At 35.7% G+C, this 58773-nt stretch overlaps 7 protein-coding genes across 14 annotated transcripts; 4 read left to right on the forward strand and 3 right to left on the reverse strand.

Moving 5' to 3' along the window:
* The first annotated feature begins 1414 nt into the window (after nt 1–1414).
* On the forward strand, nt 1415–18233 carry LOC111468579 (enhancer of polycomb homolog 2-like). 4 transcript variants are annotated; one of them, XM_023113830.1, is made up of 13 exons: nt 1415–1667; nt 1871–2164; nt 2247–2376; nt 2482–2584; nt 7292–7415; nt 8468–8533; nt 10443–10481; nt 13711–13791; nt 13915–13962; nt 16920–16970; nt 17081–17149; nt 17286–17519; nt 17712–18233. In XM_023113830.1, the coding sequence occupies exons 2-13, from the start codon at nt 2015–2017 to the stop codon at nt 17967–17969; spliced, it is 1353 nt and encodes a 450-aa protein (XP_022969598.1). In that variant the 5' UTR covers nt 1415–1667; nt 1871–2014; the 3' UTR covers nt 17970–18233. The 4 variants fall into 4 exon arrangements, with proteins under 4 accessions (XP_022969598.1, XP_022969607.1, XP_022969624.1 ...); XM_023113839.1 differs by having other exon boundaries at nt 1887–2164; XM_023113856.1 differs by having other exon boundaries at nt 1963–2164.
* A 911-nt stretch (nt 18234–19144) lies between these two features.
* Nucleotides 19145–20377, forward strand: LOC111468927 (pentatricopeptide repeat-containing protein At4g38150-like). Its single transcript, XM_023114080.1, has one exon. The coding sequence runs from the start codon at nt 19269–19271 to the stop codon at nt 20166–20168; it is 900 nt and encodes a 299-aa protein (XP_022969848.1). The 5' UTR covers nt 19145–19268; the 3' UTR covers nt 20169–20377.
* An 825-nt stretch (nt 20378–21202) lies between these two features.
* LOC111468402 (DEAD-box ATP-dependent RNA helicase 3, chloroplastic) lies at nt 21203–26455 on the reverse strand. Its single transcript, XM_023113616.1, has 10 exons — nt 25885–26455; nt 25280–25416; nt 24789–25200; nt 24165–24263; nt 23479–23703; nt 22717–23094; nt 22481–22624; nt 22269–22364; nt 21839–22119; nt 21203–21641 (listed from the first exon to the last, which is right to left on the reverse strand). Exons 1-10 carry the CDS (start codon nt 26314–26316, stop codon nt 21575–21577), a joined length of 2271 nt encoding a protein of 756 aa, XP_022969384.1. The 5' UTR covers nt 26317–26455; the 3' UTR covers nt 21203–21574.
* Nucleotides 26456–30476: 4021 nt separating this feature from the next.
* Nucleotides 30477–31053, reverse strand: LOC111469059 (pectinesterase inhibitor-like). Its single transcript, XM_023114292.1, has one exon. It carries the CDS (start codon nt 31031–31033, stop codon nt 30506–30508), a length of 528 nt encoding a protein of 175 aa, XP_022970060.1. The 5' UTR covers nt 31034–31053; the 3' UTR covers nt 30477–30505.
* A 21-nt stretch (nt 31054–31074) lies between these two features.
* Nucleotides 31075–57557, forward strand: LOC111468474 (putative membrane-bound O-acyltransferase C24H6.01c). Of its 5 annotated transcripts, XR_002714754.1 has the most exons (23): nt 31075–31085; nt 42387–42446; nt 42542–42630; nt 42773–42954; nt 43044–43102; nt 43219–43400; nt 43511–43559; nt 44597–44700; nt 44816–44880; nt 45373–45443; nt 50963–51022; nt 51128–51241; nt 51833–51957; nt 52040–52091; nt 54805–54867; nt 55076–55185; nt 55271–55363; nt 55460–55541; nt 56307–56384; nt 56704–56779; nt 56905–56954; nt 57074–57186; nt 57439–57557. XR_002714754.1 is itself a non-coding variant. In XM_023113745.1 (22 exons), exons 4-22 carry the CDS (start codon nt 42822–42824, stop codon nt 57113–57115), a joined length of 1608 nt encoding a protein of 535 aa, XP_022969513.1. In that variant the 5' UTR covers nt 31075–31085; nt 42387–42446; nt 42542–42630; nt 42746–42821; the 3' UTR covers nt 57116–57533. The 5 variants fall into 5 exon arrangements, 4 of the variants coding, with proteins under 4 accessions (XP_022969513.1, XP_022969505.1, XP_022969497.1 ...); XM_023113745.1 differs by having other exon boundaries at nt 42746–42954; nt 57074–57533; XM_023113737.1 differs by having other exon boundaries at nt 42757–42954; nt 57074–57533.
* LOC111468414 (glutamate--tRNA ligase, cytoplasmic) lies at nt 33902–39100 on the forward strand. Its single transcript, XM_023113627.1, has 6 exons — nt 33902–34279; nt 35444–35540; nt 35685–35838; nt 36081–37201; nt 37538–38005; nt 38557–39100. The coding sequence occupies exons 1-6, from the start codon at nt 34140–34142 to the stop codon at nt 38773–38775; spliced, it is 2199 nt and encodes a 732-aa protein (XP_022969395.1). The 5' UTR covers nt 33902–34139; the 3' UTR covers nt 38776–39100.
* LOC111469013 (germin-like protein 5-1) lies at nt 39000–39861 on the reverse strand. Its single transcript, XM_023114214.1, has 2 exons — nt 39727–39861; nt 39000–39636 (listed from the first exon to the last, which is right to left on the reverse strand). The coding sequence occupies exons 1-2, from the start codon at nt 39833–39835 to the stop codon at nt 39098–39100; spliced, it is 648 nt and encodes a 215-aa protein (XP_022969982.1). The 5' UTR covers nt 39836–39861; the 3' UTR covers nt 39000–39097.
* Nucleotides 57558–58773: the final 1216 nt, after the last annotated feature.

Raw genomic sequence — 58773 nt, forward strand, 5'->3', positions numbered from 1 at the left:
ACCAATGTGAAGTTTTCTTTGTTCAGCGTTTAAACTTGGAAGCAAGCTATAAATACCTTGAATCAATATATGACTGAAAAGAAAGTGATGCATGTTCAAAATTCATGGTCGATTGTGTCCCAAGTTGGTTGGTCTTGTTATTGTCGATTTAGGGTGATCAGGATCCTCTAATGATTGAATTCTCAATGATGGAATATGAATAGTTAAGATTAACTCATGTAATTTCTTTCTATTATTTTTTTAACCCTTATTCTAAAACACAACAATAGACTTACAACTCTCGTATAGGAAAAAAGCTTCTATGTGATATATGATGCTAACCAAAACTGATCTCGATTGAGACAACCCCTTTGCTAGCTCTTAATATAAATTTACTATTGAATCACGTGCAAATCAAGTGTGTTCTCTTTGTCAAAATTTGTGCATCAACAGTATCGTTGTCGGTGGGGATTATGTTGGGGATGAATAAGAAGATAATGAATTTGAATGGTGACTTGGATGGAGACAATTCCAACCAAGAATGCCAACCATGATGGACGAGGGTTGACACTTCTCAATCAGTGGTGAAGACTTGTCCTTTGATTCGCAAGTGGCTAGCATAACTTTCATAAACGGAAATTTACTCATTCTCATTTAAGAGAAGTGGACGAGTAGTTCCATGTGTTGATTTCAATAGAGTCCTACCCTCTCACTTGCTCCGAGAGAGATTTGATATTATAATGAGATTATAAACAAATTGTTCGTTAGAAAACTCATATATATTAAATTTATAGAAGATTTTAAGATACTTAAATATTAACAAAAATACTCATAAATTTTTAAAAAATTTAGAAATATTTATTTTAGAGAAGATATTTTTTATTCGTTAATTTAGCCATTCAAATATGTTAAATATATTCTTTGATTTTCGTGTGAATTTAATTTCAGGGTCGGGCCAAGAGGAAAATCTCTACAGAGAAATAAACTCTCATATTGTTTATAAAAGTACCATTAACGTTTAAAGAACATCTTTTAACCTTAAAAAATGTTTAAAAATTAATTCAACCTTTCAAAAGTTTCATTAATACCTTTAATTTTTTTTTAAAAAGTTCAAAAATATCATCGTCGTCAACATATGAGCGGAACGTTTGTAGCACGTTTCAAAAATACCCAAAAACTTTCTAAAGTAACGCTGATACTCTTAAATTTTTTTAAAAAAATTACAAGATGATCTATAAGATGTAGATGGATAGTTTCTAATGTCTATATACTGAGGATAAGAACCTACCCAGTTAAGTGTGTTAATGTTATTTTTAAAAGTTTAAAAATTAAAAAATACAAATGATAAATATAAAAATATTTTAAAAATAAAATATTAACGAGTTTATTAATTTATTGACTTTATTGATTCAATTATACATGGTTATAATAATGTGCTTGTTTTTTCCTTCAGCATGTCTGGTGCTTGATTTCGGACGTATCCCCGTACCTCCCGGTTCATCTTTTCTCTCGAATCCAAAACTTTCGCCCCTACTCTGTATGCATCTCTAATCTTGATTCTACTGTTATAATTATCGTTTTTTCTCTTCCGTTTCTTCTCACGATTGAGTCTGTGAGGTCGGATTGAGGGACGAGTTGCAGTTCGAAGGGGACAAGGGCAGAAGATTTCAAGAACGCGGATTGTGAAGGTGAGGAGTTATTACGCTGGGGGGATCTGCTTGGATGCTAGGGTTATGGGTTGGGGGGGTTTGAAGTGGGGGAGGGGTTCACAGGGAGAGACAGGGATACTCGTATCATCTTCCCTGACTTCCCATTGCCGTTAATTGTGTTCTACAGCTTCAATTTGTGCATGATATAGTTATTTATTTATTTATTTTTTAATTTTGTAAAGAACTTTGGTTCTTCAGTGGCGGAGATTTGTATCCAAGAAACTGGAATTCTTCATCGTGTTGGTGAATTAGGATTTCGATTTTTAACCTACAGTTGCAGAGGTTGGTGCATCAGAAAGAATTGGAAAAGATAGAAATGAGCTACAATGAGTAGGTTGTCGTTCAGGCCTCGTCCGCTTGACATTCATAAGAAGCTTCCTATTGTCAAGTCTGTGAAAGAATTGGAAGATGACGAAACCCCTACCTCTACCCGCAATTCCCAACTGCTTCGTCTTGCGACCGAGGTAGATAATGAGGTACTGGCACTGTATTTATCTTAGTGCTTCCCGTCATCCCATGTTTGTCTGGATCAATCTAAATTCTTTCCCCTTAATTTAGGTACATCAAGTGCCTTGCAAGAAATTGGCTCCTGATATACCCACGCCTGAATTTGTTGTGGTTGATACATATGAGATAGACTACTCCCGCACTTTTAGTCAGCCAACTTCTTACTTACGTGGCAGAGGAGGTTGGTGATAAACACAGTTCTGTTGATATTTATAGACTAAATTTTCTACCATTATCAATGCCTGCGTGTAAATGTAATATGTGAGCATTCTCTCTTTATTTGCAGCTCGGACAGAGCTTGGAGAGTTTGTTGAGTATGACTTGGACAATGAAGACGAGGACTGGCTTCAGGACTTTAACAGAGAAAGAAAGATACTTACTCCTGAAAGGTAGTTTTTCAACTTGTACCAACGCCCGTCCCCTTCCCCTCTTCCCCCATTCCATGTAGGAAAAGATAGTATATTTTCTGAATTATGATATCACTTAAAAAAGTTTACGTCATCATACGAAGACAGTAGGAGTTTCTTAGTTGTTATTGCCGGAGGAAAGCGTTATTTAACATCTTGTAGTTGCTTGCTTGCTAATATTTTAAGTTATATTTGGACCCTCTCTTGTTTGTGCACATTTCCTTCCTTTTGTTTGGTAAATTTTCTTAGTTCAACTTTCATTTTTGGTCATGCAGACTTTTTGTTGTTTGAGATACGGATTCTAGAAACTTGTTCCATCGACTTTCCTTTGCTCAATCTACTGGTTGTTGTTTATGTCTATTGGCCAATGAGGATCATAAGCATTTGTTCTTCTATTGTCCTTATTTGATGGATATTTTGCACTTTCGATTTGGATCTTCAACTTACTGTGGGTTTTTGACTATGATTCCAAAGACAACATGAGCCAGTTGGTCTATGGACCTTCATTGCTATCTCAAGACAATTGATTTGGGTTGTTAAAGCTGATGTAGGTTGGCTGCTAGGTATGGTACAGTTACTTGAGACTAGTTGTTCGAGGCTAAGTGTAACAACTCAAGCCCATTGCTAGTAACTATTGTTCTCTTTGAGCTTTCCCTTTCGAGCTTCCTCTCAAGGTTTTAAAACGCATCCACTAGAGAGAGGTTTCCAAACCCTTATAAGGAATGCTTTGTTCTTCCTCTCTAACCGATGTGGGATCTCATAATCCACCCCCTAGGGCACAGCGTCCTCGCTGGCACATCGCTTAGCGTTTGGCTCTGATACCCTTTGTGATCGCCTAAATCCATCGCTAGTAGATAGTTCTTTTTAGGCTTTTCCTTCCGAGGTTCCCCTCAAGGTTTTAAAACACCTCCGCTAGGGAGAGGTTTCCACGCCCCTATAAGGAATGCTTCGTTCCCCTCTCCAACCAATGTGGGATCTCACACTAAGTAACCATTTTGTAGCTATTAAGGGTTAAGTTTGTTGATAGGTGGCTTGTTATAAACTAGCCGTTGGAAGATGGATAGGCTGGTTAGGTTAGCTAGGAAAAGTTTATAAATACTAATTCTCACTTGTGTTCAAACACAACTTGATCAATAAATTCTTCTCATTTGGTTATATGTTAAAAGTGGTATGAGTAACACAGATTTTAGGATCTAATGGTTGGAAAAGGGGTGAATCCTTCCTAGAGGGTGCGATATGGATCCTCAATCAATCCACCTAAAATTTGTTATCCTCATACTACAATCTAACGCTTGTTGTCGGAAGGATCCTTAAGAACAAGTTTTGATGTAATTCATAGAACTTCGGGAGCAATTCTAAATAATTGGAACTTTTATCCCTATACCTAATCTACAAAACCAAGAAGTTCTTGAAGCAAGAAATGGAGTTAACAACTAGGGAGAGCAAACCCTAGAGTAGTAAATCAATAAAGACGAGGACCTAACTCCCTTGAACATGCAAGAAACATAGCAAATCAAGCACAACCTATAAGAAACTAAGATCGGTGAATGAGGGTTCAATATTTAGATTACATTAGCAAAGAAGAAGATTTTGTTTGCTTATTTCAAGGGTAGTGAAGAATTGAAAGAGTATCCAAATCAAGAACAAGAGAATGTAGCCATTGACTTTGAGATGGAAATTGATCTTCCCACATTTAATGGAAATATGGTTATAGAGGCATTTCTTGATTTGATCAAGAATGTAAATTTTTTTTCATTGACTTAAATAGACCAAAAGAGAAGAAAGTCTATATCTTTGCATCAAAGCTGAGAGCAGGAGCTCCGACTTGGTGGGACAAACTTCAAGTTAATCGAAGAAGAGCCAGAAAAAGACCTGCACACAATTGGTCAATAATGCTTTAGTTAATGAAGGATCTATGCTTGCCTGCTCATTGTGAACTATTGTTGTATCTCATCAATACTGATGATGCTATCAAGGAAATTGTTGGGTTGTACACTCGTGGTGGAGTTCCATCATTTTAGTGTCTCATTCTATTTGATAATGAGAATTACCAAATCACAAGATTTGTGGAAGACCTACATGAGAACATTTACGATCAATTGGATACATGTTAGGATATTCACACAAGAGGTGGTTAATGAAGGGTCACATCATGGCTCTCTCAACCAAAGTCTTTACCCAACCTTTTCCATATAGATTCTTACCAGAAAAGCCCTTCGACCATGCTTGGACTGGTCCTTAAAGGGTAAGTTTACTACTTCTAAGGCATTATGCAAGCTATCTTGAAGATTGAAGACCAAACTTTCTAGTGTGACTTTGATAGATAGGCTAGGGGAAGGGTTGTTCGTATTTTTAGAGGCTCACTTTTAAAAAAAATTGTTCTGCATTTCTATAGTCCTAGTAGTGGTGGTCTGGGGTTATCGACACGTTGGAAGACCTTTTACTTTTTACTCAAACACAAAACGTTTTTTCGATTGTCCTTCTATCAAGACGACTTTGTTTGGTTTCAAAAGTCAACGAACAAGAATGTTTCATAGAAATAACGAAGGTTTTGAACAAAGGTGCCAAAAGCAGTGGTAATACCTTCAAGTAAAGATTTTAAGGATAGAAGGACTTCAAAGACCTTCTCTAGGATTTTATAAAAAGGAAGAGTCCAACCCCTCACTTGATCATTTACTAGAAGGGTATCCTCTCTGTAGATGCAGTAAAGAAGACTTCAGGTTCCTCGATGATGAAGTTGCATCTCCAAGTAAAGAAAAGGAGACAAAGGAGGAAGTTAGAATAATATGTTGGAAAGAGGTTAGAGGGGGTTAAAGAAGAGACTTCCAGGGTAGAATTCTAGAGGCTTTTGAGAACTAACTTCAATTAACATTTATAATCAATCCTTTCCGAGCCAGTCTTCTTGCTTTAAATGTGGGTTGGATCACCCTGGCGTTGTCCCATCATATGGTGGTTGAGTGAATTTCAGAAACATTTCACATCATTTATGGGGCTTGGAGTTATTTAGAGATATTGGAAACTGTTTTGGAGGCTTTATTGAATATGATGAATGCTTTGCTTTGCTTGGAAACTATTCTGGATTTATTCTAGTAAAGATCAATTTGATTGATGGTAAGACAGATTTTACAACACAAGTCTATTCTTTTCAAGATTGTAATTTGTTGGTATGAAAAGTGGTTGAAATCCATGGTAGCTTCTCGTTTGAAGTAGCAACACAGTTTTACAATGGGCTGGAAGGGAACGGTATATGCCCAGTGGACAAATGGAGGGTTCAAAATGGGTTGGTTTGCCCATCAATTATAATACATAAAGGTGCAGCTGGGTGTTAAACAACTAATTTGGGCCTGTGGAGTTCCTTTTTTTTTTTTTGATAGTGTACTCGTAGGATAAGCTGAGGTGACAGAAAAGTCTGAGAAAGAGAAGGTCCCCAAATTGAGGAATGTTAGTATCTCCGTTATTGAATTGATCATAGGTGGTTTTTCAATTTCTTTTAGCTTAAGTTGACGGAATTTTTAGTTGTTGGTTCTTTTTTGCTTCCTCTAGAGACATCTTGAAGTTGATGGCAAGACCATAGAGGCCCAGAGGAAAGATAGACTGAGAGGTCAAGGAATCTTTCATTGCTCTGTAATTATGAAAAACAAGAAGTTGATTGCTCGTAATTGAAAGCTAGTTCCTAATTGTTATCCTCTCATGGAATGTGAGAGGCCTTGGTTCCATGACCAAAAGAAGCTTAACAAAAAGATGTGATGCTCAAGTTCAATCTTGATTTCATCATTCTCATGAAACTAAGTTGAAGTCTATTAATAGGAGGTTGATTTTGAAGCTTTAGAAATGCGACCGCTTTTCAATATTAGTATTTGTTATCCTTTGGAACGACCGTCCATGCTGTGTCTCTAAAGTGGTACTGGGCTTGTTTTCTATCTCACGTGATTTGTAGGTGTAATGAGTTAAAGTATTTCAGAAATTGTCTGAGTGAATTAAAGGATTCCTTTTATTTCTTTCCAGAACCCAGAAGAGAAAAGTGAAAAGGCATCTGATATTTTAGTCAATGCAATGACGTGCAAAGGACTTTGCCATGGGGATGTGTTGAAAAATGAAATTATTACTTTTTACTTTGACTGTGTTACTGATATTGGAGATCTTGGACGAGGGTTCTAAGATCATAATAGAAAAATAATGTGCTTCCCGAGGAGAAATTTTTTGCAGAGTGATTATTTATCCTAACTTTGATGTTCATCAGAAATAAAAGCCGCTGTTGGCAAAAGAGAATGACAAAAAAATCCGACTTAAAGTCAGCAATGGTTAGAACTTATAGTTTTCAAGTGTCGAGTAAAAATAGTTTTGTAAGATCAATTGCTCAAGAATCTGCCTTTTGTTGTTATTGTTTATGGTAGAGACAATTTATATAATTCCTCCTTAACCTCAGTTCTTCTATAGCTACATGTGAAACTATTAGAAATTCTAGAGCATGCTTCCTTTTGATTGACCATTTCCAATCTTTCATTATGTGAGTCATCTCCTTGGTTTGCTTCATGGCATCCTTATTTCTTTTCCAAGGTGTGTATGGTTGCCATGCTGTGTGCCAATGATAGTTGACTGAATAATTTGAGTTCAAAGATTGAGAAAGGTGCTAATGTGATTTTAGTTTCTCTTTGAGAAGGTGCTAATTAGGTGTCCTTGTCAATACAGATTTGAGAGTTTCCTCTTTAAATTGGAGGTATTGGATCACAAGGCTCGAGAAAGAGCTGGTATAATAACAACTACTCTTGGTTCACCCATTCCTGTACTTCTACAACGTGACAATGCTATTGAGGTGATATATATTTTTATCATATTTGGGCATTTTGTACTAACTTTTGATTTAATTTTGCATATTTTAACACTGAATTATTGCTGTTACTTTTCTGTGGATCGATCCAATATTCATCACAATGCAAGTCTCTTCCATTTGATTTATTTTAATGCTATGCTATACATCTTATATGTGTGACTTTAATTTGGCACAGGCAATGAAGTTATGTTTGGGAGTAATTTTCTTGTATATTATTGATTGAGAAAATAAGATTAGTTGTATGTTTGATTTTTAGCCTCTTTTCATGACATCAATTAAAAGTCTCGTTTCTTGGTTTAAAAAAAAGAGGATCTCAATCATAGATAAAAAAAAATCAGTAATTAGCATAAGTCTAAAAAGGAAAGTATGACTATGAATATACAAAGAAATAAATAATATTCCTCATTGATAGATTGATTTCCTCCCACTGATCTTGACACTCTATTCACTTCTTCCAACCAATTTTTCAGGATCAGTCGTACATATAGGAATGTAGTAATACTAGAGTATTCAACAATCTAGAGCTTTTGAGATATCTGGAATTTCTCCCAATTTCTGTGCGATCTTCCAATTGTCTGCCCTTTCCTGTTGATCATTCATCTTCCAATAGTTAGCTTTGGTTCTTACAATAGGTTATAGGCTAGCTAACTAATAACTTCCCTTCTCAGCTATTATACCTCATTTCCCTTTGTTAGAATGTGTGAGCCCTGACTTTTTCCAAAAAATATCTCAGATATCACATTTCTTGTCAGTTCTAAGACCATTTCTGTATTGTGTATATATTTCAAAAATACTATCCTCTGAGATTCCTTTTTTATCTGCTTCAACTAGAAGATCCTCGGCTCCTGTGACTTTATACCTTCCAAGTACCCTGGATGCATATACTAAAAATATCACCCAGAACACAGAATATTTCTAACGCAGCAATGAATGATTTTGTTGATCAATTTTTGATAGATATTTCACGTCTTCTGAAAATTTATTGTTTCATTTATTTTATTAATAACAGTTTGTTTCGTTTATTTCAATGGCAGGCTCTACAAACTCAAGCAATCAGATATTCAATTATTGAATCTGTTTACGATTATTGGAAGGAAAAGGTTTGAATAAACCCCCTAGTTTTTTACATGTTTGAATGTTACTTAGGATGTCTCGCTTTTGTTAATTTATTTTAAAAATTGGAGGAATACAAAAAGGAGGATGGAACATCCTCAAGAACGCCAAGGATGCATATATAAAAGCACTCCAATTGGCATCAATGTTTAACAAAGAGGAATTACTAAAAGATGTACAAAGTGCTCCATTTTGAAGTTTGACCAACCACCCTTTCCCAAAATAAATATTTGTTCATCCAACTATCTTGAAAAGTTATTTATTTCATTCAAGTCAAAGTTTCCAAAGAAGGCGTTAATCTATTATTCTAAAGATAAAATGATGTCTCTTTGGGTGGGATGGTATGCATAGAGCTTGTGGGAGAATGTTGTGTGATGAAAGGAAGGGTGGAGATTGGTTAGTGTTAATCACCGATTAACCAAAAAACTTAAGTTGTTTGGTGTTGGTAAATTTAATCTTATGTCAATACTTTTATATTCCTTCTCACTTGTGGGCTTGGAAATTTGTAGAGTGCCCCACAAGTGGAAATCAATGTTAGCTGGGGAGATAATAACATTACCGAGATTTAAACACAAACCTCATGTTCTGGAACAATTTTAAATCACTAATTAACCCAAAACCTTGAGCTTGGGGATTCATGCTGGGGGATGTAGATGGGGTTTGACTAAATGAGCAATTGAGGGCCAAATAGTGTAAGGGAGATAATTTTCTTGAGGAGCTGAGAAGCATATATGACACTGCTATGGGGTGACGAAAGTGGTGCATTATTGGGGGACCTAATGTGGCAAGAAAAACATGTGAAAAACTTTAAGTTGAAGCATTAAAATATGCAGAATTTCAACAAGTTAGTAGATGTTTTACTATTTATTTATTATTGCTTTATTTATTTATATTTATTTTTTCTTTGAAAACATAGAAAAACGTGAAAGGGTACAAATCCTTAAGGGAGTGAAAAGAAAAACAAACAACCAAACTAGTAAAGTAAAGATCTGAAGTATTACGAGAGCCAAAATAAAAGTAAAGCATCTTAGAGTAGCAATAAAAGATATAGCAACTTTTAAAGTTAGTAAATGAAATTAAAGTATTTGATATCCCTTTAATTACTGGCTGATGCAAATTGCTGAATCCAGGGAAGAACTTGGTACGATCTTTATTTGATATGTTCTTGCATGGAAGTGTTGATTTTTTAATGAAAGGCTTATTGTAGCAACTTTTAAAAGAACGTCAACTAGTGATTTTTCTATTTCCTATACATCTCTCTTTTGTGTTGGTTATCTTACAAAAATATCATTCATGAGTTGAAATGAAAAATTATTTTTAAATAGTAGATTGTAGTGTACACACTCTTGGGATCTATCATATTTTAAAGTTTCTTCCCCCTTTTTAAAAATTATTTGTTGCATTTTCAATTCTTCATTTTAGATTGTTAGCCAATTACTTGTTTTGATTTTTTGTTATCTTAGTTTTTTTTTTTTTTTTTTTTTTTTTTTTTTTTTTTTTTTTTTTTTTTTTTTTTTTTTTTTTTTTTTGTTCTTGTAGAATGTTAAATGAGGGAATTATCTTGATTTTATCAATTTCGTAAGAAACTAAACTTTCCACCCCTAAGAGAGCTACAGGAGGGCTTTCATATTGTAGTGCTATTGTAGTGCAACAGTCTAGTTTGTTGGATACTGTAGATTAGATGTAATTTAAAAAGAAAATGATTAGATGTGTCTTCTGAGAATGGTTTGCTTAGGTTTGTTACAGTATTCTTAACTAAAAAAAGTTCTTGTTTTGCCTTTCGGGTTCTTGCAAGTATACCAAATTCTTCTAAGATCTGTACTATTAATTTTTTTCTATTTTTCAAATTAATGGAATGCATATTGATACTTGTTTTTTCTCTCTCTCTCTTAACAGCGTGAACGATGGCAAAAGCCTGTTTTGCGGCGTTTGCAGGTTCATCATTGTTCCATTTTTTTTCATGTTATATGTTATTAATTGCTTTATTGTCCATACACATTCTCTAGGATCCGTCTTTTTCAGGGTTTAGGAATGTAGGAACTACTCAAGGGCTTATAGCACGTTGCACATGTACCCTTTATCTAATAATTCATACTCTTGATCGTGCATAATTTTATATTCATTAGGTTTATCCTATTAAATGGTAAGTTAGGTTGAGTGGCATCTTGGGCGAGATTTGTATGATATATGTTTCCCAAGGGTGGCAATTGGTCTATTCCTTATTCTAATAGATATTTGTCTCTCTTTCTTTTAAAAAGAAAGGGGTAGAGTGAGATCCCAATAGTGCACACGTATGCTAGAGGGGCAAAGATGGAAATTCACAGTCCGTTTAATTATTTGTCTTTTGTGTGTTTGTATAAATAGCTTTTGTGTAGGGAGTACAAGGGGTTATGTATTAATGTAAATTTTGAGCCTAAGTGGTGGAGCCAAAAATCCTTACGGCGGTATTTTATTAATCTTAATGAAAGTTGTACAATAGGGTAAGCCTTAGCCTTTATATATAGGCTTAGCTTCTGGGATAATGGGCTGTAAGTACAGGGATGGTTGAACAAATTAACAAAGAAAAAACAACAAATAAATAGAATAGACATACCAAGCTACGTTGCAAAGAGAGCCCTAATAAACAAAGCAATCTACATAAATTCCCCCTTTCAAGAAGGATAACTCGTCCTTGAGTTTAAAGATGAATCTTATCAGGAGGAAAAATAGGTGGAGAGATAATCCGGAAACTCAATCATATGAGAATTGCCGCAAATTTTCTTCCTTTGCAACTTGCTGTAAGTTCCTTTTGGAAATCTTTCATTTTCAAGATGCACAAGGACTAAATCACCAATAACAAATTCCTTATGCCTCCTTTTCTTGTTTGCAAGTTGGGCTTATTTAGTAACAGCTTCCACGTGGTGTTATGTGACTTCTTTATGTATTCTTTGTACCTGTCACAGCGTCATCGCGATGTGGAGCGACCGATGTCCTTCCCTAGGGGGCTTTTTTGAGAGGAGAGGTTTGGATTCACCACCAATCATTGGGTTTTGGGGTTGATCTCCCATTTGAAGGAAAAGGTTGGTCTAGGAAACCAAAAATTAGGTTTGGGGGTTGATTGAGTGTAAGAAAGGTGTCAGCATCCCTTCAGCATCTGTTTTAGAAGAATAGTTGCCATATTTTATTTTAAAACCATCCTTTTACTTTTTATCCAAAAAAAATGTTTTTTATTTTTCATTTTGAGTGTCCCAAATTTACTAATCCACACGTTAATTGTAAAATCTGGATTAATAATTATGAGTGGCTCAAAGCCATTAGAAAAAAAAAAGTTGGAATTTGTTTTGGGAAAATTTTCTTGTTTTTCTAGGATACATCAATATGGGTCCAACATTTACTAAATGCACATTCAACCCTTATTAAGCATACTTAATAAAATATATATGACAAAAACAATAAATTTTGAGAGTGAAATACATCAAACTTATTTTTTAAGCATGCATAAACTTGTTGACATTAGATTTCCTTCTTGTATAAAAAAATATATATACTGTTACAAATATATATTTAATGAATGTCATTGCCATGTCTGTGTCCGTGTCCGTGTCCTAGATATTTAAAAGATGATGTGTCACTGTATTCATGTCGTATTGTATTGTATTGTATTTGTTAACCACTCTTAGCATAAACCAGTTGTTTCATTAACAAACTTCCCCAACCACTTAATTAGTAAAGTTTCATTATTTATTTATTTACTTTCCTTTCTTTTAAACTATCCAAGTCGAAACCCCAACATTCCATAGACATGACCTTCTCCCATCCTACTAGGTGTGCTATTTTCTTTTCTTCCTTTCTAAAAGAAGTTTCTGTTCAACCTGCAATTTTCAACCTTACCTTTGTAGGCATTAGAAACAGAGACAAATATCAAATTGGCAGATTAAGTAAAACCACTTTACCCAAGTTAATCTCCCACCTTTTGAAAGATAATACTCCAACAACTTAGTATACTTCCTATCTTATCCACAATTGGCTCCCAAAACTTCGATCTTTTTTATGATTCCCACCCAATGGCTGAACTAAATAACTCATGGAAACTTCTCCACCTTGCGGCCAAAATTTTCCAGCCGTCTCAACCATTCTGTCATCTAAATACAATCTGTACAAAGAAGATTTTCCCAATTTAATTCTAAACCCAATAAAATCTCGAAAATTTTAGAACTAACCCTTGAACTTTCAAACATTTCCTCTATATCCTAACAAAAAAATACTGCATCAGCGTGGCTATAAGACCTAAACATCTTTTCCAACATCAAAACCTTTGAAATCAACATTTTCAAGCCCTTTGTTCAGCAAACAACTTTTCACTTCTCCTATTAATAGAAAGAGAAAGGTGACAGTAGATCTGTATATCTTAACTGATGATTGTAAATCAATCTGAGTTTATAGATAAAAACTTGGATGATACCAAGTAGATCAGGAGCTAGTAGGAGTAGAATATTGTTTATTAGTCTGGTAGTTGGACATTTTTAAGGTTGTAGAGCCTGGTAGTTCTTACAATAGGCTTTATTAAAGCCAAATTGAAGTCCGATTGAAAGTCCAAAAGAAAGGTTCAATAAAGGCTAATGGATGCCATGATACCAAACTTGAAGGTAAGTTGGTTAGATTCGAGAGCTTAGGCACTAGGGAACAATAATAGTAGTACCACAACACCAGATGAACTAAAAATGAATCATTAAAACATTTTACACACATCTCAATGCAAAGAGCTATGTCCAGCCACACAAGTGCAACAGAATGCAACGTTGTCTTTTTAAGTGTCAATTTATAGATCTTGTCTTCTTTTTTTTTTTTTTTTTTTTTTTTTTTTTTTTTTTTTTTTTTTTTTTTTTTTTTTTTTTTTTTTTTTTTNTTTTTTCTCATTCAAAAGAAGAAAAAAGAAATTCACCATTGGTTATCAAGCTCTTTATTGAACTAACTTTATTCCGTAGTCCTAGACCTAAGAACATTCTTGCAGAAAAAATTTCAGTGGCCTTTCATGATTTCCATCTCAGGGTTCTTTAGAGTAGAGAATATGATATTGTCATGCATGCTTATGTGTTCAAGTATTCGTCGATTGTGATTTTTGTGTGATGCACTCTACTCATAATATATTCACAAGGTAATTTACTTGCTCCCGTTTATTATGCAGCCACCTCCACCTGTCAATGACACGAACCCGTACAATGTTTTTAGGCCAAGGGAGAAAGCTCACAGACTTCATACAAGAAGGGTACGAAGATTTTTGCTTGCATTCTCCCATTCTCAATTACTGAAGGATGTTTGTAGCTGAAGTTTTCCACTATGCACTTTATATTCTTATTATTATCCTTCTCATTCGTGATATTTCAAATAGATGCAACGGAGGGAAAACAATGTGCAATCTTTTGAAAAGCTTCGCCAGGTCACTACTACTGTCATCATTTTGAATTTTATTTTACTTCCATGTGTTAACTGTTGGTTTTCATGCTGTCTCTTTCCTTTATTTGCTGCCGTTGGTATGTTGTTATTCTTATTTTTATAACCAAGTACATTCTCTTGTGTACTTTAGCCTATTATTCTATGCCTATGTCCTTTCATTGTTTGATTGTTTATAAGACATTTGTTTTTATTAATTACTCTATAGGTAAGTCCATGGTTGCATACATTATAGGACTACTTTAGTTTCACTTTTACATTCAGCCCAAGCTGCCGTTGGAAATGACTTTGTGTGTGCTCGCACTGCATGCATCTGTTAAATGAGTATGTTTGTATATTTATAAAGTGCTTACAATCCTAACCTAGAAGCTGAAAAGCATTGGTAAAAGGAATAAGGAAAGCAAAAATCTGATCTGCACTATAAGTATTTTTGAATTATTTTATGTCCAATAGCCTAATTTTGGATCAAAATAATTGGGTGAGCTTCGTTAGTAAGTTGGTAATGTTTACTTCCAGTAATTCCTCCTTAAAGTTGGGACATCGATATAGGTAGTTGCATATCTATAGGGCTATTGTGAAAAGAGCTAATGCTCAAAGATACAATTTCCATAAGGGAGTGAAAATGAGAAAGTGGTAAATGAAAGCAGTAAAAACAGAAACAATCAATTAGACTAAATTACGAAAGATGCATAAAGGCACTCCAATTGAGACAAATATCTTGTAATGAAAATCCAGCAAAATATTTTGGAAGAAAATACAAGAGGAAGTCTATTCAAAATTTTCAACCCAGAGAGTTGCTCGCTAGAAGATTCTTTGATCTGTTTCCATATACAATTATGATAGAATAGCTTTAGGGTACGTTTAAGAGTGATTTGGTTAAATCACTTTTTTCATGTTCAAAATTACTTTAAAACATGTCTTTAACCATTCAAAACGAACTTTACTTTCGAGTTTACACTTTTAAATGCAATTTTCATGCCATAAAATTTTTTTTGAATAATTAAAAGCATGGTTTGGAGTACCCAAAAAAAAAAAAAAAAAAAAAAAAAAAAAAAAAAAAAAAAAAAAAAAAAAAAAAAAAAGCAAGGTAACCATTTCAAAACCACTTCTAAACATAGTTAAAACCACTTCTAAACATAGCCTTAACCGCATCATCTCATATGAGATTGGCCTTAGGATCAAAAGAGAGAACCAATGAGTAATTGCAGAACATTGTCCCGAGAAAACCCACTAGATATTGTTTAAAGAGAGCAACTTGAGCCAACTAGATCGAGAGTAGGGGGAGTAAAAAATGATATGGTTGGCCATCATTGATCATAATCAATATTACTTCTCTGGGGCATATAGACTTCCAAAGAGCTGCAAAAATTACTTTTTCCAAGGGGATCGAAGAAGCCAAATGATGAGGTAACGATTTTAAGAGAAAATACTAAAGGAGTCAAGTGTCCATCTGCGAGAGTCTTCATTAGAATCAATCTTTACAAAAGAAAGCTACCCAAAAGAGATTGTAAATCAATAATTTCTGCTTTTTTTATTAATCTTCGAAATGTAAGGTTCCAAGGAAGAATTGATTTATCCCAATAGCTGAAACCAAGCCATTTGGAGAACAAGAAATCGCGAACAACCAAGGACATGGTTGCAAAACATGGATTAAATTTAATTTAATGCATGCGTGCGCATACTAGAGAACGTCTTTTATTGATGATGCAAAAGTTACCAGTGTTGTTCTTCAAGAAAGATAGCATGCTAATGACATCCTCATAAAATTACTCTCTTGATAGATTTGTGCTACTTGTAAGGGTTTTTGCAACCACCTTTAATGAAATCCTTTTTCTTCAAAAAAAAATAATATAAAAGAAAACTGAAGACTGAAGTAAATTATAACAAGGCCTCCCATCTACGGAGGATTATATTCTTGAAATAGTTGCAAGAGAGTTTAAACAGAGCACATGAAGTAGAAACATGAAATTTGGCAGTATCCACGGTTTTGTGCAAAAGTTGAAAATTTTCATGGAAAATTCTTTGATTTCTTTCAAACCAATGTTCCTAAAGAAAAGGTTTTATGGCATTGACCACAATTGATTTACTTAAGATTTTGTTACATTGTGCTTAGTCAATTAATTTATAGCTTGTTAATCAGTTGAGGCATGCTTTGATAGCTTGGTGGATAATATATCCTTTTTGGCTGTTTTAGTGTAAAAATTCTTCCCATTTTCCTCATAGCTACAGCTTATCCTCTCTTTTGGCCAATTGGAGGTCTTTTTTATAACCTCCTTCGGCTCAGGGTTTCTTCCACCTCTTTTGTGTATATTTCCTCTCATCATCGAAATACTAGAATGTTTCACATAAAAAAATTAAAATAAAGAAGTCTTAGTTTTGGCGGGCTGTTGGTTAGTTTGCTTTGTTAGTTGAATGGTTAGTTTCCAGAATATGCCAGAATATGGTTTTTTGTCTTTATAATCGCTAGCTTTTGGAATACTCAAGACAGACTTTGAATAATCTTGGACGAATGAAAACTAAGCTGCCTCATTGTTGAATATGTTCTCACTTGTTTACTTGTAATAATAATAAAAAGAAGATAATTAAATTGAAGGCAGAGGAAATAGTTTAGTACAAGGAGTGTATGTAATATACTGTAACATAGGAATGTAGTACTGTGGAAAGAAATCATGTTGATTTACTAATTTATGTGAATTAAAACAATTTATTTCAGGTTTGAATGTTCATCACAAAATTATTGGATGATTATTGTTCTTACTCGAGTCATTGACGTTCTTATGGTTTGATAGATTGAGTAGGCTGTGAGCTCAAAATTGTATTTATTTTGCCTTTTCTTTTGAATTTTATTCTATCTCGTAATGATCTCAAATGCCCATCTTCTTTTAATATAGATTGACATTGTCTAAATTTCATTATTTTATGTTTGGGATTGTAAAATTTCAGGTTAGGCGCAACCTGGAACAAGCTAAAACCTTACTGGAGGCTTTAATTAAGGTGATTACTCATTGTTCTCATGTATTATTATACGTGCGTTTGCATTTGTCTTGAAGCTAGTTATATGACATTTAAACACTGGATTGGCTCAAGACGTGATCTTTTTACAGAGAGAAGAGAAAAAAAGAGATCTGATGGAAAGTGAAGTCAGCCTTCAGAGGGTTCACTTGAAGTATAAGGTACGTGTGTATTATGTGTTTTATTTTTATATATTTCTCATATACCCGGGACAATTGGTTTGATCTTACTCTAGTGATCTCTATCTACTTAAGTTTTTCTTACAATATTGGTGCATGGTTTCTCATCGGATCTCAGCATGAAACTGAACTTCTGGAAGAGAGCTTAGCACTTCCTAGGTTCTTACCCTTCTCTTGTAAGTTTGGTTCAAGCGAGGATGAATTTGTGGAGTTGGACGATATCGCAACCAGTCGCCCCCCACGAATACGAATTTCTGGATCTTTTAGGGAGACAAACATGATTGTGCTCCCAACTGAAAGCATGAAGCAAGAGAATAGGCAACAACTGCCACATGGATGGCTTCACAAAATGGTACCTTAGTCGTTTATAACCTTACTTAGCATCCTTTTGTTACAATAGCAGCAGATACTACAAGTGTCCTATCGATCCTGCCGAGCAGTTTAACATATTGAGAACTGACTTACATTTAAACTCAATAGTTTTTCTTGTTAGAACACTAATCGTGTATTCTCGACTGTTCAACGGGATTGTCGATTTGTGCAGGATCCTCTGGAGCCAGTGTTGTTGTTTGCAAAACCTCTGGTTGCAGAGAAGTTGGCTGCTGCTAATATAGTACCACCATCAGCAGAATCTCCGACAAGGAACAGTGTGTCAATGGGATCTCATAAACTTCGAGGTAGGATCGGGCGAGGTGGCAGGATAATATTTGACCGATGGAATCCATTGATGCAGACTGGTATTGACTGTAGTAGTAACTCATATTATTCACCACCAAAGCAATCACATTTAGCATATAATTGATTGATTGAGTGAGGATCAGCATGATCTCTGTATAACAGCTCCTAGATTCTTTTGCTGCATAAACAAAGGAGTTAGGTTAGCATCAAAACAAACCTTCCTTTTTCCGACTTAAGAATTCATGCAAAAGCAAGCTTTGTCTGCAATTTGCATGCATCATCTAAAATTGCTGCCCAATTTCTTATTCATATGTTTGTAAGTACTGTGTTTAAATATCTCAACTTTTTCTTTCATTTAGTTTGTCAACTATGTTGTGGTTTGACATTAGATTGCTCGACTTGTATAAGTTTTATCGATGTTCCCAAGTGTACATGAAATTTAACATGTTCTTAAAAAAATGTATGAAGATTTAAATTCTGTATTTACCATTAGAAAGACAATGAGTGTTGAGGCCATGGCTTGAAACTAGGGGGAAGATGAAGCAACTTTTTAAATAGTTTAATAGTGCGATTTAAAAGAAGGTATTGGTTATTATAAAAACGAGTTACAAAGGAATTTCTTTTGCTCTTTAAATGAAGGTGTTTGTGAGCCTAATGGATGAAATTGATGTAGATCGGATGTGATTGTTCGGGTGAATGTGGTTGATCAGGTCTCCAAAGAAAATAAATAAATGGAAATACTTGCATTTTCTATTTTAAAAGGAAAAAAAAAACTTCTTTTATGTGATAATTCATGATTTTCATTATTATTCACGTTATGATTTTCAGCTACCGTAGTAAATATTATTCACTTTGAGCACAAGTTATCATGATTTTCAGCTACCGTAGTAAATATTATTCACTTTGAGCATAAGTTATCATGATTTTCAGCTACCGTAGTAAATATTATTCACTTTGAGCACAAGTTATCATGATTTTACTTTGAAATTTCCCAAAACGTCTCACTCATGATCATTTCCTAAATTCTCTAAATTAGCAGATGTGTTACTTTCTTCCAGTACCTCTGAACAAATTACATTTCTCCTTATTCGAGGCCTTATTTTTTACAATGTTTTCGAGGACCCTCGACTCCTTTTCCTTTTAGATGAAAGTTTCACATCGACTTATGTAAATAATGATCATGAATTTATAATTAAATAATTCTATATTCCGATGCTTTTCCTATCCTAATCAAAACCATGAAAATTTATGTGGAAAATAGAACATATCAATGTCACATGGGATGGGGGGAGAGTAACATGCTCTGCCAGGCCTCTTAAGAACTCACAGGAAAAGAGCATTTGCAGCGCACTCCGCCGAACAGCATCCATCTGCCGCATCCCCACTTACAGAGAGGGAGGTTAACGCGCAATTCGCTAAGGCTATGGCGAACAGAATAACTCGAGCCCTTCTTGTTGCCTGCACCACCATCGCCTCATCTCCTTCATCCTTCTCCCCCAACCCATCGTTTCTAAATCATCATTTTCGTTGCAAACCACTGACCATTTTCTATATCAACGCCTGCAACAACAGATTGTTCGCCTACTCCTCATCTTCAGAAGCTAACAAGATCAACACCAAAGTCAATTTCTCAATCTCACACTCCGATGAAGACGAAGAAGACGATTTTCGGGTTGGGTCCGTAAAAGAAGTGGGCAAAACCAAAAATCTCCCACCGCCGTATGATCCCTTCAGCAAGAAGCCGGTTGTGGAAGAGGCGGAAGACCCAAAGAATTTGCAGGAAATCTTCCATAAGATGAGGACAGATGGTTTTTTAAACAATGCCGCCAAGATGTTCGACGAAATGTCTAAGGATGGTTTAACCCACGAGGCTCTGCAGCTCTTCTCTGAAATTAAGGACAAAGGTCACATGCCTGATGTTGTCGCCCACACAGCCGTCATAGAAGCCTACGTGAACGCGGGTCAGAGCAAGGAAGCTCACAAGGTGTACCTGCGAATGCTTGCCTCTGGAGTGACCCCAAATGCCTATACTTACACTGTTCTAATCAAAGGGCTTGCTGCGGATCCCAAGTTCGTGGGGGATGCGAAGAAGTTCTTGCTGGAAATGATGGGCAGGGGATTGCGACCCAATGCTGGGACCTATACTGCCGTCTTTGAGGCTCTTGTGAGGGATGCCAAAGTGGATGAAGCAAGAGAGTTGTTGGTGCAAATGGAGGCTAAGGGGTTTGTGGCTAATGAGAAGGATGTGAAGGAGATTCTCCATACCAAAAGGGGAAGGGGACCCTTGTTTAGGACCCTCATCAACATTCTCTTCAACAAGTAGTCGCAGAAATTCCTTTACTTTGATCTTCACGATAACTAGAGATATCTATGCAATCTATAATGGTATTTATTACTTATCTTCATACCTTTCTTTTTTATTTTTGTGATTGCCTATTCATAACTTGCAACTTATAGTTCTATTGGACTGTTTCTTGATGATTGTTGTCGTTGTGATTGGGTTGACATTTAACAAGACGATCTTCACCCTTAGTTTACTCAGCACGGGAAGAACCATTCAAATTTGCTTAACATCTTCGGTATTGTACGAGAATTTGTGGGGTTATGGTGTACATGATCCGGTTGGGTTGGGTTGGGTTGATGGATTATTTTAGACCAACTCAAGAGTTCGGGTTGGTTGGATAGGTAACCCAACCCAACCCAACCCAACCCGAAAATTTTTAAGTTGGATTCGGATTGTGAAACAACTGAGCGCCGAGTAGAGAGACAGTTGGCGACATCAAATGAGAAACACAAAGACAAGGTTGAGCAGAGAAATGGGAACTTAGAAGAGAGTCCAACAAAGAAATAAAGAGGTGAGCAACCAACAACACAAAGACGAGGCGAGAGTGAGATGAAAATTGAGAAGTCGAACGACGACATACAAAGAGATGAGGGAGTCGAACGACAAACGATGAAGACAAACGTTGTGATGTGAGTGTGAGACCAGAAGTGCAAGGGCCGAGACTTCATTTCACCTACCCAGTTACCCTCGAGGTACGAAGACGAACTCTGCGTGAGACTGCAAGACAAAATCTCGAACACAGTCAAAGAGTAAAGAGACCCTCACCAGGGGCAGATGCAAATGAAGACTCATGGGCTTGGGGAGCAGGGCTTGAGCCTATTTTGGTTGGATCAAGTTGACCCAATAATTTAAATTTCAAACCCAACCCAACTCGAACCAGATTGAGTTCCAAAGAATAACCCAACCCAAATCCAAAATCCTTTTAAATCCAACCCAACTCTTATGATTCGGGTTGGTTCTTGAGTTAGCAGGTTAAATATACACCCCCTAATGCAGCTCAACAAATTAGTAAATAAAGTTATAACCGAGGGAATGCTATGCTGTTTTCATTTCTTCATTCGGTCTCTGGAACATATACATTCTACATGGGGGCGAAAAGGAGGTCCATATAATTCAATTCATACACAAAAATTCAATTCTGAATGCTTCACTGCGCAAAACTTAATAGGACAACAGACTGAGAATATTGGTGATGTTGTAACGCAGCATGAGAGTGAGCATCATTCCTGCAACTCTTTCAAGGAGAGCATATTGTAGTCGCCACTGAATATTAAGATAAATGCAACCTATAGCCTACCTGACACCAAAAACCTACTTACTTATAAGTCGCCACAAGAAACAAAAAGCTGAATCAAGTATTATATTTTGATTGATGGCCGTGCTCCTCAATTGTTGGGGCATTCTGATGCCCTGTGCCCCATCCTTCCGCAGTTAAAACAGGACCCTCCAAATCTGCAATATATATATATATATTCAAATTACATCACTCTCATCCAGAATTCAGCATATGATATGGTTGTCAACATGTTCTTGATGAAAAATTACAAATAATATAATATTTTTAGGAAAAAGAAAAAAGAAAAAAGAAAAAAGAGAAAAGAAAAAAGAAGCAAAGTAATTTCCAAAATGAATTAGTAAAAAAAGTTTACCTATCCATGGATGATGATCTGCTTGATCGTCTGCTGCCTCCACCAATTAGCCAGTCATCTCCTGAGCTTTTAAAATTCCGGCCCCTGCTGCTGTTAGATCTAAAACCGCGATTTCGACTAAATAGATCACCATCATCATCGGAGTCTCGGCTGCTGCCGCCCCAGCCCCTTGATGTTCTAGAACCTCTGCGATCCCTAGAGCTATTTCGGCTACTTCTTTCTCGGCCAGAAAATCGTCCATAGCTGTCACTTGGGGGGCCATCATCTTGCAGAGGAGGTAACTACAAACAAAAAGTACGTTGACAGCCCAATGTTTATGATGGTCATACATCAAAGAGATAAGAAAACTATTTTCGAAGCAATAAAGGACTATTATTAATTAAGCAAAAATTAAGATGGTGAGAGAAGGGGGAGGAAAGAAAACACATACCTTGGTGATCTTCAAAAGAGTATTTCCTTCCGGCAGATCCTTATTCAGCAATTCTTTTGCTATTTCCTCGGGAAGATCAAATACTGCTCCATTTATCTGGCATTACCAACATAAATATTTATTTGTTTTGTTGAAACAAAATTAAATGCGTAGGAAATTTAAAAACAAAAGGCATGTAATAGGTGCAGCATGCTAAGATATGATATATTCACCCTTTCATCTGCAATTAGATGTATTTTTCCAACTTCATCTGCAGCTGGGGAATAAACGTCAGAGAGAAATCCAGTGACCGACCTAGCAGACAAAAAGCCTCGAGAATAAGATGGATCCCTGGTGAGCTGCAATGTGACCCATCCCTGCAATAAATATGTTTTAGCTGCAATGACATAGCCATCTGGAAAACAGTTTTTCTAATTAGATCAAATTCACAAACAGAATACTTAATTACCTGTTCGTGATTAATAAGTGACCGTGATGAAGGAGGACGGGAGAACCCACTTAATTGTGCAAGTGCAGCTGCTAGAGCACCAGCTCCTTGTTCATCAATTAACTTCTGTGCAGTTGGAGTGAAAAACTCAATAGATTCAGGATGAACTCCACGAAGAGTAATAACCACTTGCTCGGCTGATGATTCTAAGACCTTTTCAATGCCAGGCGGATTTGCAAATTCAAATTTGCACCCCACATCACGCTCAAGAGATCTAACTGTTCTCCTTTGACTATTTGTAAACATTAAAATGGCAGTACCCTCTTTTCCTGCACGTCCAGTACGACCAGAGCGATGTACGAAAGTCTCAGGATCATTAGGAAGTTCATAGTGGATAACCTGAAGTGAAGGTAAAGAGAAAGTCAAATCACAAAAAAATTCTATAAAAAATTGAACATTTTAGCATTGCGGTCTAACTTTACAAGCTAAAGAAAAATGAAAATGAAAATTAAACTTTAATATGTTTACTACCCCAAAATGAACATGATAACTTTATGACCTAGAGAACGACCAAAAATCAAAACATGTTTTGAGTACCTTTACATTTTCATTTTCCTTGTTTTTTTTTTTTTTTTTTTTTTTTTTTTTTTTTTTTTTTTTTTTTTTTTTTTTTTTTTTTTTTTTTTTTTTTTTTTTTTTTTTTGTGGGAATTAAGGAAATAAGTTTCATTGAATAATAGCAAACAGAATTGACAAAGATAAGCATAGAACCCGATGAAATTACCAAATCAACATTTGGAATGTCTAATCCTCGTGAAGCTACATCGGTTGCAACCAGGACAGTGAACTTCCCTTGCCGGAAGCCATTTAAGGTTCTTTCCCGTTGATGCTGTGAGATATCTCCATGCAATGCTTCTGATGTTATGGTATTAGCTAATGCCAAAGAGACTTCATCAGCATCACGTTTTGTCCGCGTAAAAACAATGGTCTTGCCCCCCTTAGCATAAACCTGAAATCATGACATTATTGGGGTCACACGAAAACTGATTTTTACAAGAAGAAAAAACTGTAATATAAAAATTGTGATTCTACCATCACATGAAAGTTGAGATAACTTTTTAAATAGAATGAATATGTATATACATACACACATACACGCACATGCTTATACCTATACATGATCAAGCTAAGTGTTTCGTATAAAAACAACCTTGGAGGTGATTACTAAGAATTTATAGATAAAGAATTAATCTTCCTTTTCTCCTCAATGAAGGATAGATTTTTGATAATCGAAATTGATTTTTTACAAAAAGTTTAAACTTAAAGAATTAGTAACAATCTAACATATTCAAACCATTAACCACTTAACACATCAAATAACAGAGTGGCGGTTACGGCATACAAAAGAGTAAGTCCCAAAAACTGGTATAAAGTGTATGAAGAAGAAGGGGGGTATGCTTCAAAACTTACTGTTACAAGATCTCTGAGAATGGTTTGCTTTGAAGTTGCAGTAGTTAATATGGCATAAAGTTTGATCCCTTCAGCAAGTTTTTCATCTTGGTCGCCGACCTACAAATTTGACAGAGCATGATTATTTTTACATAGCAGCAATCGATTTTTATATGAACAGTTAAATGCAATTTCTATCTCCAAAGTGAGTTGCACTCCTTAAAACTTGCAGTAGGCATTCAGATTACAATTGGCTTTTTTCCTTTGAACTAAGGACACCGTAGTACAACCTATAAAACAGATCCTGTTCAAGGTCGTAATTGGCTTTTTTCCTTTCAGCATACACTAGTTTGTCATGACAACATTGTCACATAAGAAATGCATACCAAATTAACTTCTTTCAATAAAATTGATGTTCATATATCACTGAAAAGTTTTAAAAAATGAATGAATGAAAAGGGAATGTATGAAAAGAAACAAGCTCGCCTATTCAGGTACACCATAATCCAAAAAAGCATGCATCTTTAGGCAAGACAATTTCATGGTTTATTACAACAAAGCAGCCTATAAATTTGCAGATGTCAAAAATCAGAAGCCTAAGTAATTACTTAAGATGATAATTAAGAAAAAAAGGTAAAAGATTACCAAATCAATGGTCAATGGATTGTCCAAATATTTGCGTGCAAGTTTCTTAACCCACGTTGGCATAGTAGCAGAAAAAAGCATGTTTTGTCGCTGAGATGGAAGCTTTTCTAAAATTACTTCCACATCCTCCTCAAACCCAACAGCAAGCATCTGATCTGCTTCATCTAATACTAAATATTCGACTTCACCCAAATTGAGGCTGTTACCATTTATTAGGTCTATTATTCGACCAGGTGTTCCAACTACCACATCAACTCCGCGAGAAAGAGCGCTTTGCTGGGTAACATATGAAACACCTCCATAAACGCAAACAGTGTTCAGATAAGGTGCAGATTCTTTTATCTCTTTTTCCACTTGCTTGGCTAGCTCCCTGGTGGGTGTTAACACCAAAACTCTAGGAAGACGTGAACGCCTGTCAACAAATACAGAAAAGTTAGAAAATCTTTGGCAAATCTCTATGTACCAGATTCCAGGGAGTCACAAAATCATACCTCCGTGGACTCTTTAATTCATCATCTTCAGTGATTTTTTTAATAATTGGTATCCCAAAGGCTAATGTCTTCCCAGTACCAGTCTTAGCACGAGCAATGAGGTCACGACCTTCTAGTGCAGGGACAAGAACTGCTCTCTGTATTTTTCAAATGAAAAAAAAAAAAAAAAAAAGTTAAAAATGCAATGAACTCGACTAATCAAATTAATCAACAACGCATATATCTTGTGACAAAACATATTTGAGATTCGTACATGAGTCCCTCAAAAGAAATTACGTCAGCTTGTGTAATTAACATAACCTAGAAGACAAACTTAAGAATAAAATGAATCTATATCATAAAAGAAGACTACACTTCTTCATGGTCAATTCCTAAACAAGCAGGGGTATGCAGCCTGCTCACAATTTCTGCACATTGAATTTTAAATGTGAGCACTTCCCACATCCTGGAACATTTTGAAACTTTAACTCTTAGGAGAAGAGATAATAACTAAATTTAAGCTAATAGCATCAACAAACTGAACAGAATTCCTGGAAGAAAACGGAGAAAATCCACAACAAAAGGGAAGACAATAAAGAAAACCAACAGAGAGTGTGAGAGAGTACCTGAATGGCGAAGAGTTGTGTAATCCCACGCTTCTCAAGAGCATCAGAGAGTCGTTGGGGCAAGCCAAGTTTGGAAATGGCGAGCTCATCATCGTCAGAAAATGCAAGAGAAGAATTAGCTTCAGAATCGATGAGACCATTATCATCCAACGAGTCTTTAGAGAAGCCATCAAGACTTCTAAAAGCCTCTTCGCTAAGGATGGAATTGGGAGTAGCAATTGCAGAAGAGCTGAAACCGGAGAGGTTGCGACGGCTACTACTACTACTACTACTTAAACTAGTTAAAGATTTCAAGGAATTGAAGTGAGACTTATCAGCAAAAGAAAGAGAAGGCGAGGATGATACCGTCGCCGTCGCCGGCGTCCCCATCCTTCTGTACATATCAAGATTTGGCGCATGATGAATTGCAGTAACGCCAAGAATGGAAGCCATTTCTTACTTTCTCAAAGTCCCTTGAAGAAAAATCAGGGACTGAGAAACCAGAAGAAGAGGAGGGAAGAGGAGATGGGTTTATAGGGTGTGTGATAAACAGAGCGATAAGGATAGAACGAATGGACCGAATGGGCTTACCCCCAACTCCTTTATTGCAGAAATTTCAGATATTTCGATTATATGGGATGGGTTCTTACACGTCTCCTGGCTTTTTAAAATCCTTTCGCGGATGTGCCTGAGGATAAACCCTAATTATTTATTTATTTATTTATTTCATTTTATTTCCTCATCCATAAACCCTAGAATTTTTTTTTAATTTTGGGTTAGATTTCTTACCTTCGGTTGGGTCGGGTTTGAGAAATCTTTTATTTGGGTTGGTTGGGTTGGTTGTGCTGATGATCCGAGTAGCCCGAATAAATTTCAAATATCAAATATTTAAGAGTCACAACTCATTACTAACATGGGTTTCAAAGGATAATAGATAGGGTTGAGTTGGGTGGGGTTGGATTGTAACCCTGTCTTCTTCTTGGATTCAAACATAAAATGGCAAATGGTTGGAGAGAGGAAAGGTTCCTTTTTTAGGGTACTCTTGGGAATAGATCCAGTGGAGATGGGATGGGGTCTGTAGCTCAGAGGATTAGAGCACATGGCTACGAACCACGGTGTCGAGGGTTCGAATCACTCCTCGCCCACAACCGGCCAAAAAGGGAAGGACTTTTTCCTCTGGGGGTAATAAAATCATGATCAGAATAGCAGACATTTTCACAGTAATTTTGCGTTCTCCTCTCCAACCGATCTGGGATAAGGGTCCAACATCCTCAATGACACACGAGCTCAAATATCATTTGTAACAATCCAAACTCATTGTTAGGAGACATTGTCTTCTTTGGGCTTTACCGCACTCCTCAACCATCGGAGTGTTTCATTCTCCTCTCACACCAGAGTTTCCAAGTAACATATATGCTTTATATAACATCTAAATTATAAACAAACCAAATTCTTTTTCTTAATTCTAAATTATTTTAGATCCGATCGAAATAAGATTTTCGGGATAAGGAATAAACAAACTATCGTAGGTGTAACGACTCGAAATTTTCTACTTAATTTAAGGTCGCTACTAAATACGTACCATAAACATTGAATGCGGAAGACTTCATTTAAATTCCATAAAACATAACCTTTAACTTAAAACATAGTCATGGACTTACGTGTTTCGAAAACATCTTTAAAACGAGACAACAAAAGACCCAAAATAAAATAAATAAGCGTTTAAGTTTAAGACATCCTATTCTAGCCTAAGTCTAAGAAAATAAATATCACTATCCTATGCATGTGTCATGATCTCGAGTTGCGATGTCGTCGTCAGCCGTACAGGAATGTATTGCCTTAACCTGAAAAATGTAGTAGCACAAGGCTTGAGTAGAAATACTCAGTAAGTGACCTCACTATTGGGGTTAAATGCAACAATCACATGCAATGAAATGATGGGACCTATCTTTCGTTTCGTTTCCCCTATGGTGCTGTCCTAACGAGTAATCGTGGACGTGTACCATATACTCTACACACAGCCCATACATGTGAGTATGGGCTCACTAGCTAGTTCGCACATCGTTGGGCCACTATCCTTATCCGGTGGGCATACTCTGGGAGCCCTTTATGCCGAGACCTATTAAAACTAGTAACCGTCACGACAGTGCTATGCAACGCATAATGATCGTTGTCCTGCCATTGGATGTACACGTTCGTACCCTTGTGATAGGATAGGGGTATCCCCCAGATGCACGAACACACATAATGCATGAGGTCCCCACTACTTCTACATTTATCATTAATGAACATAACCCCCTGTCATGTTCTGTTCCATGTTTCATGTCCTTCTCATTTTCAATTTACATTTCATATATATTCCTATCGGGGTTATGATTCCAGACAGTTAACCGTATTTCATGTCATACAATTCATATTGTTTACATTCAAACATTCCATACAATCATGTCATAACCATTCAAGAACAACATATCGTTACATGCATTACACATCACATCAGACTAAACAACATACATAGCATACATTCACGTTTACATGACAACGTACTTAAGCACAATAATCTAGCATACAATTTATCATATCATAAACAAGTCATAACGTAAACACTTCATAGTCATATCGTTCTCTAACTTATCATAGCCTTAACATTCTTATACCTATCACAGACATATCATTACGTAACGTACCTTAGTCATATCATCACAAGAACGTATCCTAACGCTATCGTTCTATCAATCTATCACAAACCTATCCCTTTCTACCCATAACCTAACCATATTCTTTCATCAATCTCTCTTATCCATAGCACTCCAGTATGTCACCTAACCTTAATGTTTCATGAACGTATCTTACTCCTATCGTTACATTTCGTTTTGTGCATCCTTCTCGTATCCTATCTCAAACATATCCTTGAGCACATCGTACCATAATTATTATCATACAATTCACATATTATAACATAACATAATATATAGGAAGCATATCGATCTACAGACAATTCACACATATCAATATATATGGCACGTGTCAACATCAAATATAATCATGTCGATAGTAAGGTCACTTACCTGGCTCACTTAAGTCGTTGTCACAAATATATCTTTAATGAAAGTTCGATTCCGTCCTTTGAAATCCGAGTCAACCTGAGCTCATGACATCAGTTTCAAATTTGAACTCTATAAAATTATTTTCCTAATTTACATTGGCTAGACAAAATTTAAAGTAGAGACAAAATTTAAAGGAGCTCACTGCCCTCCGAATTTCCTGTTTTATTGTTAAATCTTGTTCAACAAATCTTTCCTCAATCTCCCTTAGGTTTTCAATTGTGTAAATAGATATTACTTATAAGTTGTTTGTCCGATCTGGCCGATCTTTTCATTCTGTGAGTAGGTTTTCAATTGTGTAAACAGATATTACTTTTAAGTTGTTTGTCCGATCTGGCCGATCTTTTCATTCTGTGAGTAGGTTTTCAATTGTGTAAACAGATATTACTTTTAAGTTATCTTTTCATTTTGTTCTGTACTTTTAAGTTGTTTCTCGGATCTTTTAGTTTATAGATCTAAAGATATTACTTTTAAGGCCAAATTTTATTGAATCTGACCTTATAACTCAGAAAATGCTAACAAAAATCTAATCAATTGTACATGGAATCTGATTATTATATTTTTCTTAATTTTACCGTACATAGAATCTGATTATTACAGACATGTTTTTCTTAATTTTACCGTAACTAAAAAATCTAATTTCTTATTTAATTTTACCGTAACTATAAAAGGAAAATCCTAAATTAATTTCTTATAACTATAACTATAAAGGAAATCTGAGATAGAATTTTATAACGGATCAAAATATCTAAAATAATTAATTAATTAATTAACTAATTATTATTATTATTTTAACTATTTTTTTGTACAAAATTTTTTATTTGTTTATTTCTTTATTTATTTTTGGGCTATTATATTAGGCGTTTACCCGATTCAATGGGGGATTAAATTGATTATAGAAACATGATTTATTATTATCCTTATCCTGAAAAAGATTTAACCCATTCAAATTTTATGGGTTGAATTGTGTATAGATTAGATGGGTTATCCAGTCCTTTTAGATTTAGAGGGACTAAAATAATATTTTAAAAGAGAAATAATACTATTTAAGTTTAGTTATTAAAATGGTGAAGAAATGATACTCAAATTAAGGTTTAAAATGTTGAAAACTTAAATTTTGAGGTGAATATTCCTGTACTATCCCTTGTTGGTCCGAGGAACAAAGGAGGCTAGGTTAGCCAAGAGATGGTTATCGGTTCAAGGACGCAAGGTGCCCCTATCTTTTTTAGGGTAAGAAAGGATAGAGAAAATACCTCGAGCCAATGTTCGAGTACCAGGGCTACGATGCTGAAGTAATACTACCAAGGTGGGTATGTAGAGAATACCTAGGAGCATAAGATAACTCTCTAAGGAACTCATAAAATAGCCTCGTAACTTCAGGAGAAGGGGTGTCTCATATTGCTTAAATGTTGTAATATTCCGTCCTCCTAAGTCAATTACTATTAAAAGTGACGGTTTTGATATTATAAAAGCATGAGAGTAAAAGCGATAGGATTCAAACCAGACTTATTATTGATTCATGGCATTACAAAAAGGAGTTAGACACGCCCAAGAAGAAGGTTGGCTATAACCAAGATGATACTACAAATATCTTCAACAGTCTTGCCATTGCCCGACAGCGCCGATGGGTCCTTCGGCGGCTGCGCAAAGCTGTCCAGACAGTCGCCAGCCTCCGTCATGGCTGCAAATGCCTTAATGTTGACGCCATTGTAGTCACCTTCCCCCAAGTTGACCTTCCCATCCTCGATGTCGCCGGCGGCATTGTCGTAGAGTTCAGCGCAGGTGGCATAGCGCTCTTTAAGCTTGGGATCGGCTGCCTTGGACGTCAAGGACTGGGCGAGGGCACGAGTTTCAGCAACCTTGTCGTGGGCGAGGTTGAGGGTGAAGGTGGCCAGTCCTTTCAAGTCTGTGGTGCCAGCAGATTTCAACACGTTAAAGCAAAAAGAAGGGTTTCTAGTTTTCTTGCAGATGGTGGAAGCGACGTCGTTTTGGGAAGCTGCATGCATGGGTAGTAACAGAACTGAAAGGACAATCAAAGAGACTGCAAGAAAGCTAGAAGATGCCATTTATTTTTTATTTATTTTTTTGTCTGTTTTATTCAATTAATTCGTATGGAGGGTTTACATATTTATAAGCTCACAAATATACCTTTTAATAGCTTTTTCACGTTACAATTTTAAGTAAAATGCTATTAAAAGAAAAACGAACAAAAATAGAAAGTATGCCTTAATATTAATAAATTAAATTAATAAATTAAAACTGAACTAAGACAATTTAATTTTCCTTGTTCAACACATTGTGAAAGATGGAGTTAATTCTCTGAAGGTATGTGGGTAATAGGCATTGTCTTAGCCTTTCCTACTCCTGATAAGGGATGAGGGTAATTCGCACTGCAGTATTATACAGAAATTGCAAAAACCGGATAGGACAAAAAGAGGATAGAGCAAGACTTAATAAGCTGTTTCCCTGTGTCGCCTCTACACATTGGGAAAAGCTTTTATTGCAAGACTTAATAAGCAGTTTCCCTTACTCGTCGCTGCTGTAGCAGTCACCGAAGGAAGTTCCACTAAGCCTTCGGTATTGGTGCACAGTGGATGGTGCCTTACTCGTCAGATATGAAGTAAACCATGACGAAAACCTTCACATCCCATCCGAGATGAGAACAAAACATTTCTTATAAAAGTGAGTGGAAATCTCTCATTAGCCTTCGGTGTGCCAATGAGGATGTTGGACACCCGAAAGGGGTGCATTATGAGATCTCACTTGAGAGAGAAAAACGAAACATTACTTATAAATGTATGAAAACCTCACATTTTTAGATTGACGGCGATACGTAACGCCCATCAAAATAATCAAAGGTCTCTTTTCTTCATTACTATCAACTTTTGCCATAATTTGAAGGAGTTCTTTAACATAATGAAATTGCCCTTTCTGCAACGGTTTATTGTACGATTAAGATACGAAATTACCCGAAACTTCAACTTCAAAGTCATGAAGACATCGTCTCGTTGGATTCCGTTGCTCTTTTAATTCACTTGCAACCATCGAAAGAATTTGGTCTGATCTTTGAGTTTGGCTTCAAATATGTTTCATTTTAAATCTACCCATAATCTAACAAGTTCAATGGAGAGATAACATACACTAATCGCCTGAAGCAGATATCAGAATATCCCTTCCTCCATTATACCACCCGAAGATTGTAAATTAGGCATACTTCTAAATTCCTTTATTCCAAAGGCAATTTGATAATCTTATAATATACATGCCATAATTATCCAAATTATTCATTCTAAGTCCTATCCACACATATTCTAACCACCTAAGGTACTTTTTGCTCGCATGCTAGCACGTTCTAGCGATTCCTACAAGTATCACTTGCCTATAGTCCAAGTGGTTATTTATCGAATGAATTGTGCCCTTCGAAGCTTGCTTTTTCGCTAGTTTGGATCCCTAAATTTTTTGAAAACTCGCTGGTAGGTCGTGAATCAAATGAAATTTAGGTTAGTATCAAAACTGAGATGGAAAACAATTGAATGAGAGTCAAATTAGGCTTAAAAGGGGTCTCACGTTGAGTCATGTTCCGCCACACACAGAAGCCTCCTCGTGCATCGCCATGCGCCGATATAGACATGTCTGAGAGGGGGTAGGATGCGCGTTCTTGTGCAGTCACATGACGCAAGCAGATTGGTCTGTCCAAGGTCAAATGCGTGGCTTCAAGTCTGGAGACGCACAGTGGGAACCCAAATTTTTTTAGTGATATCACAATCGCACTCTTGCAACAACGGGACAACGATTGTGCGACACTTGTTCTAACCTATCGAATAAGTCAGCCGCGAAAAATTTGCACTTCGCGTAATCGTCCGCATATGCTCGAACCTCAAGTTATGTTTGAGAGAAATACTTTGGAAAATGTGAGTGAGAAAATGCGTTGAAAACAATTTGAAAGAAAGTAATGTTATAAGCTAAAATCGATTAAGCAACAATAATGACTTTGATAGAATATAACTCGGGTAGGAAATGCATTGAAGGTTGCTCCCTCCTTTATGATATTTACGTTATGGGACCTACTATGGAGATGCCTACCAAACCCTACTAGATGATTTGATAACGGTATCCATAACAGCAAGATGTAAACTATGAGTTGGGACTTATGATGAGGTCACACCTTGAGTACTTATGACTTTTTACGTTGATGATGATAAACAAGACTGGTAAGTAGTTAATCAAGATGTCTTAGAACCAAAAGATAGAACGTGAGATAATAAGCTTAAAAGAGTCGAACCCTAAGACCTGATGGCTCAAGTGCAGCTGAAAAAAGAGAACTTGACCGGTTTCCACACCGTTATTCTAAGTTGAGCTTAGGTGAACAAAGTTAACATAGGGGTTAGTCTAAGAAGCCATATGATTTAGAAAGGAGAATTATAAATAACCGAACAAACTAAATGACATAAGCTTTAATAACGAACTAAGAACCTACAACTTACTGATTGGGGGTCAAGATATATCCGTGTCTAAACTTCTGTGTCCCGTCACATTATAAATAATTTAACTACTATTACTGATTGGGGGTCGAGATATATCCGTGTCGAAACTTCTGTGTCCCGTCACATTATAAATAATTTAACTACTATTACTGATTGGGGGTCGAGATATATCCGTGTCTAAACTTCTGTGTCCCGTCACATTATAAATAATTTAACTACTATTTGGAGTGATTTAAATTAAATGCATGCACGTTTTAAATGTTTTAAAGTGATGATTTGTAGATTTCCGTGAAATTTGTAAGTTTGATACGTAGGGAAAAATCCACTAACCCTATTTTTATTTTGACGAAAAGTCGAACTTACCCCTGAACATTGTATTGGCGCATAGATATTTATAATCTATGTTCCCTTGGGCTCAAAAATCTCAATGCTCCTATTTCTTATTTTGACAAAAAACCAAACCAATTTCCAGCGTGCGATTTTCCTACAATAATATTGTAGGTCGCATTCTGCGGGTAGATATTGAAGATCTTCGGCGGCTGTTTACCATTCCAGCAGCTCTCTGCTTGTTTTTCTTTTTCCATACCCGACGATTTGGCTTCTTTCCGTGTTGTTTTTCCTATCTAAAACCCTAAGATTTGCTTCACTTTCAGTCTGTATTTGATCGTTTCTGCTGGTGTTGAGGATTATGGATGTTAAGCTTTTGTCATTTCCGGCCGATTGTCCTCCACTCTCTGTCATTGTGGCGGCCAAGATTGCTGGTATTACTTCTCCTGCAGATTCTTCACTTCCTTCTGGCTCCGCTCCCCAATTTCTGTTCAGCACCGGGTAAGATCAAATCTCTCTCTCTCTCGGCTAATTTTATCTTGTGCAACTTTAAAAGGTTTGTGATTCGACCTTCAGAAGCTATTGATTTTGATTAATAGCACTTTTTATTACAATTATTTTCCATTCTTCAATTTTGTTCCTCTTTCTGGTTTTGGTTATTTCTTGAGTTGATGTTGATGCTGTAAAGTCGAATAGCTTGGTTGTGCAGAAATATGTTTATAATAGCCTCATGTCTCTGAAACTTAAACCGATCGTGCATCAATGTTTTTTAATAGCCATATTGTCGTTGGATCTATAAACTTGATTGTGCGAAGAAATAAAAAACAGAAAAGGAAAAGAAGGCGTGACAATCATTGATGAATGTGCAGGGTTTGTATACATGTGTCTATTGAGGAAGCTTATGATATTGATTATTGAGTAGGGGATAAACTAAACTTCTGTGGCTTAGTTATTTCTGGTCGGAATTAAAAAACTAGTTGTAGCTCAAGTTTTTCATATTGGTTATTTTGAAGTTAAAATTTAGACGTTTTTACCTATTTGTGGATTCTAACACTGCTGCCATTGCTTTCTCTGTATTAGTTTTTAACTTCAAATCCATAATTTATGTTCAGAGTAAATGTTCTTGGATGCACTCTCTGTATAATCCATTGGCACCAGAGGCAACTCCATCTTTCCTGATTATTATTTTCTCATATTTCCAAATTTTCCTACTTTTTGTACATGAAATTTATCTTCCAAAATTTCATGTATTACATCTTCACTTGGATTTAGAAATGGATCTCTAATGAACTACAATTTATAGATCATCACGTTATTGCATGAATACACTATGTATGCCATGACATCCATCGGTACTTTATTGGTTGTTTTATCAAAAACACGGAGGGATGCTTCATTTGTAATCATTTTCTACTTACATTTTTTATGGTTTATGAGTTGGAATTTTACTATTGCTGTTGTAACATTGTGATTATTTTAAATCTTGCTTGCACAACCTTTGATCCAGTTGTAAATCATATCCACTAGACATTTGTCTTTGAAAGCTTGCACTATACTCCTGCCATTAAATTTTAGAAGGATTTTTCCTCTCCATTTGATATGAGTGAAAGGAAAGATATTTAGTAGACTTTTCCTCAATGCTTAAGTCAAGTTTGCCTGTTGTAGGCTGAAGTTGCATGGAACGTCTGTACTTCTACGTTATATTGGTCGAGTTGCCAACATTCCTAATTTCTATGGACAGAATGCATACGAGTCCAGTCAGGTAAGTTGAAAAATAAATGCAATAACATCTTCTAAATGTTTATTCTTTTGTATGGCTTGCTATTTATTTATTTTCATGATTGTATATGGGCTAACTTCTGATAAATGAACTTCCTTCATACCAATGCATGGATTTTAACCCCAGATTGACGAATGGCTAGAGTACGCTCCTATCCTTTCGTCTGGTTCTGCATTTGAGAGTGCATGCAGTTATGTTGATAAGTACTTGGAAAGATGCACATTTCTTGTTGGTCATTCTTTGTCAGTTGCAGATGTAGCTGTCTGGTCTGGTTTAGCAGGTAAATTTTTTTCAATAAAGAAATAAATCTTCTGCTTAATCTTTTTCTTGAGAGAGAGAGAGAAAAAAAGATAAGATGCCATGCCATGTTTGTTTATTTAAGTCGATCATAATGTTCCTTGTTTTCGATCCACAGGCCTACTTATACAAGGACACGCTTATACACAGGCACACTCATACACAAATATTTATCAAATGAGAGAGAGTTGACTTATTGATACTATGATATTGTATTCTTCACAGGAACTGGGCAACGGTGGGAAAGCTTGAGAAAGTCAAAGAAGTACCCAAATCTTCAACGGTGGTTTAATTCACTCTTGGCAGAATATTTTGTTGACTTGGATGATGTCTTAACTACATATGTTGGCAAAAGAGGTGGAAAGTCTTCAGGAGCAAAATTGAAGGATCAACAGGGTCTCAGTCAAAGGACAATTAGTGTCAGTCAGGACAACTCTGATAAGGGGAAACAGGGAAGCAGATCTACATTTGAAGTGGATCTTCCAAATGCAGAGTTTGGGAAGGTGCGTTTGCGTTTTGCACCTGAGCCTAGTGGATATCTTCACATTGGGCACTCAAAAGCAGCATTGTTGAATCAGTATTTTGCCCAGCGGTACAATGGTGAAGTCATTATCAGGTTTGATGATACAAATCCAGCTAAAGAAAGTAATGAGTTTGTAGAAAATCTTCTGAAAGACATTGAAACATTGGGTATAAAGTATGAAACTGTCACATATACTTCAGATTACTTCCCTCAATTAATGGAAATGGCTGAAAACTTAATTCGTCAGGGTAAAGCATATATTGATGATACTCCACGTGAGCAGATGCAAAAAGAACGAATGGAAGGCATTGAATCAAAACATAGAAGCAATAGTCCTGAAGAGAATCTTAGATTATGGAAGGAGATGATATTAGGAACTGAGAAGGGTTTACTTTGCTGTCTTCGTGGAAAACTTGATATGCAGGATCCTAACAAATCCCTTAGAGATCCAGTGTATTACCGTTGTAATCCTATTCCCCACCATCGGATTGGTTCCAAGTATAAGATATACCCAACTTATGATTTTTGCTGTCCGTTTGTTGATTCTATTGAAGGCATTACACATGCACTTCGGTCCAGCGAATACCATGACCGCAATGCCCAGTACTACCGAATCCAGGAAGATATGGGTCTAAGAAAGGTTCATATATATGAATTTAGCCGGTTGAACCTGGTGTATACACTTCTCAGCAAGCGTAAGCTTTTATGGTTTGTTCAAAATGGGAAGGTTGATGGGTGGGATGATCCCCGTTTTCCAACAGTACAAGGAATTGTTCGAAGAGGTTTAAAAATTGAAGCTTTAATACAGTTTATCCTTGAACAGGTGCGACAATTTTTGGGTTTTAAATAAAATCCTTTAGTTGGTGTTTATTCCAAAGTCAGTTATAAGTCTTGGTCTAATACTGCCAAAAGCTGGAATTCACTTGCAATAGCTTAAAAGCATTTTTTCTGTCATAGCCCCAGTGAGCGCTATAAATTTGTCATTGAACACTTGGTTTTTAGTACTATAGAAGATGAGAGTACTTCATAATGATCCTTATGTAGCACCAGTAAATGATAGATATCATGCTCGTTTCATTTTTTTAAGGTTGGAAACTAGGATTCCATGATATGCATCTTTATGAAAGCTGCTCTCATATATTTCTTTTCTTTATTTCAGGGGGCATCAAAAAATCTCAACCTTATGGAGTGGGATAAACTATGGACCATTAATAAAAAGATTATAGATCCTGTGTGTCCCAGACATACTGCTGTTGTAGAAGAGCGACGTGTGTTATTTACCCTTGATAATGGTCCAGAAAAACCATTCGTCCGAGTAATACCAAAGCATAAAAAATATGAAGCTGCTGGTGAAAAATCTACAACTTTCACAAAGGGGATATTGATTGACCAAGTGGATGCGCAATGTATCAAGGTGGATGAAGAAATCACCTTAATGGACTGGGGTAATGCAATAGTAAAACGCATTGAGAAGGACCAAGATGGATACGTCACACAGATGTCAGGAATTTTACATCTCGAAGGTTCTGTAAAGACCACAAAGTTGAAGGCCACTTGGCTGCCTGATATAAACGAACTAGTCACCCTCTCACTTATGGAGTTTGATTATCTAATCACAAAAAAGAAGGTATGGACAGTCATTATTTGGTATCATAAGCAATTTTCTTATGTTAAATGATGCGAGTCAGTTTCTTTAGGGTTTGATTGTGATATTATATTCTCTCTTTCCTGTTGGTTTTGAAACTCTGAAGGATAGATGTGACTTAAGTCTAAAACTATGCATACACGCATTGAGATTTTTGTGTTGTTTTCAGAAGTCAGATTGCAACTTTCATCACTTGCTTCTCTAGTGAGTAGGTCGGATCATATATATGTGCAAGTAGGCAAGCCCGTTTGCGAAAGTATGAACAATGTTCTGTAGTAAACAATATTATTCAGTATGAAAGATAAACGGGTTTGTACATCAAGGATTTATGAAATTAGATGTTGACCCGAGCTGTGTTTAAATGGGTAGAAATTCTCGGCGAACCTCGTCATACAAGGAATATGCATATGACTGTTTGTCTCTTGTAACAATTTGTGGGGTGCGACTTTTTGTTGCTTATTATTGTTCTTATCTTGTTAGGAAAGTGGCTCTAGAAGCTAATGATTTTAGCCTCTTTTAACTTGCAATTGCAGCTCGACGAAGGAGAGGATTTTCTTGACGCATTAAATCCATGCACGAAAAAGGAGACGGTTGCTCTGGGGGATTCAAACATGCGAAATCTAAAGCGTGGAGACATATTGCAGTTAGAGAGGAAGGGATATTTCAGATGCGATGTTCCATATGTCAGGCCATCGAAACCAATAGTCCTATTCGCAATCCCCGATGGCAGGCAACAGGCATGTTTGAAGTAAAATCTCTACCAATTTCGTCAGACTGTCATTGTTTGATATCTATGCATAACTCTTTTTTGCCATATTCTGGTGTCTTTTAGATGGCAATAGATTTCCATTTGGCCTATCAAATACAGATTATAGGGCTTGAGAAATTTCAGAATGACTTATAACAGGTTTATTTTACTCTCTAGAACATGTTTACTGCGCTCAAGTATGGGATTCAGAGTAGAATAGAACACATATCAAACGAACATTGATATCTTTAGGATTAGCACAATTATGTTGAAAGAAACATGCATTGAAAGTACAGTGTTTGTCTGAATGAAGCCTTAGTTTCTGTTTACTTTTTGGGAGCAAAGCGAGACTTGATTTTCTCTATCTCCTTAGTACCAACTTGGAAAGCCTTGGTGAGTACGTTATCCGGCACTGAAGGAGTTGCCGCAAATAGAGTGGCAGCAAGAGACTGAGTTCCTGGTAATTGGCTATTGAATGCTGCAATCACTGCAGCAGCTTCCTTCCCATTGTTCTTCTGGAAGTGAACCAACCCCTTTGGGAAAACAAATATTTCTCCCTTCTTGATGGACTTAGATATCAACACATTGCCTGTAGTGATGAACCCTACGTCTAGCTGACCTTCGAGAACAAACACAATCTCGGTGGCACGTGGGTGTGTGTGAGGTGGATTGAGGCCACCAGGGGCATAGTCGATACGAGCAAGAGACACTCCTAGAGTGTTAAGACCTGGGATTTTTTGTACATTGGCTCCAGTAACCACTGCGCCTGATGTAGTGTTGGTGAGACCAGGCTTGGCAAGTCCATCGAAGAAGAAGTCGGTGGCAGAGACATTCGTCTTGCATACAAACCCATTCACTTTAGTCCCTGCCAAAATTAGCCATTGTAGAGTCAAGACTGGAGTTGAAGTAATAAAGTAAATGATATATAGATAGAAAGAGTAGAAGTTGGAAATACCAGAAGCGAGATCGGCAACGCAAATGTCTTGAAGTAAGTCGGTATCTGCAGCAGAAGATGTGGCGATGACAGCAAAGACGAGGACGGAAATGGCAGCGATGTAGGCCATGGATTATTGTGTTGGGTGATAAAAGAAGAGGGGGTTATATATGATATGAATTGGGTATATATATAAAATGAGTATCAAACATTGGAGGTCTTCAGGGTAAAGCAAATTGGTTTGAGAGTGAAGGAAGATTAAATGAAGACAAATACGGCATAGCTTCCATGATGGCAACTCTTGGGTTATTTCTTTACGCACAAAACATGGCCTGTCAATTCATTTATGGTTATATTAACACTGCAAAAACTTCCTTTCCTTCAACCATATTTCACCAGCTTTAATTATTCCCCCCCTTATTTTCTCTAAATTCATTCTCATTATCACATCTACATCTTATAACAAAAACTATAATAAAAAATAAAAAAAATGAAAAAAAGTAAAACTCCTCTCTCTCTCTCTCTTCACGGTAGTATAAAATTTAGTTGGAACAAGTTGACGTGTCCAATTCAACTTTTTTAACTTCGGTTAATTTTTAATTTGTTGTTAAGATTTATGCTATAATTCTTGTCATTAATGATTTATCATTTAATAATTAATAATGATTTTGATTTTTTTTTTTAATTTGTAATATAATTTTGTGGATAGATTCAAAGTTATATATAAGATTATGTTCCATTAATGTATATAGATAAGATTGGATAGGTAACACAATTAATACGTCATTAGATCCAAACTATTCATGTGGAGATATGCAGTTGTGGTATCTTGCACAATGGGTTTGTATAAGATTGAACTATGAAATTTTTTATTTAAATTTGTTAATTTTTTGTTTGATGATCTCATGTGACTCGATCTTCATCATAAATTATAAGTTTATGTCGGTGATGGCTCATTTTTTGCTTGCATGAGGGAGAATGACATATGGAGCTGATTCAATACATTAAGGTTTTAGGGATTGAATAAAATATGAAGTTGAGATCATATGTTTCACAAGATGAAAATTACACTAAGGACTCGAGTATGCTTAAGGTGCCCATGTAAATTTAAAGAAAAAAATTAAGAGACCCAAGGATGGTTCTAGGGGTCCAAGGAATATAACTTCAATGTCCTAACAAGGTTTCATGTCACGACCCAAATACTCTTCCACCTTGATTGACAGCCTACAAACACCTAAAAAAGAAAAGGGAAATGGGTGAGTATATAAAATACTCAATAAGCAATCTACTTGTAAATTTTCATCGTATCCTTAACCCAATAGGTATCTATGAGCTATATTCTAGGCTTTAGGAAGTTCGGGCCTAGCGTTTATAACTACCAAGCATCTGGGATGCCTCAAAGTTTTGAGTTGTATTTTAGCTGCTCACAAACCCACACTGGGTTCAAAGGAGGTGGTTCACCTTCTTTGGCATCGCAGACTGGCCGAGCAACAAACCCCATCTCTGAGTGAACTACTTTTTTTTTCTTAGACTTACGTAGCTTACTTTGCCTAAGAAATGTGCAACCGTTGTTCTTGGTCAAGGTGCTACCTCATAAAACTCTCTTTAGTGGGGACAATATGGTGTGTGCTATCTTGCTCTTGTCATCCATGTGAAGTTAGTTGGGGAACCTTGCCCGTATGACCATCTAGCCACTCAAGGTCAGGGGAGAAACCAACCTCTGTTCTCCACCTACTAAGACTACCCATGTAATCCTACATCCCCTCTCAGGACGAATTTATCGTGCAGGGTAATCCATCTGAATTGGTACCATAGTGGAAAGAAAAGTGGAAGATTTGTGGGCATCGTACACGCTATAACACCTTCAAGGCTACCTGTATCATTCTTGGATGCCATGGAGGTCTTAGGGTCGTCTAGGCAACTTAAAATTCGTCTCTTGTTTCTAGGACTTCTAGGACCAACTCCTCAAGCTAATCCACTCTTTGAAATATTGTGACACAAAAATAATCACAAATTTTCATCAACATTTATCTAAAAACTGTCTTACTTTTTCGATAGGACGAGTCTAATTCATCTATAATTAAAAATTTATGGAGATATTTCAAACCATTTTCATCCATTTCTATGATTTTCATAATTTTTTTTTCTAAATTTTCAATGGAAATAGTTTATTATATATATATATATATATAAAAGTAGATAATTTTAAAGTATTTTATTATAATTTTGTCATTCATATTACTTAATTTGAATATTATATATCAAAACACTTAAAATTATATTTATAGTTATATGTTGAATTTTTTATGTCATAAATTATAAAAATTTTAATTTTGATTCTAATAAATTTAAAATATAAATTAAATATAAAATTTAATTTTGCATTTCAACTCAACTTTAAACCTTCCATTTTTTTTTTTTTTTTTTTTTTTTTTACTAACAACTATATTAGTTTTAAAACTTGTTAAATAGATAGACCAAATTATTAGATACAATTAAAATTTATAGGTAATAAAAATTTATTTCTTTATTTTTAAAATCTTTGGATACAGATTTAAAATATAAAAAAATAAAAATAAAAAAAGAATTATTAAACAAAATAGCAAAATTTTAAAATCATACACACCAAATTAAATTTATTAAAAAAGAAAAAGAAGAAGAAAAGAACTGTTTGAAAGGAGAGCAATCTTGATTTCGAGTATCAGAGAATTCACCTGACGACCAATCTTTTCTTCTCCTAGGTATGATTTGCTTCTGCTTTTCTGAATTTTATCATTTCAATCTTGTCATTCTTCTCCCCAAATTTGTTTAATTTGGGTGTTCTTCTCCGATTCAGGCGGCAGAATGCTGCATTTGCAGGAAGAAGATAGTCTCAATGATTCAGACGCTCCCTGCGCATGTAGCTGTAGTTTCTAACTCCTGAAGGTATTGAAGACGCACCTCCTTTTTCAATTATTGGTTAAATATGAGTGTCTATGAACAGATCTTCCCTTTTCCGTAGTTTATTAATTGGGTGTTGTCTTTTCGTATGGTGGTTAAGAAAAGCAATAGTTTGCATTTGGTTTAGGGGAGCTGCAGGACTGCTACATTATCTGGCTGTAGTTTGCGGTTCTGAAATGAACAACATGACTCAACACAACACTAACAAAATAGTGAGTAGTTGGAGGAGACGAGAGCTGGGATTTCTGATTCTCTATGCGTTATCCTTTTACTTCTTTATCATCCGCCGTTCCCTTCATCTTTCACGAGGTACTCCTTGCGTTTGTTTTAGAATTTCATATTCTTCCTTGTTCTGCTAAATTTCATTGAATTATGCCATGCATTTTTTTGAGCTACAGATTACTATGTCAAACTCTATGGCTTGCGTTCTGGCTGGATCTTTCCTCCTCGTCTAAACGTGTGCATTTTCTTTCCTTTTCTATCGCTTTGTTGTTGTTTTTGTGTTTGTTTAATTAGGTGTGTATAACCCTGGAAGAAGTGAAGCCTTGTGTTGTTTTAAAATTTTCCCTGTAGGATTTATCAGATGCCCAGTGGAGAAACTTTCGAGGAAATCTGCCCATTCTAACCACTGTTTTCCTAATTTACGCTTTGGTGGCAAATACTTTGAGATCCGTGTTTCTTCTAAGGGCTAAGGGAATGTCAATTGTCTGGCTTATACTTTCTTTCACTTACCTTTTCTACCTCCATCAAGCTTGGTATGTCCTCAAGTCAGAGACAATCTTGATGATACTGTTTGTGCATCAAGCTTTTTTTCTTTGAAAATACTGACCACATATACTTACATGTTTCTTCCTTCTTTATGCAGTATCATATTCATCATCTCAATTGCCTCGCTCAATTTTCTTCTTGTTAAGGTTCATGCTGCTCCCTATATATGTGATCGCTCGTTACACATGCAATTCTTTTAGATTCATTTTGAATAATGTTGCAACTTGCAACAAGATGTTATTAGTGTGATTATTTAGTATGTAGGTGCATAATGATTCACTGAATACGTTATGATGTAATTATTCTCGGTGAGCTGATTTGGTTAGGTTTAAGTTATGATATTGATTGATAGCTATGAACTATGATATGGTTTTTATTACTTTAAAAGGCATTGGGAGAAAAAGCTGTTGCTTAATCTCTTTTGCCTAGTTTGAGTCAGAAGTCGGAGCTTTAGTGGTTAAAAGAAGAGGATGAAAACTCATCCTTCTTCCATAGTTGGGGTTCTCAAAGAAAAAGTAGGAGTTGTATATCCTCTTTAGAGACTGAAGATGGATAGTTCTCACCACAGAATGTGAAATAGAAAATGAAATGGTTGACTCTTTTTCTCAATTATAAAATCAGACAGCTGAGCATCATTATGCGATGGAGGATTTGAATTGCTCTCCACTAACTTATCACTATTTTGTCATGCTATGTAATATCCCTTCATAATTGCTTGCTTACTAATTTAGATGTAAAGAATGCTTCACTTTGAAGAGGCTTTGTAAGCTATTACATGGATCTACATTAGAGAATAGAGGTTGTTGATTGGCCATGTGCTTCTTTTATTATTATTATTATTTTAAAGAATGACTATGCTTATTAAGTAGTATATCTGAGGAATAACGTGCAAGCGAAACAACCAATGAGTTTTTTTTTTTTTTTTTTTTTTTTTTTTTTTTTTTTTTTTTTTTTTTTTTTTTTTTTTTTTTTTTTTTTTTTTTTTTTTTTTTTGTTGTTGTTGTTGTTGTTTGTCATGCATGTCAGTACCTTTTTAGCATATTGATTTATTTTTTTTATAAAAGCCACTTTTGCTATTTTGTGGACTTCCTCTTCATGATTGGTAATAGTTATGTTTGTCATAGGTGATTTCATGGATGTGATAGTGATCTTTGCCTATTATCCTTGGTTGAACTTCATGCAGGTTTTTGCTCGAACAAAGTTCTTTTTATATCTACTCTGGACTTTCAACTTATTTTTCCTTCTTAGTAATCGTGTATTTGAAGGTTATTCGTTCTCTGCAATTGGGTGAGTTCTGTTATTTATAATATGAAGCACATTTCAATGAGTTGTTGAATAAGTTGTTTTCTAAAATGTGCGTACTACTACTTTCTTACATTTTGTTTTTTCTTATCATGCATAGACTACGGTGGTCATACTTGGACAACTTTCGAGGAACATTTAGGTGGCACATTTGCTTTAACTTTGGTAATTTCTTATCCTTTAGTCTCTGGTTATGGACCTATATCTGTGGTTCCATCCTGGTTGATACATGGAAATCATTTATTTTGTAAACTTGACCTCATAAATGTCACATGATTGTGAATTTTCAGTTAAGAGTTACCTCTACTCTATTTGGGAACTGGTAATATTCGTGCACATGATCAGGTTTTGGTATGATATGAAATATAGCATGTCTATTGGATTCTAAGATGATCACTTGATGTCTGTATTGAAGTGTCCATGATCAATCATGAAGTAATTAGATAAGTTAGAGATATGGAAAATCATTGGTTGATTTTGAGTGGCCAATCTTTCTTGTTATAAAATTGGAAAAATAAATGTTTAGTCACAGCAAAGATATATAGAATTGTTCATTCTCTTTTGATTTGTTCAAGAAATTTTTTCTTTGTGTAGCAAACTATGGAAATGAATATTCATCTGTTTTTTTTATGTTTTTTTTTTATTTGGTTCCAACAGTTGTCTTGCGCATGATAAGCTTTGGATACGACTACCACTGGGCACATGACCTTTCTCATTTTGATCAGAAGGTATATTTCCATTCATTCTTGTTAATGGGAATTAACCTTTTCGTATACTTCATTTATCATTGTAGTTTGTTTTCTATGAACGATGTTGCTTTGTTATTATTACCGAAATCAACTATCATCTATATATTTTTTTAACTACTAATTTTACGGGCTCAGAACACGTAGACACATCTTAAAGTAAGAAATGAGAGCTCCATGTTTTTGTACAATGTTTCTCATTTCTCACTCATGGAGAGGAAAATGTAGAAGATGACAACACAAATCATCTTCAACTCATCTGCAACTTTTCTTCACGAAATATCAGTTCAGTTTAGGCATCATCAATTTTCCATTCTAGGTCATAGTTAAAGTGTGGGTATGTTTTCTTTCCCGTAGTTTATTTATTATATCACTCCATTCATAGTTAGGAATGTCATGTCATTCATTAAAGCGAAGTCATGATTGTGTCTACTTGGTCACCACCTACTTAGGAGTTTTAAAGCGAAGTCCTCATTGTAGTTAGATTAGTTTGGAGGGTATATAAAATATATTACAATTTATAAATAATGGATTCAACCAAATAAATACTTTTATTGTTTAAAAATATATTACCAAACATATTTAAAACAAATTTTTAATTTGAGGCCCTGTTTCTAACTCTTTTGTCAAACACATTTGAAAATATTGGAAACATACAACTTTGTTTTTCATTGAATTCCTTATTCAAATCACTAACCAACACACCTTTATTTTCATGGATCATGATCTTTGGTTTAGGCAATCTTCCATCTAACCCATTGTTATGGTTTATTTCAAATTGAACGGGTGTTCTAGGGTATGAAGATCAGTGGTAGATAATCTTCGATTCTAGAGGGAGTTTAATTGTGATATACTTCTCATTTTTTTGTTGATCCTAGTTATGGATATGCCAAGTAATTGTATTGATGGGGGTAAATAAAGGAGTATAGCAAGCAACATTTTGTAATCAATACTATTAGGAGCAACTTTGTATAATGTACTGAGGTTTTGGAGTTATGGATTGCGTTGGACTTAGCATTTGGAATTTTTATAAGGCTCAAGTCTCCTCCTCTAAGTTGACTTGGGGGAACACCTTCCTTCATATATGGTTGTGCCCTTTGGATGTTTCTACTTGATTTTCTACATGCCATTGGGAGAGTGGTGGAAATTTGACAGGAATGCCATTAGAAGTGAATTAGGAGTATTATAAGGGTGTATTAGTAAATATTAGGGAGTTAGTTTTGGTATTTGGTTATAAATGGAGGGAGTGGGAAATGAGTAATCTAAACATTAATTTCTTTGGTCTTAACCTTGAGTGTGCTCAAGATAGGGAGGGTCCCAATACCTCATATTACTGGGTTATCTTGTAGTTCTTATCTTTTATATTGAATATATTGTGGTTGTGTTCTGGGTCATATCAATTGATATCAAAGTAGTTCAGTTCTGACTTGGAGTTAGAAGAATTGAGTGCAAAATTAAATGAAGCAATGTTGAAGCTTTTACACAAAGGAATGGACCAAATGAAGAATCAATTGGATGAACAAATGAACTTGAGGTTCCGATCTATATGGAATACAATGGCACTTAGTTTTGGAGAACATAGAGAGGAGATTGCAGCAATCAAAAGAAGGACTAGACTGGCTAAGAAAAATTTTCTGAGAAGGTTACTAAAGAATAAAGAATCATTAGAACCCTTAAAGGAGGAACAAAGATAGAGAGAAGAAGAAATCAATGAAAAAAAATGATCAAAATTGTTTTAGGAAGAATGAGGTCGTACATATGCGAAGGAGAGGAGACATAGGACAAACAAAAAAAATATGGCTGATGGAAAATGCTGATGAAGTATTGGGGAGGCTGATCGATTATGTACTGGCATTCAAAAACATGCACAGAGGAACTTGAAAGCAGTTCGAGATGAATGAGCTGGGATGGCTAAGGAGACTCGTCGGCAACAAAAAATTTCTAGAAAGGTATGTTCAACAAGAGATCACCAATGATGGCTTCTATGGATGAGATGATAAGTTAGAGGACATGTTGGGGCAAGAATCAAGTAGAGGCAATAGATGATACGGAAGGCTCCATATGACGATGGATAAAATGGATGTGAAAGTAAGACCAACCCTAACCACGTTGGCCAATCATCTTTAAATGGGTTGGATATAAATGACGTTGTTGAGGCCCATTTGATTGCAAAGGTTTAGACATTGAGTTGTTTCACGATAGGGAGGGTCCCGGGGAGGGTCCCAGTAGCTCAAATTACTTGGGTTATCTTATAGTTCTCTTATCTTTTATATTACAATATATTGTGGTTCAATTTTGGTTCATATCAAAATCGAGCAGATACATCCCTAATATAAAACCTATTAGCACTATTAACAGGAAGCTGTCATGAAACGTTTGTTGTTGGCATGGGAATCATTTAAGGGAAGAAGGGCCTTCGTCTTTTTGTTGGGTTGTAAAGACAAAGGTGGGTGGTGCTCATTTAAAGAGGCGTTAATAAGCTTTCTTACTAACGAGGTGTGCTTTCAATATAGAGGGTAGGGTTTAACAACAAGTCTTCCTAAGTTGTTGTCCACATTGTCACAAACATTGATAGCGTGATGGTGGAAGTTGAAAGGGGATTGAGGTTGCAGTTTGGGGAGAACGTTAATGTGTGGTGCTTCTGTGGTATTTTGGTAGTAGACCTTTTTAGGTTTTGGGAGAGGGTCCATCAACAAATGTGTAGTGAATGTGGGGCCTTGGGCCTTGGATATCATGGGGGAAGGAAGACCGTTGGTGTTCAAGTAAGCCAACTTGAAGAGGTGTGGTGGGCAGCACTTTGGTTGGCTCAATTGGGACATGTGGGGAGGTTTTATCTGGAGATGTGGTATTGTTAAAGGTGGATCATGAGGAAGAAAGGATTTGGAGCTCTCAGGTTGTGACTCTAGATTTGGAGACTTCAGGACCTAATTTCATTTATTCCACTCTTGATCTGTTAGTTGAGTGAGTTACTAAGATGAGTCTTTTCTCTCTTCATCATAATGAGTAGTGACAAAAAAGGGTGACTTAGCTTCCTTCTTTGAGGAAGAAGAGGGTTGTTGGGGAAATAAGGCTGTTGGGTTGGTTCAAGTTGAGGAGGTGTTAGTGACAAATTGAGGATGGATGAGGATGTAGAGTGGTTTGAGTCTTCAGAAGTAGTGGCTAATACCAATGTTGGTGAGACACGCTCGGGTTAAATGGCCAAGCGGGCCCTCCTGCAAATTTTGTTCCTTCTCGATTGAGGCAAAGCAAGGGGGAAATTTATTCTTCTTACCCAATTCCTTTCTTTTCAATTTCGTCCGTGCCTTCGTTAATCCAACTATTTTAGGGATGGGTTTGTCTTTTCCATTCTGTCTTGTCCTTTTTGTAATTTTCTAGGGTGGGACCTTGTCTGTCACCTTTGTGAGCCCTACAAGGGGTTGATGGTTGGACAATGTTCCTTCTTTTATATCATCGGGTCCTGAGTTTTGTGTAGGGGTCCTTTGGGAGTCAATGGATTGTTATTGGGTAATTCAAGCCCCAACTTTATTGCTTTGGAGTGCTTGTTTCGGGAGATGTTAAGGAGAGTGTGGTTCGATTGATTTCTCTTTTGCATAATGTGGGTATGCACATTGTGTCCATAGAGGAGGCCCAACCCATTACGATAATTCGGAAAGAGCAACTGAAGGGTTGAGGTAAGAAAAAGAAAAATAGAAAGAGAGAGAGAATCTTGAGTGTGGGGTTAATTATGAAAGAATGAAGGCGTTGGGCATTGGGGATGCCAAAGGTTCTTGATGGAATTTTTGTCTTGGAATGTTAAAGGGCTTGGGGGTAGGTGGATAAAAGAGGTCGGTCTAGGAGTGTTGTTTTAGGAGTGTTGTTGTGGGAGATTGTTTGTGGAGTGGGTGGGGTTGGAGTGTGTAAGGGCATCAACGAGAATTTGGTTATATGGGATGGTCAAGCGTTGAAAGTCTTGAAGCAGTTTGGGGTTTGTTCACTATTTTAGTGGCTTTTGAGTTTCCCAATATGAGGGTGGGTACCCTCCACGAAGGAAAGGAAGGAGTTATGGGAGGAGTTTGGTGGCCTTTTTGGGTTATGCGAGGGTTGTTGGTTTTGGCAGGGGACTTCAATGTGGTTAAGTACCTTTCGAAGATGTCTAGTGGGATCGAGGAACTAGTCCCATGGAACATTTTCACACTCATTGAGGATTGTGACCTCATAGATCCCTCATTAGCGAATGACAAGTTTACTTGGTCTAGTTTGAGGGATGGAATGGTTAAGTGTAGGTTAGGTAGGTTTCTCTTTTCTAGGGCTTGGATGGAGTTCTTCCCGGCATTGGACTAAGGCTTACTTCTGATCATTGGCCTGTTGGCCTCAGTTTTGGTAGCCTTATGTGGGGTTCATGCTCATTTAGATTTGAGAATACGTTGTTGTCCCACCCTTCCCTTAAGACGTCCTTGGCTTCATGGAATGTGAGGGTTGATGGAAGATGCGAGGGTTTTTGCTTCCTTGGGATGTTAAGAAGTCTTTGTTCTAAAGGATTGGAATCTTTCTGTTTTTGATCTTAGGAGAGAAGTCAGAGATTGTGGAAAAGTTAAGGATTCTTGATGGTTTGGAGGAGAATGGGGTTTTGACCAAGGAAAAAATTGAGGAGCGGGTTTCTTTGAAAGGGGAGTTTGAGACCATTATTAAAAGGGAGGATACAAGCCTGAGACATAAATCAAAAGTGAAGTGGGCTAAGGATGGAGATGAAAAGTCTTATTTTTTTCCATAGAGAAAGATGGAATAAAAATGGGACTGACTTCTTGAAAAAGGACAATAGAGAGGTGATAGGGGAAAGTGGAGAGATTGAGGAGATTTTTTTTCCTCTCTAATCTTTATGCCCCTCCCCCCTGTGGATGGGTTAGTGTGGAATCATATTGTGGTCTGTGAGAGGGAGGTTTCAAGCCCCTTTTTTGTACAGTTTGGCTCCTCGTGTGTGGGCTGTGTTTTCGTATGCCCATGATTCTTTTGTATTCTTTCCTTTCTTTTCAATTAAAGCATGGTTTCTTATGAAAGAAAATGTTAAATTGTTATTTACTTTCAGCAGGCTATTTCAAGGTAGGTTCTTTGGATGATGAATATTATTGTTTGGATTGTGCATTCTTCATTGTTTTAAAATTTATGATTGAGGAAAAACAGGAGAAATGTTGAAGGATAAGTTTGATTATCTTCTGTTTGCACGAAAGTGAATATGCTATGTGTACGCTAGATTTAGTTTCTTCTTTTGCAAGATTGTAGTGGATGAAGTTATTTTCTGGACTTTTTGTTCAATTTCTCATCATATCTCCTCTTTTGATTATGTGTTCTTTTTAGTAGTTGATCTTATCATTCTTAAAAATAACCAAATAAGTGATGGTATCTGATTTGAATTTTCTACAAAGGGTCGATTATGTTTATTATGCTTTTTGCACTTCTTAAAGAAAATGAATTTATTGGCCAAAAAAAGAGAACTTTTTCTAATTGTGTAGATTCATGTATTGCAGAAGCATAGTCAACGTTGTCAAGTTTGTAAATCAGGAAGAACTTGCTACCAACTTTTACAGGTTATTTGATGCATACTAAGGATTGAAATATAACTTTATATGTTACTGAATCCTTAAATGAATGTGGGCTTTGTCTGATACTTGCAAATACTTTATTTTACCCAGGAGAGAGGTGTCCAAGATGACAAATTTACATTTACCTTGTACCTCTGCTACTTGGTCTATGCGCCTCTTTATCTTGCTGGGCCAATTGTGAGCTTTAATGCATTTGCCTCGCAGGTCTGCCTTCTTGTTTGAATACTTCTGATTTTATTTTAACCTTCTCCTCCCATTTGCAATTCTGGTTCTGGTTCGCTTCTTATATTTTTTTATTTCTTAATTTCCACTCTGAGATGCTCTACGATGGCAGTAAATTTATTGCCTTCTCTGCTGATTGTTGTCTTGGCCACTGTTACTCCAGGGTTAAACAAATAGGTTTCTTCTTCAAACTCTAGTATGGCTTTAAAAATATCAATAATTGTTCGGATGGGGTTCTAACTTTTGTAGCATTTCATTTAATCAATGAAATTGTTTCCTATTAAAAAAAAAGGAATATCAATAATTGTTTTTACTTTTCTTTGGGATGATGTTGTTTTCTTTTTGTCTGTTTGGACTGTCACGTCTAAAGAATTTTGGATACTTTTAATCGGGTGGAGATCCCATTAACTTCCCAGTTTTTTCTATTGAAACCTTGCTCCCGTTTCTTATTATTCCAAAAAATAAAAAAAAAATAAATAGAATTGTTTTTACTGTAAGAGTGTCCAACTTCATGAACTTATTGTTGTTTATTAACTATTATTCAATCGACTGAAACTCATTATTTTCTTGTAGCTAGACGTGCCTCAGAATAACTATAAACTTAGAGACTTAGCTTGGTATGGTTTACGTTGGATATTCTGCTTTTTCCTAATGGAAGTAATGACACATCTATTTCGTTACAATGCCTTAGCTATCAGGTGAATTATGTACAAACAGAGGTGTTTGGAGCTCCTTTTTCTATTTGCACATTGTAGTAACTTGATTTAACTTCCTTTTTAGTGGTTTGTGGAAACAGTTATCACCACTGGATGTGTTCATCATCGGATATGGGGTAAGATCACAATTCAAATGATTATCCTAATGGAAACTCTACAGCTTGCATTTCTTATTTGTAAATTCAGTAGCAATTCACACTATACACGCTAGGAAGTATGTATGATGGATCTTTTATGAGTTACATCTGAGATGTTATAAAGATTTGATTATCACTAATTTGTTAAACTCTAATTGGATGATAGTGAGTACGTATGTCAAATAATAAACCACAAGTAACAACCTATATTATCTTTGTTTTTTTTTTTGTTTGTGGAAATATGATTTTGACTTTATTACTCATTTCATTGTTTCCTTTTACTTTGCGTTGCAACAAGTGATATATGGCTATGTGAATGTTGTAGTCCTAGAAGCTGATCAACGTTATGATAACAGTTTGTAGCCTATGGATATTCCGCTGTTGTAGAATTGGCTATCGTCACTGTTTTGAACAAAGCAAAAGTACCTTGGTCCTAGGTGAGGCATGGATCATGAACTTGGCTAACTTGTCAAATTGCCTCCCAAGGCACATGCCTAATATACCTATACACACTCTAAAGAGTGGCTGCTGTTAGATTATATCATTCAAATTAGATTTAGTTTAGATTTGCAATTTGAATTAGGTTTGTTTCAGATTACGTTATTTGGTTTAGATTGTGTTATTAGATTTACTCTTGATTACTAAATAGGTCTTTTAGGTTTGTAGTTTGATTATATAATTCAATTAATGCAATTTAAGCCATAGGTGTCTCTATTCTCTCTCCCTATGTTTAACATGGTATCCAAGCCCTAAAAGAAATTTCTAGCATTAGTGTTTGGGTGTTCCGACGTTCATACACTGTGGGTAGTTGTCTAGTCCGTGGTCTTTGATTTTGAATTTGTAGCCACGCATTTGATTCGCATGGGCTATGGTGTTTTACCTGGAGTTTGATCTTTGCGTTGGCTGAAGAAACCTGTTTATGTGTGGAGTTTGATTTTTTAGTTGGCTAAAGAAACCGTTTTTGGGTTGTATGATTTCCACGGTGGGTTAGGAAAAAGTGAGTGGATCTTTCTTTTTGTGTTGTAGGCAGTGTGCTGTGGTGTGTGTTTGCCGGCGGTGTTCCGTTGTTTATTTCACCAATTATTTGGTATGTGTTTTCGGGCAAATTTTGGTGGATATGGAGGATGATAAAGATTATGGAGGTAGATGATGAAGATCTAGGAATTTGTATGGAAAAATTTGCATTGCCAAGAATTTGCAGCTGGAATTTGGCAATTGCATTGGCAATTGAGGTTTGCATTGGTATTGACACTGGTATTGGTAATAATTTGCACCTGGATTTGGCCATTTGGAAGAAGTCTTCTATAGAGAAATCCTATTATGGGTAAATGGAGAGGAAAGAGCTCGTGAGATTTCATCTCATTCCATTTTAGTAGATCAACCAGTAACTAAGGATGAAAACTTCAATGGTTTCTTTGTAGAACCCCAATTCATCCTAGTTGTTGCAAGGTCACGAACTCCAATTCACCCATTTTAATACATTTTGTTATGTCAGGCCGCCATTTTATAATAGAATTGAATAATATGGCCTGGAGCTAAAGTAACTTTAAGTGGGAGAGCCATGTAGGTGCAAGCAATCACCTCTCTGATTATAGTTTGCAAAACATTCCCCCGATTGTTGTTTCCTTTCCTAGTTGTGCTTTGTCAGAAATCAAAACAAAATTTTCAACAGTTTCCTGACTTCTATGATTTTGGTAGATGACTATTGGAAATGAAATATCAGATTTCATTAGTAGCCAACTATAAAGTTAATAACTTCTATTTTTTGTTGTACTAGGATTCTTTGCGATTGTTTACTCTCTTGTGGTTGTCGTTTTCCATACACTTGTATTTCATTAATCTTGGATCGCGTTGTGAACTTTATTGGTGGCTATTTCGTTGTCACAAGGAAGCCTTACACAGCTACCCATGGCATCTTAAGTATTTTAAAATAGTTTTATGATTTTATCCCTAATAGTTTGTAGATCCCCAAATCCATGACCCTAAATGTAGCTTAAAACTTGATATAATCACCATTTTTTTGTAGTAAGCAGATTTTGATATAGTACAATCATCCTTTTTACAAATGTATACGATCATCCTTTCTTACAAATGCATCTTTTCATGAAAGAAGATATTGATTTCCACTCCCCTTTTCTTGAAGTCTTCTAATACTGAGTTTGCAATGTAAAAAACCTTCTGAAATATGTGCAAAATATGCTTATGGCTTGATAAAAAGAAGTAATACAAAAATCAATATATGAAGAGTTATTCTAAATTTGTGTGATTAAAAAAAGATGTGTTGATTATTAAACTTATATGATTAAATTGAATAAACCATGTGCATTGCATGCAAGTCACATGATATGCACACAGCTATAGTTTGGATGTGTTACTTTTGGGATTTTTTTTGGAATTAGTTCTCATGCATCATTACTGTCAGCCAATTAATAAGATTTCTTCTAATTTCCTTTCAAAGTTGATATCTTATATCACTTCTCGTGTGTCCTTTTCTATAATGAAACCTTTTCGTTTCTTATGTAAGAAGATAATGCAATAAAACAATGTTGGAAATGAATACAAAATTGAACTGCGTTACCAATGTAAATAGCCCCAAAGTTACACTCTATGATACGTTCTCTAAGTTATATTCCTTGAATAATTGAGTGAAGTACTTAACACTCTTATGTTTTGGATTTGTTTCTGTGTGAAGGTCTTAAATTTCATGTGGCTAAAGTTTTTGCTCATATGGCGTTACTTCCGCTACTGGTCCCTGGTATGTGACTTGTGTGCCTTTTGTGAAACTCTGTGATGTGATGTTTATGTTAGGACAGCAGATATCTTCGTATTTCCATAATAGAACGATATTATATACTTTGAGGCTACGCTTGTATTGTCCTTGGGATCTTCCCCATCTCAGGACTAAATTTGCGTACTTATCTGTTTTTTTTGGTTTTAGTGATTTCTTTATTGCATTATTGTAGATTTATGGCATTGATTCCCCAGAAAATATGCCGAAGTGTATCAATAATTGCTACGACTTGGAAGGCTTCTGGAAAAGTTGGCATGCTTCTTACAATAAATGGATTGTCAGGTGTAAACTTAGATCTTGAAACTAGATTTCTTTGGCTCTTCTAGTTCTTTATCTGACTTGAAAGTTCCTTGTCATGCCCTTTTAGGTACATGTACATTCCTCTTGGGGGATCAAAAAGGAAGGTGTTCAATGTGTGGATTGTATTCACATTTGTTGCAATTTGGCATGATTTAGAATGGTATATGGAGCTTTCATTTAATTATTCATAGTCCATTTAGTTATTTAAGATGAAGCACAACTTACTCAATGCATGGTTAATATTACATCGATGCAGGAAGCTCCTATGTTGGGCATGGTTGACATGTTTATTCTTTGTTCCTGAAATGATTGTCAAGTCAGCAGTGAGTAAGTTTAAGGTGATATTTCTTCTCTTTTAGTTCATTTACAGTGAATCACTGTATTAACCTCAATATTCTTTTGTTCTTTTCCTCATTTAGCCAAAAATCCATATTTACTATATGTAGGAGTTTTGGGTTTGTATTCTCTTCTTTAATATAAAAATCATTGAAGAGTACGTATGTGGGTGGGCCATGAGATACGGAGATATATACTAACCCATAAGCATGGAGAAAGGAAAACGGATAAAGAAAAAGACTTCATGTTATAGTGTACTCGACATGGTATTAAACCATAAATTCCTGGAATGTAGCTCTTTTGAGACATAGTTATTTCCTCCAAAATGAAAAGCCTTCTGGTGCAGATTCTTTTTTACATGAATTGGTTGGGGCCATTCTCACTTTCTTTTAGCTCTACTAACCTATGGTGAATCAAGAATTTTATATTGGGTACTCATAAAGATAATCTTGACTTTGTGGATATATATTGATATTTGTTGATATATTTTGATATAAGTATGTTTAATTGGTAGTATCGCTGATTTTTCTTTATTGACACTTGAAATGACTAAAAGTTCGAGAAATATTTTTGAACATTTTTATTTATATTTGGTATCAAGAACAAATAAAATTAGTTTGTAATAATAAATATATTTTGGAAGTTGTGGGGGTTTTGAGTCCCTGAGCGTATAGTATATCTGCCGCTACTACAAACTCTTTTAAATATTGTTTCCTTCAAAATGAAAGTATCCGAGCACCTCAAACTCTTATTGCTGATGTTATCAGGCTGATAGTGCTGTGACAGAGTTTGTTTTCCGCGAACTTAGTGCGATTGCTGGAGCCATCACAATCACATGTCTTATGGTATGCCCACTGCAGTCCTATTTTTAGAGTTCAACAGTGGGGTGGGGAACATAAACCTCTAACCTCTAGTCGAAGACATGTGCCTTCTATGCTTAGATTAGCTTCTATGTGCATTTTTTATGTTATATTACCAAGTGATTGATCACAAAGAGTATTTTTACAGAGTAGTCAGATGTGTGTTCTCTCAAGAAAGTGCTTTAAGGGCATTGAATACTGCATTTGCCCATGTCATAGAAAACATGGTCTACCGGGCATTGAATACTGCATTTGCCCATGTCATAGAAAACATGGTCTACCTAATAGTATCTTCTTTATGCAGGTTGCAAACCTAGTTGGGTATGTTATTGGACCATCAAGCATTAATTCTTTGGCATCTAGATTCCTGAACAAACAAGGTTCATTATTAGTACCATATAAGTTGTGTTCTTTCTTTCTTTTATCTACTGAACTAGTTACCTAATAGAAAAAAGAAAAGATCTTATGAAGCCATAATGACTGTACTAAGGACGAACTTTTACAGGACTTCCTGTTCTGGGCGGCATGTTTGTAACATTTTATGTGGGGACAAAGGTAATGATAGATATGCCTGCTCGTTCTTTTGACTTTAGTTTATCTACTATATCATTTGTAGTCTGGAATTCTGTTTAATCTTTTCTGGGTTTATCTGGCTTGATCTTTCTTTTCTGCAGCTCATGCTTCACATCCGTGATGCTGAACGGAAGAGGCAATAAGTGTTTTGACAAACTCTTTTGGCTGAAGAACAAGAGTTCAAGTTGAAACATCAACAATAGTGTCTATACGCGTATGGTCTATTGTCATGCATATCAATTTGCAAATCATGTTCTTGAGATGATATTGTTGTTTTCGAACTTTTATTGATCACCATATTCAGCTCTGCAGAAAGGAACTACATCGTTTAGTGATCGGCCTTATATGCATTCTTGTTTCTATGAAAGATTAATACGAAAGGTACTTTCTAGGGAGTCATGTGCTTTAGTACAAGTCCCTATTTTAGATGTCTTTCCACCAAGGGAGTTTACCATTTTTTTTGCAGATTATAATGTACAAATGTTGCCATAACTTGGAGTTTAGGAACTTGAGGAATTTCATGGTTTCACAATATTGTAACTTTGAGGAATTACATTGCTTCACATTATCGATAACTTAGTTACTTAGATATTGGTATCGGTATAAAAATATCTGCATCGGTATCAATATCAGTAACTTAGATTTATAGATATATTGGTAGATGTTCCAAGAAAAATTATGGAGGTCAAAAAAAAAAAAAAAAATTACTTTTGAGCATGTTTTGTTAAGTCATAAATTAATGTTTTAAACAAATATATCAATAATTAAAATCCAAATATGCATCAATACAATAATATGATGTATTGGAGGTTGTAAACTTGAATAATGTGTATAATTTTAATGTGATGCCCTCGTCCTCGTATTGGACCAACATTAATAAATCCGTAATTAAAAGGGTATGCGTGGATTGGGTTATGTTGAGACATTTATTCAAATTAATTGTTGGGTTAAAAAAAATTTCAATCTAAACTATCCTTATTAAATAATGAACCCAACTCAATTATAAATTTTATATGAAATAATGAACTCAGAAAGGAGGATACTTTATATATGAACTCATGAACTCAATTATAAATTTTATAGGTTGGGTTGTTTATAGGTTATAGATTAAGTTGTATAGAGTTGTTTGAGATTATTTATTCAATTTATTATTTTTAATAAAAAGTAAAATATTAGCTTCTAAAACATTTTTTTTTAATTGGTAACTCAAACTTTAGAGTTAAAAATTATTTAGAAGTCTATATATATATATATACACACATCTATACCTATATATGTACATATATGTATACAGCTCCTAAATAAATTTTCTGACACCACATTGAAATTTCATCAACCACAGGTGTTGTTCACATTTATTACAAATGGAAACGGGTTTAGAATATATTACAAACCAAAGTACAAATAACTCAAAATATAAAAGCAAACTAATGCTCAGGAACAATCCTCTCTATGATCGCACAACTCTCGAACAATTTTTCACCTCGACCGATAGCTTGCAAACACTTGAAAAAGAAAGCGAAAAGGGGTGAGCATGAAACTACTCAATAAGCAACCTACTTATAGGTTCTTGTCGCATCAGTAACCTAAAGTTTCCATAGATTTTTCTTTGGGTTCTAAGAAGTTTGTGCCTATTTACACAGCTATCTGAGCTTCTGAGTAGGTCTCGACGTTCGAGCACTTCTCTTATGTGCTATTGACCCTATCGAGGTTTGGAAGTTGTTCACTGGGTTTTAGCATCACAGATCTCTTGGATGGTAAATTTCATCTCGAGGTGAACCAACTTTCTTTTCTCATGCTT

Source organism: Cucurbita maxima, unplaced genomic scaffold (assembly GCF_002738345.1).
Source record: "Cucurbita maxima cultivar Rimu unplaced genomic scaffold, Cmax_1.0 Cma_Scf00002, whole genome shotgun sequence".
NCBI lineage: Eukaryota > Viridiplantae > Streptophyta > Magnoliopsida > Cucurbitales > Cucurbitaceae > Cucurbita > Cucurbita maxima.

What these genes read in the sequence shown, in the direction of transcription:
- LOC111468579 (XM_023113830.1), top strand. Translation starts at nt 2,015, where the DNA reads ATGAGTAGGTTGTCGTTCAGGCCTCGTCCGCTTGACATTCATAAGAAG. An exon ending in CGACCGAGGTAGATAATGAG is followed by an intron (nt 2,165 to 2,246) that starts GTACTGGCACTG and finishes CCCTTAATTTAG; the next exon opens with GTACATCAAGTGCCTTGCAA. An exon ending in ATGGATGGCTTCACAAAATG is followed by an intron (nt 17,520 to 17,711) that starts GTACCTTAGTCG and finishes CGATTTGTGCAG; the next exon opens with GATCCTCTGGAGCCAGTGTT.
- LOC111468927 (XM_023114080.1), top strand. Translation starts at nt 19,269, where the DNA reads ATGGCGAACAGAATAACTCGAGCCCTTCTTGTTGCCTGCACCACCATC.
- LOC111468402 (XM_023113616.1), bottom strand. Translation starts at nt 26,316, where the DNA reads ATGGCTTCCATTCTTGGCGTTACTGCAATTCATCATGCGCCAAATCTT. An exon ending in ACATTCCAAATGTTGATTTG is followed by an intron (nt 23,095 to 23,478) that starts GTAATTTCATCG and finishes CCTTCACTTCAG; the next exon opens with GTTATCCACTATGAACTTCC. An exon ending in CACTTATTAATCACGAACAG is followed by an intron (nt 22,625 to 22,716) that starts GTAATTAAGTAT and finishes TATTTATTGCAG; the next exon opens with GGATGGGTCACATTGCAGCT.
- LOC111469059 (XM_023114292.1), bottom strand. Translation starts at nt 31,033, where the DNA reads ATGGCATCTTCTAGCTTTCTTGCAGTCTCTTTGATTGTCCTTTCAGTT.
- LOC111468414 (XM_023113627.1), top strand. Translation starts at nt 34,140, where the DNA reads ATGGATGTTAAGCTTTTGTCATTTCCGGCCGATTGTCCTCCACTCTCT. An exon ending in TGTCTGGTCTGGTTTAGCAG is followed by an intron (nt 35,839 to 36,080) that starts GTAAATTTTTTT and finishes TATTCTTCACAG; the next exon opens with GAACTGGGCAACGGTGGGAA. An exon ending in ATCTAATCACAAAAAAGAAG is followed by an intron (nt 38,006 to 38,556) that starts GTATGGACAGTC and finishes TTGCAATTGCAG; the next exon opens with CTCGACGAAGGAGAGGATTT.
- LOC111469013 (XM_023114214.1), bottom strand. Translation starts at nt 39,835, where the DNA reads ATGGCCTACATCGCTGCCATTTCCGTCCTCGTCTTTGCTGTCATCGCC. An exon ending in CGTTGCCGATCTCGCTTCTG is followed by an intron (nt 39,637 to 39,726) that starts GTATTTCCAACT and finishes TAATTTTGGCAG; the next exon opens with GGACTAAAGTGAATGGGTTT.
- LOC111468474 (XM_023113745.1), top strand. Translation starts at nt 42,822, where the DNA reads ATGAACAACATGACTCAACACAACACTAACAAAATAGTGAGTAGTTGG. An exon ending in TATTCGTTCTCTGCAATTGG is followed by an intron (nt 44,701 to 44,815) that starts GTGAGTTCTGTT and finishes TATCATGCATAG; the next exon opens with ACTACGGTGGTCATACTTGG. An exon ending in TTTCTCATTTTGATCAGAAG is followed by an intron (nt 45,444 to 50,962) that starts GTATATTTCCAT and finishes CATGTATTGCAG; the next exon opens with AAGCATAGTCAACGTTGTCA.